This window comes from Lactuca sativa, chromosome 7 (genome assembly GCF_002870075.4).
Source record: "Lactuca sativa cultivar Salinas chromosome 7, Lsat_Salinas_v11, whole genome shotgun sequence".
NCBI classification, from domain to species: Eukaryota; Viridiplantae; Streptophyta; class Magnoliopsida; order Asterales; family Asteraceae; genus Lactuca; species Lactuca sativa.
In genome coordinates this window covers 174,816,448-174,888,536 of record NC_056629.2, presented here as the reverse complement: position 1 = coordinate 174,888,536, position 72,089 = coordinate 174,816,448, and the positions used below count along the sequence as shown (strand labels likewise).

The window sequence follows — 72,089 nt, the reverse complement described above, 5'->3', positions numbered from 1 at the left end:
CCCCATCTTCTAGTGCACGACTCCGACGTCAATCCTAAAGACCTTCGACCACCTCAAGCGCTCCGTCCGTCACCATCTTTGGCTTTCCTATCTTCGACTGTCACACGCAAAGGTATGTTTAACATCTGAAATCGTTTTTTTAATGGTTGGAGTCGACGACTGCTCTCAAACACTATGCCTTAATAGGTAAACTCGCTCCGCATCTACTCCACATCGCAGCACACCCCTGACCTTCCATCTTCGGTGCACTTGTTCTTCCCCATCTTCGGCTGTCGTTGATGGTGTTGATAGCGATTTTGGGGCTGTGGAGGCTGGGAAAACACGAAGTAACAGCCCAATCATTCTGATTTTCAGCTTGTGGACACAATATGTGAAAGTAATTTCTGTAAGTATATTATTGCTTGTTTCCCAATTTGCACAAATAGAAACTACATCAGTAAGTATTGCTTCGATTGAGTTGATTTCAGCCGCTGAACGAGATTGTGTAGGTTTCCTTCCTAATTTCTTGCTTAATCGGCGCACATGGAGGTGAATTTCAAGGAACCATGGGTAAAATTAGGTCGTCTATCACCAGAAATTCGAGAGCAACTTGCTCTATCGATGAGTTCTTGTCCAACCGATAGGAGGTGGGTATATAGAATTAATTATTGAAAGAATTAACAGCAATTCATTTTCTGTCACTTTCAGGTTGGCAATCATAGTAATAGCAACTGTTGCTATTAGAACCTTGTTGGCTCCAATCACGATTAATCAACACAAGGTTGCCTCAAAGTTAATTGTGAGCTCTACTCATTTGCCTAACATATTTATTACTTCATACATTTGAAGATGAAAGCCAATATATGTAAAACATCAGTCAACATCTCTCCCCATCTATCTCTGGGTGTGTGTCCTGACTCCTAAGTCCTGAGTATAATAGTATATTGAGTTATCTTGTTCAGAGGTAGCATTGATCTGTTGACATTTTGCATACAGATTTCGGGGCCAGAATTGGAGCAGATTCACCAAAAGATGGAAGATAAGGTATGCCCATCATCAAACTTCTTCTGTCATTTGTCATGTTACATGTTACATAGATGAAAAGTTCATGTTTATGCTGGTGCACTATGTATAAAGAGCCAACTTTGTCTAAATTATAATATATTGTTTCAAAAATGAAGTTAAAGATATTGAATAACATGCTTGTGAATCAATATCCTTAATTTGATGCTACAATATAACTTTTGGTCATGAATAATTAATTATTAATGCAAGTAGAAGGCTAGGGGACTTCCTGCATGTGCAATGCTCTTAATGTTTGTTTATTGAATTTGACATGCTTATCCTTTTAAGAAGATGAAACTCTTTGGCCCTTGATTATTTTTATTATTAAAAATTATTAGTAACCTTTTCTGAGCATGAGTCCAACGGTTGTAGCTGAAGTTGAGGAACAAAAGAAAAGAGTATATATGGAGTAAGCACTTTCTGTTGTTCCTTAGTGTGAGCTTCTGCTTGACATGATCAATGTTAAGCCTTTGTTTTTGCATGATAATAATGTTATAATTGGAACTGAATATTTGTGCAGGTATTCTGTTGCTATGTATACTCAATTGACTAGGCTTTTCATCTAAGCCCCTATTTTTGTCAGCTTTTTCCTTGTTGTAAGTAAAACATATTATATCCCAAATGGCAGCTTCAATCTTTTAATAATATATAATACTACATTTTTGGAATGTGTTGTAAGTTTTGAGTAAGTAGTAATGTGCAGATTGAGAACATGGTGGAAAAGGTTCCATCTTTTCAAACTGGTGCGCATATTGGTTCATCGACCTTACCATTGTTGATGCCTTCTATATTCTTCCTTTATTGGCTGCCATTTCATGTTGGATAACTATCGAGGTAAAAACATTGTTGTTGATTGTTTCAGTTGCGTTTTGGATTCCTTTGTCCTTATTGTATATATGTTGTGTTCCTCAGTTTACCATGCAGGAAGGTAAGCGTGTTGGTGTTTGGAAAAACATTGCAAGGGGTCGTGCTGCTCTTACGCTTCCTCTTACAGCAAGTTTCCCAAACGTATCTATCACATCACAACTCTTTTTCTTAATTATGAAATTTCCAACCTTCTCACTTGTTGAAACTTTGTAGTAATGAAACAATTGGTTGATAGTTGATACTGGTCTGAATGAAGCAGAGGAAGTTTTATTTTTATTGATTTCCAAAAGGTACCAATTAGAAGGTATTGCCTGATAAGGTAAAATCAGTTATGATTTATAACTCTATATGTATTTTTATACAAATAAATTTATGAAGATTCATTTGACTAGTTATCATTTATAACTCTATATGTAATTTTATTATTTGTTATACATACATACTTCTCCTTTAAAGTTGCCCAAAATGTCGTGATTCTCTTTCATTTTAGAGTAGGAGATAGTGATACATAAGACAGTTGAGTAAAGTGAATTATTTCACAAAGGGATCAACTAATTTGCTTAGTGAGGTTGGTGAACTTTGTTCTTTTACCTTTCTTCATACTACATTATCCTTGATTTTTGCATTGCTTCATTTTGAATATGTTCTTGGTGTTTATATTAGATATACACAGGAAGCATCCTAATTGCTGTCAACCCGTTCACAAAGCTTCCTCATTTGATGCCCTTCTCAAGAAGACAAGGATCAATACAAACAAGATGAATGCCTAGCTATGTTTAGGTTTTCGTTTATGATGTGTTTGATTTTTTAACAATTATTTAAATTCTTGAAATGAGGACAATTTTCTTTTCTTTGATATTTTAATTTGGAATGTAATGTATGGATTTGAATTTCAATTATTAGTAATATCAAATTATGAATTTTGTTTTTGTTTTATATTGTTGGGTTTCGTTACTTTAATTTAAATTATTTTGATGGGTCTACAATGTATAAAAAGTAACAATAAATAGTAAGTTAAAGTGGTTGTAATATAAATTTTGCCATATTTTATAGGTTTTTAATGTCTTTAAAAATATACAATGTTACTTTACATCAATTTTTAGCGTGTGGCTAAATGGTTAACAATAACCATAATATACAAGAATTTTGAGACTACAATTGATTTAAAATGATGTTTATTCTAAAGTTCTTGTGAGCAAGTTAAACAATAACAAGATGAAAAACAATTTTTGTGGCAAATAATACCATAATTGATTGTTGTTGAGACTAAATACTAGCTAATCGTCACTTACATCATTAATTATATGTGTCCATTTACCGAACATGGACATGTTCACCGTAATTATATGTGTCAAAAATATACCCAATAGTCTTAATACGATACCGAATAGTCCTTAATTTTATCAAAATGTGTGTCTTTATAATACTTATGATTGTATTTCACTTAATTGTATGTCTTTATACGATAGGTTATAGTCACAAAAATTGATTGTTTTCTGTGACTAATAATTACCAATTCGCCACTTATGGAAGTAATTACATGTGGCCATTTAGAAAAGATGGTCACACTCACCAAAATTACATGTTTACAAAAGATACACAATAGTCTTAATAACATTTAAACTGTGTGACAATATAGAAGAAAACAACTACACTAAAACATCATGAATGTCGCAAGTTGGTGATATACAGTCACAACGTTTACTAAATATATGTGACTACTGACGGTTTAACGCTACAATATTGGATATTTAAGGAACAAAATTTCGTACATATTTGCCACACTTTTATAATACGACCACATGTTTTCACATCATACGGACACTACATTTTAAAGTGACCATAAGAGCCATATGATGGCGTCACCTTCCGTCACACTTTCAGTGAAAAAATAAAATGTCACTATACGCATATGGTCACACTTTTTTGGTGTGACTGTAAGTTATTTTTCTTGTAGTGAGTTTCATTTTATTTTAGAGGCAAAATTATAAAATTATTTGACCACTTCTATTTTTTATGATCATACAGATAAATTTTGTCAACTTTTTTATATTATTTTACCAACTACTCAATCAATCTGAACTCTGGTCACCTAATATCTTTTGACGACAACTTCTTTGTCTATTCTATCGTTTTCTACAACTAAAAGCAAATACAAAAAAGAGATATATTTAACTATCATATTACTTGTTCCATCACTAACAACAAAAAAATCTAGCAAGAAACATATTTGAAGATTGAATTGCTACCTAATGCAAATCAACTCATTTTTATTCCCTTTTTTGTTTATCTTCATCTACTGATACCATAAAAAAATGGTATTTGCAATATGATGTTAGATGTTCTTGAGGTACTGAGTGAATGAATGCTAGTTGACATCAAGAACACATATCATAATTGTGTTAAACAAAAACCCAAAATCAACATCCAGATAGCCCTGAAGAAAAAAGTAAGCACACAAAATCTATATATATATATATATATATATATATATATATATATATATAAACAGAAAATGGTAAAAAAAAATGAGGAAAAAGAAGAAAACAGTAACAAAACGCGTATAAAATGCAAAGCAAGAGGTTGGAGTGGTGTAGAAAACATACCTATAAATAAATCAAAAAGACGAACGCGTTAACTGTGTGTGTATGTCGTTTTTCTAGTTTCTACAACAAATAGAAAGAATGAGGCAAAGAAGGAGCAGCGATGCCCTTAATTCCTGAAAGCAAGGGTAGAAATTAGGTATTTTTCATCAAAATTGAGAAATAAACACTAGAAATCGAAACATAACAAATCAATTATAAGTCGTTGTGCGGAGAGACAAATTACTGACCGGAAGAAGGAGAGCACTAAGGTGAAAAGTAAGAAATATGAAGAAAGGGAAGGAGACGAAATAAATGTGTGCTTGCGGTTGTGATAATAAGATGAAAGGGATTCGAGGTTACATAAGGAGGAATCAAAGAGATAAGATTATGGATTGTCTGCACATAGAGACATGGCAAGAGAAATTGTATCTGGATTCGAGGTCGTAGAAGGGAGAATTGATTGAATCGTTGTGAAAGAAGATGTACGCATCATTGAAATTAGTGGGAGAATCTTTATTATGTATCTTCCAGCACCATTGATATTTATATTTTCTTCCCTGTAATAAATTGAAAAGAAAATAATGACTATGTTAGTGATTTTCAAACCAGAACAAAAGAAACATGTAATGAGGGGTGAGGTTGACCAAATGATGATGTCATTAATAAATTTCCTAATGGTAAAAATAATTTTATTTTTAGTGAGATTTAATTGTCATTAATAGATTTCCTAATTTTAAAAATAATTTTATTTTTCGTGAGATTTAATTGTTTTTAATAGATTTTCTAATTTTAAAAATAATTTTATTTTTGGTGAGATTTAATTGTCATTAATAGATTTCCTAATTTTAAAAATAATTTTATTTTTGGTGAGATTTAATTGTAATTAATAGATTTCCTAATTTTAAAAATAGTTTTATTTTTGGTTAGATTTAATTGTAATTAATAGATTTCCTAATGTTAAAAGTAATTATCACTAATAGATTTCATAAAATTGGTGGACTAAAAAAAAATTGACCAAATGATGATGTCAGTATAATGATCTAACAGTAGAAATATATGAATGAAATACAATCAATGACCCTGATTGTTGAAAGTGATGTTCAAAAGTTTCTCTTTTAATAATATTTATACATTTTTTCATAATAGACTTTAGTTATTCAACAACCTTCATTCTAACGGTATTAATATGTATTTGAAATATGTATCTACTTTGAAATATGAACAAAAGACATACATTTAGAAGCATGATTGTTTGTTTACCATTAAAAAATACAGTATAAATAAAAAAAACCCTTATATAAAAATCGTCAGTCAAATCAGATCGCTAATTAATAGACCCGTGAATTATGCAAAATGGATCATATATTTGACCCCTATTGAGGTGGCTCATGGCTGCTATATGTAATTGAAAATTATTAGGTTTATAAAATAAAATATAAATACTATATACAATTATAAACTAATAAACCCCACTTTGAAAATTGTAAGTTGACCCCTTTTAAAATAAAATAAAAGACTCTCTCTTATCTTTTGAATGTATACATTACTTTAAAGGCAGTTTTGTGCAACTTGCTAACATGAAAACCAAGATTTAACTTTAAGAGGATAGCCATCCAGCGCACCCATTTATGGAGATACTTTTTTGTGCTTCACTTTTTTGAATGTATACATTACTTTAGGATCGTAAGTCTCACATTTGTGGTTTTAAGTTTTCATTAATTATTATTTAAAAACCCGATCCGGCTTGTCATTGAGACTAGTTTTCTAGAATTTGGTCAAAAATGATCTAATAATACGATTTGAAATGCTTGCCAAAAATGTTTGGTAGAATAATGAAAAGATAGTCCCGAAAATAAACTTGTTACCTACAACATAGGTAATCATATCTCCTATATATAAATTGTCTCCCTTGACATCTCTCATTACTTCTTTAGAGGACAACCAAAAAATAAAGCCCACAAAGCAAATAACAAGAGCTTCAATAAAATGAATACAGAAAACTCGATCCGACAAGCAATATGTTGCTTGTTTCTTATAGCATACATTGCAAGAAGCCATGCTGCTGTTGTCAACATAAAAACCAAAGGTGCTAAGGGCGATGGCATAACCGACGATGGCCAGGTAATAATGATATGCATCAATTAACATTATACGTTTCTTATTTGTATATATAGATCTGCAAATTGTCTTACTTCAAACTTGTGTTAGATAATATCACCGACACTTTAGTCCTTGATCATATTCAATAGTAAATAACAACAAGAAAATGGAGTTAACACATGTAAATCGTTATAATGAATCAACTCTGGGCAATTTAATCTTTAGAGGGAAACACTTAAAGTGCAAGTGTTCATTAGTGGGTTGGTTTAGTTTCCGAATTCCGATCTGTTTTATTAAACTTTCTCCGATTTTGGTCGAAATTTATTTTGTATGAAAATCATTTTCTGGAAAGACCATCAAACAGGTTTGGTTATAAGGATTCAGAATATATATATTTCGAATTTTTACACTATGAGAAGGTCCTGAAAAGATCAGTTAAAGTTTCTCTTTAACGGTCAACGCTGCCGGCAAACTACGGTCCGGCCAGCAGCTTTCCGAAGAAGACGATCACGATATCTACGACGTTATCATCTACATCATCAAGTTGACTAGACTTTAGAAAGTTGAAGATAGTTCCTGTAGTTCTAAAACATTGCATAATGATCCTAATCATTTTGAAAACTCCATATTGGTCCATGAAATATTCGAGGTTGGTCATTGTGCTTCTTATTATTTGCACATTGGTCCATGTACTTTTGAAAGTGTGTAGTTTGGTACCCTTGGGTTTAAAGGTTGCATTTTGATCCCTAAACTTCTGAAATTTCCATATTGGCTCTTGGTATTTTCAAAAAATTGCATGTGCTCAATTTTTTCTAATTCTTCCCCAATTTTTTGTTAACATGTGTTTTTCATGGAATCTACATGTTCATATACGATAGTCCGACTTATGCCCACAAATTATAATATGTGGAAAACAACGATTGAAGACTTATTGAATCAAAAGATTTAACATAGCTTTTAGAGAAAAAAAAGTCGTAAAACTTGACACAAATTTGAAAAAGCATGAACAAGAAAACGGTGACACAAATCCAAATAAGCAGTAAGGCCTTTCTCTCCCTTTCTAACGTACTAGGCGAAAGAAGTATAGGTGAAAGCCCATTAAATTCCATTTTTTGATCGATCAACATAGCACCACTCAACACGTAAGAATCTCTTAGAATTGTAGATATGTTTATGGATCTATCAACAGAGCAATTACATTCCAGTTGTAGTCTCAATCAAATATTCAATATGATGTCCGCACTTTGTTTGACCCCATCAATCTTTCCATATAACGGTAGTAACTACAACTTCTTCCTTTTGGGCTTACTATCTCAACATACGCGAAGAGAACCTATGCTAGGTTAGAATCTAATACTAAACTCTAAAATGGAATAATGGTGACATACGTATAACCTTATCTTGAGACCATTGCATGTGTAAAGACCAACACCATCATGGCATAATACGACCATAAACGTCCATGTGTTATGGTCTAGGAGAACTCATGTGATTACTGGTGTTCGCAAAGTCATGCAAGCCTAGGAAGAATTAAAAGAAATTGATGGTTAGTTGGTTTATAGGCTTTGAAAAATGTTTTTCTTTCTAGTATGTGATTGAACAATTATTAATCTGTCTCTCTACTATCTGGTTGTTAGTATGAGGTAAATATAGGTTTGTCATTGTCACATTAATTTTCTAGTCTGTAACCAATTCTTGGGAATTTTATTTTAAGAATATGATTGTATTTGATTTAGAATTTATCTTATATTCCACCCAGCTTCGTGATATGAGAATATTTAGTGGACTAACAACAACCACCTAGTTCAAATAAGTGTCGACTAATCCTATAGGTTGATGGCCTTGACTTTCGAGTTGGATATTATTAGTGGAAAAAGACTAATCCTAATTAGGATAGGTGGAATTTGACTAAAAATATGATGAAAGGTTAAAGTTGCAGGAAAGAGATCGACTAAAAGTATGTCGACAGAGTAAGGGATATGTCTCCTACTTCCTTTAAATTCAGTTGTATGCCTCACAATAACTACCTCATAAGTGCTTCTCAATCCATCTTTTGATTAGAAGTAGATGCCTCTTCCATGACCATGTTTAGTCTTGTCTCGTATAAGTGGATGAAAAGATGTTGAGAAGCTTGTTGAATATGCTGCAGTTGTTCTTTAAATCATGTTGGCTAATCTAAGATTTCAAAATGAATCTTCCTTTTGTGGAGATAAACAAAGATCATCCATACTAATAGAATTCAGTCAAGAACTACCTGGAATTTCTTTACATCATGTATGTCTTTTTCACCACTCTAGTGACGTCCTTTTTCATTGTTCATGACTTGAGTGCATTTGATTATGAACCTTTCAAGTAACTATAGTGATTCCTTCCCTTTCTCTTCCTTCTTTCCTAAAGATATTGACTTATTTCACTCTCTTTAAATAATTAGAATACAAGGAGGTAAAGCAATTAATATGGCATTTTCTATTATTGTTTAAATAGGCCTCATGGTTATATAGAGAAAATCCAACTATTAGTCCTTTGTTCATGATACCTACCTTTTGAATAGACAAAATTACACAAATGGTCATTGTGGTTTACCAAAGTTTACAACTTCAATCTATGTTAATTTTTTTGACGAACATGGTCCTTATGGTCACTAAAACTTGCATGGCTAGTCCCTAAGCCATATGCAATGATGTTTTTACCATTTTAATTTCTTTGATCTTTTTTAATTCATTTAATTTTAATAAAAATTAAATAAGTTAATAAACCCCAAACACCCCAATGTCATCCCTAGATTAAATCCTAAATTCTCCCATCGTCCATTTTTGTTCTTCAACGCATGCAACCTCCTTAATTTGTCCCTTCCATCTTGTTCTAAACAAAGATTTGTGATTCATCGATCAAGAAAAGTCAAGAATCAACAATTGTTGGTTTTAGTCGACATATTAAACCGAAAGGCTAAGCATCGGGTTACCACCGATTCTTGGTGCGTCGTCATGTTGTCAGATTGATTTCCAAGGTTCAAGCCACCGGTTCTTTTGTTCGCCGGCATACACATGGACACTGACCTTAACTGAATTGTGGATGAGCTTCTACAAGGCCTTCTTCTTCTCATTTATCTTACTTCTCCTCCTTCATCTTAAACAAAATCAGATTATCAAGGGCGACAATCACATATAGTACTAGTGATCTATGGTTGATATGGATTTATGATCAATAGTTGTTACCTTTTCAAAAAAAATTATGAACAAAATATGCTATAGGGAGATATGATTAGAGGAGAAGGAAGAGGGGAAACACACTTTCATCATTTTATTCTTGCACCTGTAAGGATGTTGTCCCTCTATAAAGCTACCGATGATGAAAATTTCAAGTTGAATATTCCAATAGTCACTTGGGATTTTTGAATTTCTCACCGGATAAGACTGCGATCAATAGTTAATTTGATTGTTTTGACTGAACTAAACAACTCACCGCCATTATCAAGCAAGAAACAAACCTAAATCAGTTACTTGTATTTATGTGTTCCTCTGTATCTTGAATCCCCCTCCAAGAAAATTAGATTTATTTTATTTCGATTTCTAGAACAAACATCGACACCCATTGGATCCTTATTATTGTGTTTCTATGTTCCTTTGTATCTTGAATCTATTTGTATCAAGGAAACGAACAAATTTGAGAAGTTGCCACTAACCCTGAGACTGATCAATTGAGTCTTTATGATTTATTGTTTAACGATTCATGTGTATTAATATTAGTGTTATTATGTTTATATAATTGAGTACATGATCTAAGATTATGTTCAGATTGTGTATCTTGAATCAATAGTTTAGTTAATAACTAAGAAATCAGAACTTGACAAGTTGAGGCATAGATAGATCTAATTAGTGGAGACATCCTTAGGTTAAACATAATAATATTGATTTAATATTCATGATTGAGTTCTTATTCTTTAATTTCTTCGATTTATCTTAGGTATTAAGTTTTTCTTTAAGTATTTTGGGCCTTTTAGAGCCACTGTTCTCCAATTTTAATGAAGACACCTCAACGTTTATTTAATCCTTATTATTTTGTCTATGTGTTACTTTAATGGACATCAAGTCTTTTGAAGATATTAAACGAAATTTGCATTGAGTTACATCACTCAATGCCACAAAAATCTTTTGGTTAGCATGGAAAAACGTTTTGGCACCCATTAATTGACGTGGCCTTAAAATTGGTAGGTTGCTGGCCTCCAATCTATTGTTGCTAGACAAATAGTGATGGAGATACAAATTGGAAAACAAGTTTATTTTGTTTAATGTTTTTAGATATTTTCATGGCAGTGGTGATATATTTTCCTTATCGGTGTGCCTATACGTTATGTGAAATAGACCTTATCTTAAACCTAATTGTTAAAAGGGTTTGATAAGATTTATGAAGCCATTGTCATAGATCCTTCTTGATTACATAAATAAGTTTTTTGGCGTTTATACATATAAAGTTAATGTTAAGTTTGTGGCCCATAAGGCTGCAAGGAGCGGTTTCATGCTTGCCATGGCCACCTAGGCTCCACATAAGCTATATTTTTATTTACCGTTGAAAGGAAAAGATAAAGGAGTAATGTCATGGCAATAAAGATGAGAAAGAGAGTGGAAAAGTAGGATTTAATACACACATACAAATGGAAAATGGGTTTTTCTCTCTTGGACATTGCAATGCCAAGAAGGATTTGTTTTTACAACATGTTGAGTGGATATGGTGGTAGGTGACAATATAATGGGCGACATGGCCGACCGCTCAGGGTCATCTTTTAAAGGGGCCTAAATTTTTTATGGAAATTATTATATTTAGAAGATAGTACATATAATTTTCTTTTAATTATTGATTTATAAAAAAAAAACTTGATGACATTTGTGTTTTTTAAGGGCCTATTTTTTTCTCTCGTCTTTAGCCCAAAATATATTTGGAACGACCCTGACTAGGAAGGAATAACAATTGAATTCTTCACAAGTGCAAATTCTTTATTGATAGGATGTCATAAAGAAAATTAGATATTTATCATGAGTTCAAACAACTCGCGTTTCTCTTCAACCATACTTTATCATATAGATTGTAATAAATTTGATTTACTACCTAACTAGCTATTAATCATCAACTAAAATTAACCCCATAGTTAACTAGTATAAGATGATTTATGTCATTATGACTTTGCTATATCATTTTTAAATAGATACGATAGTTCCAATAAGGTGAAGAAATGATTAAGCTACACTATGTATATGTTTACACACCCACATACATGCATATGTGCTTAATATAACTCTACAAAAGATATTGTAACAAGTGGACCTTAAATTGTTTGTTTATATTTTAGGCGATAGTAAGTGCTTGGAACGAAGCCTGTGGAAAAGAAGCACCAAGCTCGGTGTTGATTCCACGAGGGACCTATATGGTATTTCCTCCGATTGATCTCATTGGCCCATGCAAGGCTCCAATTAAGATCAAAGCCACCGGAGCCGTCGTCAAGGCCCCACCTGAGCTTGAAAAGTTCACAACCACGTACTGGATCGCCATAAGGAATGTCAGTAAGTTGACTATGATCGGTGGTACTTACGACGGTCAAGGCGAACAAACATGGAAGCAAAATTTATGCCCGGACGGCGGGCCCGGACCTTGCCCACTTCCAGTCGTAAGTGTTTTCTTTTCTAATTAAAAACTTGGTTAATTATTTCAATATTATCATATGCCATCTTTAACCATATTCTCCTTTCCCTTTCTCAGAATCTTCAATTCACTAATGTCACAAATTCATTGTTGCAACACATAACATCTACCGATAGCAAATTCTTTCACATGAGGTTATCTTTATGTGACAATACAAGACTTGATCATATCACTATTTTATCACCGGCAAACAGTGTCAACACAGATGGAATTCAAATCGGGCGTTTAAGTGGTGTCAACATCACAAACTCAGTAATGAGAACGAATGACGATTGCATTTCTATAGGTCAAGGATGCAGGAACATCCGTATTAAGAATATTATGTGTGGACCTGGAGATGGCATAGGTATTGGGAGTTTGGGAAGACGCGCAAATGAAGAACCTGTACAAGGAATCTGGATCAAGAATGTCACCATGACAGATACAGAACACGGATTCAGGATAAAGACTTGGCCTACTTCTTTCCCTGGAAGCGTTAGTGACTTGCATTATGAAGATATCATCATGAACAATGTGTCATTTCCCATATTCTTCGATCAACAATTTTGCCCTTTGAATAACTGCCAGGTATCATACACATATTAGATAATTTAGTGTTTGAACTTAAGTGAATGAGTACAAAGTAGAAAATTTAATATAGTTTTTTTGTTTACGACTACTAGAATGGAACTGCATCAAACGTGAACATATCGAATGTGAGCTTTAGGAATATCAGGGGAACGTCAGCAACTAAGGTGGCATTGAAGTTTGATTGCAGCGCAGATGTACCATGCAAGAACATAAAGGTGGCTGATATTAATTTGACATACGAAGGACCTGAAGGAGGACCTGCCACCTCGGAGTGTGCTAACATTAAACCCAAAGTCGTCGGTAAAGTTGTCCCTCCAGCTTGTCCAGGTGGGCCAGATTAAAAAGAATATCGACGGGCAAAGCAGATGGGCGCGTAATGGTTGTGGAATTCTCTGAGGAAATAAGTAAATGAAAGAAATTCATACAATTCCGGCGCCATTTCTACATAGATGTACATTGCATGTGCTGGAGTATTTCGTATTCTATGTTACTATTCATTGGTTATTAAATGATTGCTAAATGTTGTTATGAAACTTCATACATAAAAGTTACTGTTATTTATAAATAGCATAAAAAACATTTAGTTTATATCAAAATTTTAATTTGAAACTGTGTTTTCTTTTGTATCAAATTTGACACTGTTTTTCAATTTTTTACAATTCTGACCACTTGACCGGTCAACCAGGTTACATGTTGACGTGACATGTTGACATTATATGCTGACGTGTCAAAATTAAATTTTTTTTCCACAAAAAACACTAAGTTTTTAATTTTTTTTTTTGATTTTGACACTAAGTTTGATTTTGACATTGTATTTTTTTGTTCCAAATCGAACACCATTTATCAAATTTTGTTCAATGTTGACAAATTTTCATTTGAAACCGTATAAATATATTTTTTTATTATATTTTAAACTGTATAAATATATTTTTTTTCGTTTAAAAACCACATTTTTATTTAAATACAAGGTTTTTATTTATTAATTATTATTATTATTATTATCTATTTATTTTTTTTTTATTTTTTATTTTTTTACATTCAAAGCATAATGTATAAATGTACATTAGTTATATCATGAAAATCAAACTAACCATAGACTTCTAATAAGATGTAAATATTTCACGAGTTCCAAACTTCAGATTTGATCGACTATACGCATCCAAACCTCGAAACTCATTTTAAAGTTGCATATTTAATATAAAATACAACTTTCATATAACTAATACATATTTATACATAAAATTATGGTTTGAATGTAAAACCTTGTATTTATACAAAACTATGGTTTTTAATTGAAAAAAACGTATTTATACTGTTTAAATGTATTATAAAATATATTTAAACGGTTTCAAATAGAAAACTGTCAACATTGAACAAAATTGAAAAAAATAATGTTCGATTTGGAAGAAAAAAACATAGTGTCAAAATTAAAAGAAAAAATTAAACTTAGTGTCAAAATCGAAAAAAAAAGGCAAACTTTGTGTTTTCTGTGGAAAAAAAATTCAATTTTGACACGTCAGCATATCATGTCAGTATGCCATGTCATCAAAACTGACACGTTATCTTGTCACGTCAGCATGTAACCTGGTTGACCGGTCAAGTGGTTAAAATTGTAACAAATTGGAAAACACAGTGTTAAATTTAAGAAAAAAAAAACACAGTGTCAAATTATAATTTTGGTGTATACTAAGTGTCTTTTTTGCTATTTACCCTTTAATTAATGTTTCTTGTTTTAACGTATATGTTTAGGGTGTAGAAAGAAAAAAATGAAACCGAATAAAAGGTTCGAACCACATAAGATTTGGTTTATTTGATTGAACTTAATTCTTTTCTGGTTTTTTTGGATTTGGGTTTAACCGGTTAAATCAAATCTTATTCGGTTCAGCTTTCTTCGGATATATATTTTTCATAATTTGTGTTTCAATTTTGGTTTTATCATGCTAATTATCATTTGATTAACGTTCTTAGTTTCATGTTTACATTTTAACTTGACTTTTGCCAATGCTAATAATTGCTATTTGATAAATGTTTTGGAGTTCTTGGGTTGCTTTGACTAACAATAAAACGTTTTTAGTATTGACTAATTATTTACAATTTGTTGTAGAAAAAAGACCAATTAAAGTGAAAGTTGAAAAACTTCAAATCTTGAAATGAGTTCTACCGTTCTAGATCTCCAAATATTGTTGAATAATATAGGAGTGCCCCAAACATTAAGGGCTCAACCCAAGTAAGAGATTAAAGAGCCATCCAATCTAGATATGAAGTTTTAGTTCCTTAATTCATTAAGAAAAATCTTAGTACTTCTATATTCAATGGAATAGAAGGGGTTCTAGTTAGAGAGTATATCATTCTTATTGATCTGGTAAACGAATACAATATCCTACATATAGAAGATACATAGGGCCACTTGGGCCTGAAGCCTATAGATATACAAATACATGGGCTTACACAAAATGTGTACACTAAACATCCCCCACAGTTTTATCAGGAGGATAATTCCGCACATTTAAATTGGTCTTAAAATCCTAAAAAAAAGTAAGATATAAGCCCTTTGGTGAAGATGACGGTGTATTGGGCGGAGGACGGAACTTGAAACACACGAACTAACCCACGAGCAACCATATCGCACACAAAGTGAATGTCAATCTCGATGTGTTTAGTATGTTGATGTTGAACTAGGTTTGATGACCTGTAGACTGAGTTGATGTTGTCAAAGTAGATGATGGTAGCTTTCTGTAGAGGACACTGCAGCTCTCGAAGAAGATTGCAGACCCAACATGTTTTAGCTACAACTTTGGCCACCCCCACGATATTTTGCTTATGTGCTAGGCCGAGAAATGACACCTTGACGTTTCGAAGACCATGAAATAAGGTTATATCCAAGAAAAACACAACAGACAGAGGTAGAGCGACCAGAGACCGGACACCCGTCCCAATCTGCATCAGAATACGTGACCAAATCTGAAGAAGGAGATACATAAAGTTGAACACCATGATCAAGAGTCCTTTTAACATAGCCAAGAATACGCTTGAGAGCATGAAGATGAGGCTCCCATGGATCATGTATATAGAGACAGATTTGTTATACCGTAAAGGCAATGTCTGGACGGGTGAATGTGAGACACTGAAGGGCTCCAGCAAGGATGCGATACAAGGATGGGTCTGAAATGAGGGGGGGGGGTGGCATTGGCGTTTAACTTATTATAATTCATATCGGATGGAGTGCGGGTTAGATTAAAATGGAGCATGTGAGCTCGCTCTAGAATCTCTGAAGTGTATTTCTTTTGAGAGAGAAATAAACCATGTGGAGAACGAGTGGCAGAGATACCCAGAAAGTAATGGAGAGCTCTTATATCGGTCATGGAGAACTCTCGAATAAGTTAGGAGATAATCTGTTGTAAGAGAGTTGTGAAGGAGGCTGTAAGAACAATATCATCAACGTAAAAAAGTAGATATGCAATATCTGAGACATGATGATAGATGAACAAAGGTAAGTCCGTCAGGCTATGCTGAAAACCCATATGAAGAGCATGTTGAGCAAATCACTGATACCGGTCCCTAGGAGCCTTTTTGAGACCATAAAGTGATCTCTGTAGATGACAAACATAATATGGATGTTGGGGGTCTCGGAAACCTGGTGGCCGATGCTTATAAACTAACTATCTCCTGAAGGTGACCATGAGGAAATTCATTCTTCACGTCAAGCTGGTGAATGGTTCAGTGTCGTGATAGTGTTAGGCTCAAAATAATCTGAATTGTAACTGGTTTAACGACCAGACTAAAGGTCTCATCACAATTAATGCCAGGTTGTTGATTGCGAGCATTATCCACTAAACGAGCTTTGTAACGCGAGAGAGATCCGCCTGCATTAAAATTCTGATTAAATAAACACATAGATCGGACCATATTGGCTCTAAGAGGACGTGTCACTAAGACCCATGTGCCATTTGAAATAAGTGCATTTTATTCCTCATGCATGGCTTTTTGCCAATTGAGTTCTTTCAAATCCTATATGTGTGACCTCAGGATATATGAGATAGAGGAGGAATGAAGGTTAATGCATTGGATATGTTTGAAAATTGCACTTTTAGAACGAGTATTCATGTGATGAGTGGGAGGAGGAGGAGGAGAAAGGGAAGGAATGGGAATTGAATCCTCAATGGGTAAATTATGGATGGTTTGAGAAAGAGTTGGGTCAGTAGTGTAAAGAGTGGGTGTGATATATGATGGAATAAGAATTTGAGGGGTGATGGGTAAGACTTATGTGTCAAAGAGAAAGTCATAGGATGGAGGTTTGGTGGGGGTAACTGAACCGTAAGGGAAGATAGTCTCATCAAAAGTGACATGGCAAGAGATTATGATCTTTCAAGTGGAAAGGTCATAACAATGAAACCCATAGTGATATGTTGGATAGCCCAACAAATGCATGGGGTTGAACGGGGCTGAAGTTATTGGTAGTATGGATTCAAGGAAAACATAAACATCCAAAGACACTGAGATGATTATATGTAGGATGACTGCAAAACAGACGATAACGAGGAGTGTTATTGGCTATGGGTACAGACGAAAGGATATTAAGGAGGTGAGTAGCCACGTGAAGAGCCTCTAGCTAAAAGGTAAGTGGGATGTGAGAGTGGAGGAAGAGAGTGCGCTTCATATTATTGACAGTATGGATTATGTGTTCAAATTTCCCGTTTTGTTTGGATATGTCAGGGCAAGAAAATTTGAATGTAATGACATAAGAATCGAAATAGTCATGAAATAATTGATTATTATATTAATAACCATTGTCACATTGGAAATGTTTAATTGTAACCCAAAATTTATTTTTCACAATATTGGAGAAATGGAGAAATTTTTGAAAAGCTTCATATTTGTTTTTAAGTGGATATACCCACAAATAGTGAGAGTAATGATCGAGAAATAAAATATAATATTACAATCCAGTAACACTAATAATTAGAGAAATGCATAAGTCTGAATGAATAATATCAAAAGGTGTAGAAACAATAGAGTTCGAAATATAAAATGGGTGTCTAGTATGTTTGCCAAGTTGACAAGTTTGATACATGAGACTAGTGCCCTTATTACAAGAATTAGAGCTATTAGAGTATAAGTGTTTCAGAACTTGGTCGCTCAATTGACCAAGGCGTTGGTGGTATGTGGTGGAGTTGGCAGTAAGGAAAGCATGACTTGTGGAAGCGGTCACCGAGTAAAGAGGTCTAGAGCTATCACATCGGATGGGAGGTCGCCGTGTCATATAATCAAGAACAGTAAAACCAAAATGGTCAAAATCAATAGAGAAATTATTTTAATTGGTAAATTGTTGGACAAATATTAGATTTTTAATAATGTTTGGTGTAATGAGTACATTTTTTAAATGGAGTGGACGGGAGGGGTTGTGATAGGAATTGTCGAACTATTACCAACAAAAATAGAATGGGGAGTATAAGCATCATTACAAATATATTTACGTATACCTGTATTCGTGTGAATGTGATTGGTTTCCCCGGTATCTATAACCCACCCATCATTTATTGGGTCGTTTAGAGACATAGTGTTAAACATGCTTGGAAGTGAAGTGGGCTGATCTGGGCTGCCCAGCCAAGCCCACGGGGGCTGGAAATTGCTATTGGATTGCATATGAACTTATGGATTGTTGTAGGGTGAATATTGGGCCTGTGGTGGTCTACTACCAAGGAGCCCAGCTGAGTTTTGAGAAGGTGGCCTGCTCCAATTTGAGCTGATTTGTTGCGAAGGACCGAAGAAGGGTTTTGGAGCTTGTTGAGCGAAAAAGGAGGAATCGGCAAGAGTTAAGGCTGCGACAGAAGATGTGATGGTGGCGAGATGTATACCTAGCCATAGCGCTAGTGACCAACATTATGTACGACACTGACAGATGGAGGTTGGAAGCGGCGATTGTTCCCTCTTCCTTGATTGGAATTGCGGCGGTAAGTATTCCCTCCTCCTCGATTTGAATTGTTGGTGGAAGTATGGAGAATCTGAGGAGAAGAAGAGTGATTATCATTAGATGGAGAAGGAACCCGGTTGGTAAGAAGCCTCTGTTCTTCAACTAGCAGCATAAACCTAGCTTCATCAAAGGTTGGAAGAGGTTTGCTATGTAGAATAATCCCAACAGTGGTTTCAAACTTACTGGATAATATGTTGATGGCATGGATAACAATGTTCTTTTCTTTAACCTTCTCACATATTCCTTCCAGCAAATCTGCAAGTTTCTTAATGTTGGTGAAGTAGTCATGAACCGAAAGTTCCCCTATAGTGATCGATCATAGCTCGCTTTCAAGTTTCATAGTAGTGGCATGTTGTTTTCGCGGAATAGGGTTTCAATATTACCCCAAATATTCCTTGTTGTGGTGTTGATGGAGTAGATAGAAGTGATGACAGATTGGGAGATGGAGCGGAACAACCATAATTTCACGAGTTGGTCAAATTCTTGCTAATCTGAATCAGTGGGGTGGTGTTATGGATGGATCAAAGGTGTTGTCAATGTGATCACGAACACCAAAGGCGATGCAGTGGGCTAAGAAGAGATCAGTCCAAGGGTCCTAGTTGTGAGTGTTGAGATCAAGAACTAATGGAACGTATGTTTAATGATGTTGATAGCATATGCTTTGCATGAGGAGTAGGCGGCTGTAGACGAGCATCTTCGGCCAATGGGGTTTGACAAGGAAGAATACGGGAGAAAAAATGGTTAGGATTAGTTTATGAAAGAAAAGGGAGAGATTTTAGTAGGTTTTTGAGAAAGGATCTGATACCATGTAGAATGATATCATTCTCATTGATTTGTTAAAAAAAATACAATATCCTACATATAGAAGATACATAGGGACACTTGGGCCTGAAGCCTATAGATATACAAATACATGAGCTTGTACAAAATGTGTACACTAACAAAAATAAAGGATAAGAACAACTTATCAATATTGAAAAAAGCTTTTAATGAGTTTATTGGGGTGTTTTTCAGCCAATCAATTCAAGTAGATTTAAACTTGGAAGAATCCACTTAAAATCACAACAAGAAAAATGGATGGTCAAAAAGGCTGAAGGACTAAAGAATGGAGAGAGGAAAATGTCCCAAACTCTAGGGAGTTGACTGAAGTTCGGCAAAAGAAAACAGGGTGACGCACGAAGGCAACAACAAACTAACTAATTTTTACATGGATGGATTTCCAGGAGGAAGCAAGAAGTATGAACTATGGAAAATCTTTTCAAAATCTGTACAAGTAGCAGATGTATATTTTGGGTGGAAGAAAGACTCCAGGAAGATGAAATTTTCCTTCGTGTGATGCAGTGGAGTGGAAGATGAAAAAACTTTGGACAATAGAGTGCAGGGTACCAAATGCAGAGAGGTCACACTCCATATCAACCCGACATTACACAAAAGGAAACCAAATCAAACAATAAACTGGTCTTTTCAACAACAAAGGGTTATCCTACCGCCACCACCCCCAAATGCAACCAATAGATCAACTAACCACGTTAGTGAAGGAAAAGATATCAACATTCGTTCACTCAAGTATTGGGTGGACTCAGAGGGACCCTGACGACCGACATCCCCACTATACCCCTAATTCCCAGAACTTATATGAAGGTCTGGATTTTCAAAAGAAACTTGATATGTGAAGCCTGTAGGATTGACAATATTAAGAACCTTTCTACTAGGGAAAATGATTTAGAAGCCCAAAGAAGTTTCCAAACCATTCAAAACACCCCAAATATGTTTTGTCTGTTTATGAAAACCCTAGGAACTTAACTTTTGTCTAAAAAGCCCAACTAACTTATATTTTTGTTCAATTCTCGTTAAGGTCAAACGGCTAATACAAGTCAATGAATGACATGGCTTATGGTGTGGAATTAAATATCGAGAAATAACTTGTAAGACCAACGAAGTTCCGAAACCATTCAAAAAATCCCAATTCCACGGTTTCGAACAAACAAAACATGATTGGGTTTTTTGAACGATTTCAAAAGCTCGTTGGTGTTACAAGTCATTTTCTTGATACGTAATTCCACATCATAAGCTATGTCATTTGCTGACCGTAATAGGAATTAAACAAAAGTGTAAGTTAATTGGGCTTTTTTAGACAAAAGGTTAGGTTTGTTGGGTTTTATTGAACATACAAAACATAATTGAGGATTTTTGAATAGTTTGGAAACTTTGTTGGGCATACAAATCATTTTCCCTTTCGACTACTATGCTAATGAACGAGGATATCAAATACTTGGGTGGATTGGACATAGCTTTAGGTTTTGGCAATCGACGCTAGAGAGAGAATTCCACGAGGATAACAATAGGTGGAAGGACTGGGTTAAATGGATGATTCTTGTGGAAGATAAGGAGTTACCACACGAAAAAACTGCCTTAAAAATTCTAGGTTTACCATTACGTCTGTTCGATGAGGAAAACTTCTCAAAAATTGTTGTGATGTTTGGAAGAGTTATCTCCCCCTTCAATAAAACCAGAAGAGATTAATCGATGGGAAAGGTAGAAGTTCTAACATCACAACAAAGATGGAAGAATGAGGAAGTAACAATTAAGGTGGTAGAGAAGTTGTACACTGTAGAGGTGGTTGAAATCACTTATGATTGGTCCCCCTTCAACCCTGCCTCGTTTTACAAAGCGGAAGAAGACTCGGATGAAGAAGACGATGAGTCGACAGATAAAGAAAATGACGAGGAAGATGGCGTGTCAGATATCTGGATGGGTAAAGATAACCTGGACATGGAAGAAGGAGAAATTACACCTGAGGAGCAATATTCACTACAACTTGTTGAAGAATCAGTCATGTCTGCATCTAAGCATGGTGATGCCACCCGAAATCAAGAGCAAGATTGGCCAAAACTGACTCCTTCAGTGATATTGGAACTCAATCCGACAATTGATGAAACATTTATGACATTTAATGCAAAAAAGAAGATTTCCAAAAATTTAGAGACGATTGATATCCACCGCACAAATATGGATGATGGAGTGACTCATAAGAACATGATACAGCTGGCAATTAGAGATAATAATAATAATGACAATGAAACTATGGAAAAAGTTAGCTGAAGCCTATGGTGGTAGGCTCGTTATCCAATCCTTTTGGGCTCTCTCAAATTTTGGCCCGATTTGGATGTTGATATTCCTAAACCCATTCATCTCAAATTTTGGCCCGATTTGGATGTTGAATTCAGATTCGGGAACATATTCAAATACGACTGGACCAATGATATAAAAAAGAAAAAGGAATTATAATTGCCCGCAATTGGCTTCTGGTCAAGTGTGCCCTATATGCAATCATGTTACGCCTCAAAGAGCTCCATCTATGATGTCTCTATCAACAATAATGAAGGTAACACTGTTGAAGTTTCCTCATTGGATCTTAATCGAAGCCTAGACACAATCTTACAGGAAGATTCAACGAAAGACAATGGTGTATGATTAAGTTCCAATTTTGCAAAAATAATTCAACCCGTTGTAATTGGAGTGGAGCTTAGATTCCAAATCAATGCGAGCAACAAGTTTCTCTCTCAAGTTTTTGGAGAAAATAGAGTGCAAAACTATGGTCAATGAATTGTCTTTCTCTTAATGTTAGAGGAATTGGTGTTGGTTCCAATGTCAATTGAATTAGGAGGCTAAAAGTGAAACAGAGGTTAACTTCCGTTGGTCCTCAAGAAACTTAAGTCTTTGAGTAGTAGCAGGATCCTTGTAGATGATCAAACGGGTCATCAATCCTCAAGAGTGGATATCAGTTTTACATGGTGAGTTTATTTAACTCACAGTAGTCGATGCACATCCTGAACGATCCATCCTTCTTTTTGACAAACAATACCGGAGCTCCCTAGGGTGAGAAGCTTGGTCAGATAAAGCCTTTTTCAAGAAGTTCTTGGAGTTGATTGGATAGTTCTTGCATTTCCGAACAATAAGGAGATCTTTCCACTGGTGTTGCACCCGATACTAGGTCGATTTGGAATTTGACCTGTTTGACTGGAGGAACTCTAGGAAAATCTTCTATAAATATGTCCGGGTAGTCGCACAATTATGGAATGTCTTTGAATTCCTTACCCTCGCCTTGCATATCTAGTAGTCACACGATTACGGAATGTCTTTGATTTCCTTACCCTTGCCTTGCATATCGACCACAAGGGCCAAAAAGCAAAGAATTTCTTCTGCAAACACTTTCTCTCCTTCGTGCAAGAGATGACTCTTAGATTCTTTCCTGATTTATCTTCGTAAGTTACAAGCTCTTTTTTGTTGGGTAAGGGTAGTCGAACAGCCTTTTCATAACATAAAAAATCCACTCGATGAGGTGATAACCAATCCATTCTAATGATTACATCGAAACTTCCAATTGTAATAGGCATTACGTTGATGTGAAATACATGGTTATTCAGGGTGAAAAGGGAATTAGTGAGTATTTCTAGAGTGCTTTCTATCTGACCGTTTGCTACTTCTACCACGTAAGCTTCGTTAAGTTTGCATGATTTATGGTTTATCATGCTTCTAAGCTTATAGGAAATAAAGCTTCTATCTGGACCAGTATCTAATAATACAGAAGCATAAATATTGTCGATAAGAAATGTACCAGTAACCATAGTTGGTTCCTGACGAGCATCTCTAGCACCTATCACAAATTCTCTTCAATTCTTCATCTTCAAGAAGTACTTCTTAAAATGCCCTGGTTGATTGCATTCAAAGCAGTTATGGCTTCCTCCTGAATTAGTGGCTGAATTTGTAGTGGTTGGGGTCCTTCTATAGAACTTAGCAGTGTGATCTCTCATGTTCTAGTTGTTACAAACCATATCCTTGCAATTTCCGAGATGGTGGAAATTGCACTTGGTGCAATGGTGGTAAACTCCTAGTTTACGACTTGGATGGGATGGGAGTGTTTGTGATTGCGGCATAAAAAGCCACAAGATCCGCCTTTGGTTTGTGGTGCTTGAAGTTCCTTTTTTACTTTCCATGGAACTTTAGTTTCATACTCCTTATCAGGTTCTTTTCCATTTGTGGGGTCATGGTACCCTGACAGATACACTGCTCGATCAATTGGGAGGTTTCGGGTGTATTTTTATGTGATTCTCACTTGAAATAAGTTGAGTATTGATTTCCATTTTATAAAAAACATTATAAAAAATTTTCAGGTTAGAAAGATCCTGAAGATTCAACAAGTGTTTGAAGAATCAAATGTTTGAGCACTTTAAGTTGACATAGAGCACTTGCTGAACATGGAGAACTTGAAGCTTATGTGGGGCACTTGAAGAAATATAGATGGATCATCATGATCTCAGATGGCACATCTAGATCATATATGGAGCATCAAGATATTGATCAATCATCTAGAATATTGATGGCTCATCAGAAACATTGTCGGCTCATCTGCAACTCTATGGCTCAACAAGAGGTTGATGGCTCAATATGAATACTTGGTGGCTCATCTCAAGTCAACGGATTAACATGTTCATGTTGATGGCTCAACAAGATTGCACATGGCACATCATGTACAATGATGGCATGTCCAAGTACTCAATAACACATGCAGTTCATCCATGGTCCATCATGAACACATGGATCTACATCTTTAAGTTCAAGACACATCCCAACATTTAGTAAACAACTCAATTTGATCAATTACACTTTTGGAAGTTGATGACATCTTAGAAGACAATGTAGCAACATGATGCTCGTGTTGCACATCACACTTTCAATGTTGATCAAGAAGGCTCAAAAGATATGAAGACTCAAAACTTGGATAGAACCCTAACAGAACACTAATGAAATTGGAATATTCCATCCATTCTCCGTTAAGTAGGGCAAAGGTGTCAACTAATGACTAAGTCATGATGAAGTGTCAACACCTGATTGGTCAAGAAATGTCATGGGCTTTTCCAAAGTCTATAAATAGGCCCCTTGCTCTCCATTATAAAGTTTCTCAATTCTGGTCATTCTGCTCATTCCCTGCTCTTCCTGCTTATTTATGCTCAATTGCTGTTTAGACTAGTTTTTAAGGATCAACTTGAGAGTTATAGTGTGTTTTACATTCAAACACTTGTAACTGAATTCTGATGAATATGAGACACATTTGAATCATTGATCCTAATCATAAAAGCATTTTGTCATTAACTTGGTTGATTCAAAACTCTTTATTTTCTGCATTACTTGCTACTTGACAATTCTAAAACTTTGTTTCAGTATTTTCAACACTTGGAATCTTCAAGTCTAAGTTTACTGAATTTTCTCTTTTCTTCAGTTGGTATCGGAGCTCGTGTTATCGACTTTGATACTTAAAAAAAATTTCACAAAAATATTTTTTAAAAAAGTTTCAAACTAGTATCACTTGTTATCAATGGCAAGTTTCAGTCAAAACCAAAATGTTCTCTATTTAGTTTTTTGTTGCAAACAATCTTAGAGCATAAAATCATGCATCTATCCTTGTACCAATTGAATACACTTCATGGGAAGATCGCATCAAGTACTACTTGGAAGGCCATGACTCTGACATCTGGACCTTCATTTCCACTGGAAAACATAATACAAAATTTCTAAAGGATATCAGAGTTCCTGAAGCCGATGTCTCTCCTGAAACCTCCAAAGTTATTTATGGATCTGTTTCTACTACTACTTAACTTCGTGAGAGCAAAATCAAGAATTTTGAGGCTAAGGAAATGCAAGAGCTCATATATGGAATTCCTTATGACATCTATGCGTAACTTCTTGATGAAGATAAGAGTTCAACCTTCGTCGTCTAGAATGCACTCAAGAAACAATTTGAGGGAAGTGACATGATTCTTGCAAATAGGAAGAAATCCACATTGATAGATATGGACAACTTCAAGATGTTACCTCATGAAACTCTATTTGATGCATATTCCAGGTACAACATTGTTGTCAACAGGGTGAAGAAGCTTAAATGTGAAAGACCGCTAGAGGATTTCAATATGAAATTCTTGAACAGTCTATCTCCTAAATGGGATACAGTGCACATCATCATACTGCAAACTACAACCAATTTAGAAACCATGTATTTGCTTGATCTGTATGTTGAATTGCAACAACATGAGCCAAAGGTCAACAAGCTAGCTCAAGTAACTTCCTTTGATAATCAAGGACTTGCCTTGGGAAATTCAACACCCATAGAAAATCATTCACAAAACTTGATTTCACATCATAATCCAATCCCAAACCGCTTTGCTGATCAGTTTGCCAACCAAGGATATGGAGCGTATCCTTATCAAAATCTGAGTATCGCTCAACAGTGCAATTAGAATCCTTACATGTCAACTCAACAACCTCTTCATATATCAAATGAGTACATGCAAAATCATCAAGCTTTCATTGGAACTACAATGGAATCATCTCAAATCAATGATGAAAATGAGTATGAAGAATGCTTGGCACTGCTAACTAACTTCAATCCAAACTTCAAGAAGTTTGTGAACAAGCCAACTGGGAACTTCAAAGCACAAAGTTATTAGCAACCCCAACACTATCATCATAACTCTGGAAACTTCCAAGGAGGAAACAACAATCAACAAAGCTTCAACTCTCATAATTTAAATTTTTAAAGTTACAACTCTCAGAGGACAAACACAAGGGTTTATGATAACAAGTCGAAGTCCTATTATGACAGCGAAGTAATTAGGTGTCACAACTATCTTGGTTAGAATCATTTTTCCAAGGATTGCAAAATGAAGACCCAGATGGTCAAAAATGAAGCATACTACCTTTAGAAATTTGAAGAACTCAAGAAGAATTCAAAGGACAAAGCTTTCACAGTTATGGAGACTCCGAATGTGGAAGTTTGGGAAACAGATAATGGAGTGGATCAAGTAGAATAAACAGAAGCCTACAAAAACTACTAATGCTTTATGGCTGATGATAAAAAAGAGTATTCTCCTCTCCATCAACAAATTGTTGAGAACGTACATTTCATGATTTGTGATAATAATTTAACTATTGAGCCTTTTCTTGATAACATTGACCATATTTCTAAAATAGTCAAAGAATATGTCACTAATGCTGAATATGATCGCCACTCAGTTCAGATTTGAAGAATTGAGATATAATATGGCTAAATTACAGAATGAACTTGCAATCAAAACTACGACACATCTTACGCCAGTTGAACAATATGAAATTGTATTGAATCAACGTGACATTATTGCAAAAGACAATTATGAGATGTACGCTTGATTCAACACCAAAATCAACTTGACTAAACCCACTGAATTCCTCAGTCAAGAAACATTTACACCTCTTAATGCTTCAGTCTCTGGAACAAAGGACTTAGGATGTAAATATTCTAGGAAATAATAGATTGGGAAATCTCCAATTCAAGTCAAAAAGGGTGAAACCTTGAAGACTGTGAGCGATGAGAAAAATGATGTTCAAATACTCAAGAGACCCTTCATCCTAATAAAAATCACTTCACCCAGTCCCAGACAACAAGAGACAACTATAAAGCTAACTAATGTCTCTGAAGATAAAGAAAAAGAGAAAGGTAATGTATCTAGAGAAGAAGGTCCAAATGTAGTCCATCCTTCAGAACCCAAAGTGGTTAAGACTAAAAATGATGAAAAGGAAAGAAAGCACAGGAAAGTACCAAAGGCTAAGCCAAGCCAAGGGAAGACCAGACACACCACCCCTCCCAACAAATACTCAAAGAACCTCTCCTTCAAATCATGGTTTCTCAAATTCTAAAATTCCAAACCAAACTGGAATCCACTATCAGAATAGTTTCAGACCTAAGAATCTTCCAGATTTTTTTTGAAATGATTAGACTAAGAACTGTTCCAATCAACCCGTTTATGTATCAAAATAGTAATTACCCTATTCTATTCTTGGTCCATATTGTGGTTTTAATCCATCAATGGGAGGGAACCACATGTTTGGGGAAAACTCTTGGTTTCCAATGATCAATCAATTTGGGGGAAATACCGAGTTTCCCATGTTTGATCAATTTGGAATGCCTGTGAACTATGGATTTCCTTCTCTAGGAATTCCTACTCAGTTCACCAACCCACCATTTGTCCTACAGACCAAACCTCAAAAGAATACCTCTAAGAAATCCAAAACCAAGGTCTCTAAAACCGAAGCAAAACCCAAAGAGGTTGATGTAAAACAAGAAAAGACTGTCCCAACTCCAACAAGTTTGAAGAAAGCTAACACTCAAGGATCCAAACAAACATGGGTACCTAAAACTTCTCTCTAAATGCAGGCTTTTTGTGTTGGGGTTCCACATGACGATACATGGTACATTGACGGTGGATGCTCTAGGCACATGACCAGTCACAAAGGTTACCTCGGAGATTTCAAGATCACAACGGAGGTCAATATGCTACTTTCAGAAACAACACGAAGGGAGAAGTTATAGGAAATGGAAACATATCGAATGGGAACTTTACCGTTAAATGTGTAGCATATGTAGATCGTTTTAAGTATAACCTTATCAATGTTGCACAACTGTGTGACAATGATCATGAGGTTTTGTTCACCAAAACCAAGAGTTTGATCATGGATACCAACAAGCACATCCTTGTTGATTCCCTACAAAATAGGAACATGTATCCTCTTGATATAGAACTAATTAAGGGAACCCCAAATATTTGTCTTTTTTCCAAAGCTGCTTCTGACATCAGTTGGTGTGGCATAGAAGACTCTCTCACCTCAACTTTGGTTATATCAACAAACTCATAGGAAAGGATCTTGTGAGGGGACTACCAATGTTAAAACTTGATAATTATATACTTTGTGCTGCCTGTGAACAATGCAAAATTTCCAAATCACCACAAAAAAGTATAATAGAACAGAGTGTATCTGAACCTCTTCAGCTTATACATATCGATATGTGTGGTCCCACTACAATCCCTAGCTTAAGTGGTATGAAATACATCCTTGTGATTGTTGATGACCATACCAAATTCACTTGGGTTTGCTTTATGCAAAACAAATCTGAAACCACCATTGAGCTAATTAATTCATTCACTACATAGAAGTTAGGGTAGGCAAGCCACTTAGGAGACTAAGAAGTAACAATTGGTGGAGAATTCAAGAATAATGCCCTAGATAGCTTTCTTGTATCTAAAGGCATCAAGCCCAAGTTTTCTGCACCCTACACTCCACAACAGAATGGCGTAGTTGAAAGGAACAATCGAACATATGTGAAGCTACTCGATCCATGTTGATCTTCGCAAACCAACCGCAATACTTCAGAGCTGAGGCCACTGCAGCCACATATTTCACTCAAAACAGATCCCTGATCAACAACAGGCTTGAAGTCACTACTCAAGGAAGCAATGAAGAAGAGGAAGCCCAATGTCAAATTCTTTCACATCTTTGGATGTCGTTGCTACATCAAGAACAATAGGGATCAACTAGGAAAATTCACACCTAAGGCTGATGAAGGTATCTTTCTTGGATATTTCCTCATGTAGAAGCCTATAGAGTTCTGAAAAAGCGAAGCATGGTGATAGAGGAAAGTAGTGATGTCACATTTGATGAAAGTTATGTGAGGGTTTTGGATCCAAACCACTTTGGTCCTCAAATGGTAGTAACTTTTGATAAAAATGAACCAATCATCACCTGCTAATGCTTTTACTCCAGTATATGCTACTGAAGTAGATTTCAAATTCTTCTTTCAAACTCAACCTTCAGCCCTAGAATCCAAAAACCTCACAAAAACAACTTCTACTGATGTTTATCAAACTCATCAACCATTTAAAGACTCTAGGTCCACCAAAGCTCAGGTTGAGGGGGAACCATCTTCGAATGATTCTATTCCTAAAAGTCCTTTTGAATCTTTTATATTATCTAACCCAACCTCCCATCATCAATCTGGACCAGTCACAACACTAGTCACTGCATCTTTTGAGGAGGAACCACCTTTGGTTGGTTCCATTCTTAAAGGTACTTTACAAACCTCCTAACCATCCAATCCATGGTTTTACGAGGAACCCCACTTGAATGGTTCCATTCCTTCAAGTTCCTTCACATCCACTCCATTTGTTGAATTAAGCATGCAGTAGTTCCAAACTCTTTCAAGACGATTTTTTGAAGGGACATTCATTTCTGACTACCCACCTCGTCCAAAAGAACAATATGAGACACTTTACACTCCTCAAATTCTTAAGGAAACTCGTCTCAAAAAATGAACAAAGGATCATCCAGCCGAACAAATTATAGGTGATATAGATTCAGAAGTAGTGACTCATTCAACAACCAAGAATGAATGCTTATATGCAGGATTTCTATCCATGATAGAACCCAAAGGAATCAAAGAGGCTCTACAAGATGCAGATTGGGTAAAAGTAATGCAAGAAGAGTTAGGTGAATTTGAATGCAACAATGTATGAGACTTAGTGCCAACACTAGAAGGACTATCGATTGTTGTTTGAAGATGCGTTTATAGAAAAAAGAGTTGTGAAAATGGAGTCATCATTAGGAATAAAGCCAGAAGGGTTATCAAAGGCTACTCACAACAAGAAGGCATATACTATGATGAAACCGTTGCACCTGTTGCAAGAATAGAAGTGATTAGGATTTTCTTTGCATTTGCTATTACACCCCGAAATTTTCTACCATGTACAGTTAAACACTTCATTGAAAGTCAAACTCATTCCTGCTATCATTTAGCACAAATTGAAGTCTGTTTGAGAATTTTGAGCGTTGTACACTTAAGGAATAAGTATTAGAAGGTACCTGCTAGAACCACAATGTAGCAAATCAGACCATAACCCACTTAAAATGAGTTCACGGCCACAAGACCATGAGTTTACGGCCGTAAACTCATGTGACCGTAAACTCAAGAGTATATATAAGATCCTTGGCCATTTCTTTCATTTCTTTCCTTCTTTGGCCGATTTTCCTCCATTCTCTCTCAAGTACCAACCAACTTTCCATCCTTAGATCATCAAAAGTGTAAGTGTTCTATCCCTTTCTTAGTTGATACACCTTACTAACTAGCTTCATACATTGATTTCATCCATGAAAATCATATTTGTTTAGATCTTCAAGAAACACCAAGAACACCAAGAACACACACTAGTGTTCTTGGACCTTAAACTCCCAATCAAGCTTCTATATTGTAAGTACACTTATCCTAGCGTGTTATACACTTGAATGAGCTTGTTTTACACCTAGAAATCACAATGAAACACAAGATCAAAGGTTTTTACGGCCAAGGCATGTTTTTGGGCCGTAAACCCTAATAGATGGGGCAAATTGAAACCTAGTCCCTCCCTTAGCCTTGGACACTAGTCTAGATTACATCCTTGAAGTGTTTAGGACCTTAATCATCAAAAAGACAATGAATACATAAAGTTTACGGCAGTAAACCCACGAGGAATGGTCCATAGGCCGTGAACTCTATAAAGGAGTGAGATTGTGCCACCATGACTTTCTAAGGCTTAGACTTGAAGTAAGGACGCTTCTTTATGACTTATAAGACCTCAATACACCAAATGGCACTTAGTAACATGAATTTATGGCTGTAAACTCATGGGGAAATGACCTTAGGCTGTAAACTCCATAAGGAGTGGTCCTTGGGTCATAAACTCCAATGCCATGCCATGCAACCTTTAGATGTAGCCCTTGGGTACCTTTAGCATCAGAATCAAAGTGTTTTCATGTCATAGGATGTCTTAACGTCGTTAATTAGTTGTTAAATGACTAATTGGATACATATATGTGCTATTATATGTATTTAGGATCATTGTGTGTGTTCAAGTCTTCACTTGACACCTAGCACCTTGTCCGACACTTCCATACGATCCACTCACTACAGGTGAGTTCATACCCCTAAACTTATCTTTTAAATGATTTTAAATGCTTTTATAGGGGGGATACAAGTTGAATCATACTAGTTATTATACAAATGTGATTAATAACTAGCATACAAATGGATTTACTACACTTCTAGCTGTTTTACTCAGTATACTACTTCTAAATGACTTTCTCAAACGTTTTTACATGTTAAACTCTTTATCAATCTGTCTTACATACTGTATCTTTCCTTTCAAACTCTGTTACAACTGTGTTTCACACAAAGGTTTTAATGTATTTCAAACTATGTTTCAAACAAAGGATTTCTTATACTTTAACTGTTTATGTCAACAAACTGCTTTCAAATCATTTTATAAATTGACACCAAGTCATCAATTCTTATTATTAAAATTTTCAAATGTTTTACAAAACTTCGTTTAATACTTTTATATTGTCAAATGCATGCCTTTATATGTATAGTTATGCAAGTAATGTTTAAAGGACTTAGGACTGCTTGCTCGCTTTAATTCCTTTTCCTTGTTTGGATGTGGCCTTAGGGTATCGGTTATTTGTCCGAATGTCGTCTAAATATTAGTTATATATTATGTATACATATATAGACATAAAAGTTCTATCAGTCAATTCAGTACCTTTGGGTAGCAAAGGCATACTTTCGGTTATACACGTACATTACTAGTAACTATAATAGGTATAGTTAGGAGATACTACTTACTATTCCTAGTACAAGGAATCACACAAGAGTCAGTTCATTCATGAGTCTATACAAAGATACTATTACATACTATAACAGAGAATACTAGAACAGAGAATACTAGATAGAGAATACTAGTCTGAGAATACTATAAGAAAGAATACTATAACAGAGAATACTATAACAGAGAATACTAGATAGAAAATACTATAACAGAGAATAGTAGACAGAGAATACTATAATAGAGAATACTATAACAGAGAATACTAGACAGAGAATACTAGACACTGAATACTATAGGTGCCAAATGTCATTTCTTCCGACGTCTTTCATCTTCGTGTTTTAGTCAGATAGTATGGTAACAATCATATCACATTTTGCCTTAAACCATTGGTTTTAAGGTAGTTATTACTTCAGTGATTAATACATATAATATTGTAGTACACATATACATTTTCCCATTATTTTCAAATTGTGATCTTCTCACATAAAAGAGTAATATAAGGCTATATTTTGATAATAATAGTTCTACTTAGGAAAAACCTTCATTCTTACAGAGAGGCAAACTTTCAAAACAATCGGGTGTTGGTAGAAGACTACTTTTTATACTAATAGGAAATATAGGATTTTCTAGGGTTTCATACTTATACACACTTATTCACTGAACTTTTACTAGTCTTTTCTTTACAGTTTTACAAAGCAATGACACTAAAATACTAGTGCATTCACCAACTTAAATGCTGATCTACGCTTTCAAAATAACTTGTATCTCAGGTCACCAGTAGACAAGTACCACGACCAGGTTTTGAGAAGACGGAGCGGTCAATACTCGTCTTTTATTTTGATTACTTATTTTCATGTCTTATTCTATGAAAGAACACACTTGTATTAAAAATTATTATTAATGCAATGGATGATGCTGTTGCTTGTTTTCTACTTTACACTGTTGTGATACTATACATGACGTCCTCCGCCCAAGAACGTTTCCGCCGTTCTTGGTTTTGGGGTGTGACATTTGCTGCACACAAGAACTTTAACGTATAGCAAATGGATGTGTAGTTTGCATTCTTGAATGGAAAAATTGATAAGGATGTATACATTCAAGAACCTCCTGGATTCAAAGATCCAAAATTCCCCAATTATTGCTTTAAGCTTCAAAAGGCTGTCTATGGATTGAAGCAAATTCCATGAGCATGGTATAAAACATTGTCCAAAATTTTGGAAGATTCAAAATTTCAAAGAGGTTCTATCGATCTAACTCTCTTTAGGAAAATCCACAACAACCATCTGATTGTTGTGCAAATATACATCGACGACATCATATTCGGTTCAACTAGCAAGGACCTTAGTGATGAGTTTGTGATGAGTTTGTTGAGTTGTTGAAAAGAAAATTAATAATGAGAATGATGGTTGAGCTCATCTACTTCCTAGGTCTACAAGTCCGTCAATCTCCTAAAGGAATATTCTTTGGTCAAGAAAAGTATATCAAAAACCAGTTGAAGTGATACTCCATGGAGAACGCGTCAACTGCAAAAACTCCAATGTCTACATCCTACAAACTTGATTTCGACCTTGATGGGGAACTTGTAGATTAGAAGCACTACAGAGGAATGATTGGCTCATTACTGTATCTTATAGCTAGTCGACCAGACATCTTGTTTTCAACATATCTGGGTGCACGCTTTCAAGCCAATCCCAAGGAATCACACGTCATGGCAGTAAAAACAAAATTTTAAATATCTTAAAGGAGCTGCTTCCCTGGGTCTATTTTATCCGGCTAAAGGCAACTTTTATCTCCAACGCTTTACTGACTCAGATTATGGAGGATGCAAGAGCACTTCTGGTAGCTGTCAATTCTTAGGAGGCAGATTGGCTAGGTGAACTTCAAAGAAGCAAACATGTGTTTCAACCTCTACTTTTGAAGTACAATATGTTGTCATCGCCAGTAGTTGTGCTCAAGTGCTCTGGATGCAAACACAACTGAGAGATTATGGATTCAAAATGCAACATATCCCCATATACTATGACTCTAAGACTGCAATTTCAATCTCTTACAATCCAGTCAACCACTCAATGACCAAACACATTGATATCATGTATCAATTTTTAAAAGACAATATTTAGAAAGGTGATATCGAGCTTCATTTTGTTCCTACAGATGAAGACACTGTAGCTGTGTTCACAAAAGCTCTAGATCAATCCAAGTTCTTACACTTTCTATGACGACTTGGCATGCTTAATCCAGATTCTCTAGGCATTTGAAGTTTTTTTTTGTTTTCTATTTTTTAAACTTTTTTTAAAACTCCAACAATATTTTATTTTTGCTTTATTTTTTTCCAAAAGAAAATAGCAAAAAGATTTTATTTTCATTTTTTAATTTACAAAAGAGAAAAATACAAAAAGATTTTATTTTCTGTTTTTGTCCTTACTTTAAACAAAAAAAAAATACCAAAAATATTTTATTTTTTACTTTTGTTAGAAAAATGCAAGTTGTTATCACAACTATGCAAATGAAGAATGATAGTTGCTCCACACTTTAACGATTTTTCAAAATACGAAATTCTGTGGTTCTTCAGTTTGTTTCAGTACAAAACTAATATTGGTACTTTAGTGACCATTAATAAGCTTTATTGTTATACTCTACTTAGAGTTGTAACATACATTAGGTACTAATGTTATGCGGGATAATGTGTGGCAAACTCTAACGTTTGGTTAAGACAATGTGTTATTGTATATATGTGGCTTCCCTGTCCTAGTGAACTCATGAGACAAAAACGCGAACTTGTGAAGTTTGAGGGACATAAAAAGTTTTGCTTTGTGAATATTTATACCTAATAAAAAGCTTCTTCATTAAAACAAAGTGATTCAAGTTCCAAGTTTATCTGTTTAATTTCTTCATTTTGAGTGTACTTATATATTCAATAAGTTATAGTTCAGGAGTGGAGTCAGTTTGTGATCTTTTAGACTCGATGAGTATTCCCCCCGGGGATATTTATATCTATCCACCAAATTGTAAAAGCTTGATTGGATGGGAAGAAATATGTTTAAAAGGGTTTCATAGAAAGTCATGGACTCCATCAGTGACCAAAATGATTCTGAGCACTCCAATGAATTTCTTAGAAGGTCAGAAGCTAAAGTAAAAGTAGAAATAAAGCTAGAAATTATTTGTTTGTTTACTTTGTCAAAGTTAGAATTATGAGAAAAGATAAATAAAATAAATAAATCAAAAAAAATGTAGTTATATTCTTAGGTCAATTGTTATATATATATATATATACATATATATATATATATATATATATATATATATATATATATATATATATATATATATATAGTATTTTTCTTTTAAAGTCGTGCCACTTTGAATTTGGTGATACCTTTTGAAATGAAAGATGTAAATAAAAGGGTATAGGTGGTAGGAATTTCAAAAATGAATGTTGTTCAAAATAAGTGGTGAATGTTTATGAGGATTGTCAGTATTTAGGGTTTGGGAAGCAGCTAGGCTTATGCATTGCGGTGAGACATAATTGGTGAGTATAAATCGGGTTATTCTGTGTGATGTTAATGAGTTCAAAATTAATAATCAACAAAGGACATTCTTTAGAATGCAAAGTGAAGGATCATACACATAATTTAGTTGCTTGATAAATTTGTAAGTGATAGCAAGATAATATAATGCTTCTAAATCAGTCATCCTTCTATGTTTTAATGTTTCCTTAAGATTATTTCTTCCACATGCACACACTTCACCACATTTTACTGTTTCCTTCTCAGATTTTCTATCCACATGCATACACATCACCATAAAAGTTAGATTATTTAGTGTTTTCACTTTCATACTTTCTATTTAACTCATGTCTTAGAATCTAGGTAAAGCAGCTAAGTTAGATAGAGAATATCACTTACTTGAGCGTGGAACATCCTCAGCTAAGTGGAATATCATATGACAAGTGGACCATCCTCTTCAAGAAAACCCTATGTGCTTGTTTTGGTTCATGAATCATTCTTTTATATAGTGAAGAAGGAAAAGATCAAAAGCGTTACAGGACATTTGTGAACCATCTTGGACAACCTGGAAGCGTCTTGGAGCAACTTCATGCACTTGGACCAACATGGAACAACTTCAAGTACATGGACCAAATTTGGAGCAACCGCATTCAACTTGGAGCATCTTAGATTCTCTTGGAGGAACTTGATTAACTTGCATCAACTAGAATTAATTTGGAGAAACTTCACCAACTTGAAGGATCTTGGACCATCTTCATCCAAATTGGAGCAACTACATGCACTTGGATCATCTTCACCAACTTGTAGCAATGGCATGCACATGGATCATCTCCACTACCTTGTATCAACTTGAAGTCACTAGGACTATCTTGGAGCATCTTCATCCACTTGCAGCATATTCAGCCACTTGGTGCATCACGTCCATGTGGATCATCAAGTCCATATAGAGCATAATAAAGTGCCATGCACATTTTTAATAGGCCATGCACATTTCAAGTAGACCATGAACGTCTCGAGTAGGTCATGAACATTCCTTTGGTGCCATGCATGTCTCTTAACACAAGATCCATGCATGCGCCACCTTTTCTTTCTTGGTTCTCAAGTCATCATTCTCTTGCTCGCAACTCAAGTTAACATTCTCCTATTTATACTTGAGTGTCATCCAAGTCTTCTAAGCCCACAAGTTGGCCCATGCAAGCCCTACCTCGGCCCATTGAGAAACCCTAGTAACCTTCACCAATAAATACCTCAGTTCTATATCTCATTCTTGCTTTCTCACTCGCTCACTATGTCTTACTCTCATACTCACTTGGAGCAACTTCAGTTCAACTTGATGCTTAGAGCAATGATGAGACTTCTCTTGTTGGAATAAAATCGAGATTTTTTTTATTGTTGTTGGAGCAACATCACTTCGTACACAACTCCTCTTGGCGCCACAACTTCTCCTTCACAAGAAGATATTGGCGCAACAAACTCTTGGACCAACTCCTTTCATGGTGCATCACTCTTATCTTCACAGGTTACTTGGTGCATCTCTCCCTTGCAGAACCCTTTTTGTGTCATCAAGACTTCCTTCCTCTTGTGCCATACCTTTCTCGCCTAACTGTCCTTCGGTCTCGATCCAACTTCCACCTCGCAACCCCTTTGGCGCACCTTCCTTCTTGGAGCAACATTCCTCTCTTGTGCCATCAAACTTTTCTTGTGTCAATTTCCCTACTTGCACTACAACACTTTGTGCGCCATATACCTTCGATCGTAACATCACATATAAAGCAACATCACATGCTTTAGCGAACTACTCTCTCGTGAACGAACCTTATGGCTCAACTTCATGACTTAACTTCTCTTGGTGCATGATCGAAAGAAAAATCACTTTGGTGCCACATCCATTGCATTTTTGTAGCAACTCATAACCATGTGATCATCACCTCTTGGTGCAACATAGACACCCTAAGATTCTTCTTGCACAACAGTTCCTCTTGCACCATATCCTCTTGCTCCATCCTATCTTGCACCATAAACCCTTATCTTGCTCTACACTCAAGCCTCCTAACCCTAGCCGTAATCTACAAAAGCCTCCCATCATGAGCAACTTCCAATCCTACTTGCGCCCACTCAATTCCGATCACATCCATTCCGATCCATAACCAACATCGACTTTTGTTTTTGGCGAAACATCAATAAGAACACTCCTAGCCGACAACGCCATATAAGTGTACCATGTTTTTAATTTTTTCCTCTCTCCTTATGGTTGGAGCATAAAAAAGGCATATTTTTTGGCGCAACATTAGTATTCTTTCTGTTTGTTTGGCACAACATTATTGGAACATCACGTCTTTGCTTAGGGCATCATAAGTTGGGATATCTTCATGGATGAACAGCTTGGAAAATAATGTGGTTCAACAACTTGATATTCCTTGGAACAATAACTACATATTGTGCCAATACATCTTGTGCCACATTTTTTTGGGGACATCACCCTTGGCTCATCAAGCCTACTTGCGCCATCCTACCTTGTGCCTCACCAAAAAAACCGAGATCAAGTCTTGGAGCATCTTCTACCTTTCCTTTAGCGCATCGAACACTCCTTCATTGGCATTTTTTTCATCCCGAAACCTAGTTGGCACAACTTCTACTCTTCAATTGTCTTTGGCTCAACTTCCTCCCTTTGAAACAATTGGCGCAACATATTTTTTTGGCGCATCAGATCCTGGATCAAACCCTTGGTGTATCTTCCTTCTCGTAATCAATCCTTGGCGTAAATTCCTACTCTTACATGATTCCTTCGTTACGCAACCCTCATTTCCTTCTTTTACCATCTGCTTCCTTACAATATCTTGGAGCAATCTCATGCTCTCATGTTCAACTCATTGCCAAAACCCATTAAAACATCTTCTTTGTTTGTGCACCAACACTCTCGTGGGCTTGCTCTTCTTATTATCCAGTGATCATCACAAAACCTTAGTGCACCATCCTCTAAACTTCTATTCATCCAATCTTTTTGGTGCATCTGATGGATCAATTCACTTCCTCAACATGTGTTGCCTCAATCCCACACAATCTATTCTCTTCATGTAAGCATCCTTCTCGTCCTTGGTACGTCATCTTGCAAGCTTGGGTTATCATCACGCCTACTTGGCTCATCTGATCATATCATTGACGGACCACCTTCGAGCATCCTCTTCAAATCCAACTTGGCGGAAGCTTTTCTTGGACTTCCGACTTCTGACTTCTCACACCAACTGAGGTGTCAAAGATTTGGTCCTCAGTTTCTATTCCATTCTAGAAAATCCTTCTCATATCACCGTTTCCTAATTCTTGTTTTTGTTTATTGGAGGGATGGGAGGTAGTCAGAAGAGATACACCACTAATCCAAATGATTACAAGCATTTAGAAGAATTAGGTTACAGTTACAGCGCCACTGTATACAGAGCGATCTATCTCCCTACCAATGACGTCATCATCGTTAAGATCTTGGATCTCGATTGCATCAATAGCAATCTAGATGATATTCAAATTGAAGCCCAAACAATGAGTTTGATAGATCACCCAAATGTGATAAGGGCATTTTGTTCACTTGTTGTGAACCAAAACCTTTGGGTGGTTATGCAATTCATGGCTGAAGGTTCTTGTCTACATCTGTTGAGAACAACATATCCAGATGGATTTGAAGAGTCTGTTATTTCTATTATCCTCAAGAAGACTCTCAAGGCATTGGTCTACTTGCTTCGCCATGGTCAAATCCACTGTGATGGCTGGAAACATACTTCTTGACACTAATGGAGTGATAAAGATTGGGGATTTTAGTGTCTCAGCCTGTATGTTTCATAGAGGTGATAGACAACGCTCCATATGTAATTTTGTAGGAACTCCTTGTTAAATGGCACCAGAGGTCTCGCATCCTGGTAGTGGATATGATTTCAAGGCTGACATTTGGTCATTTGGAAGTACTGCACTTGAGTTGGCTCATGGTCATTTGGAACGCCCTGCATTCCCAGAAGAAACGCCCTGCGTTCGAGGCCAGGCCTCACCCTATAAATAGAACACAAAGCCAACTGAATTTGGTTGTTCAATCTCTTCTCTCTCTCTCCCTTATTACATCCATTTACGTGCAAATTATACCCCCGAAGCCCCGGTATCATCCCGAAGCCCCGAAGATCCCGAGAAACAGAGTTCCCGAGCCGAAACTCTGCCCACGAGAAGCCCGGTTTTTGTGACGATCTTCCAGATTTACCGAAAAATACTACTTTTAAAGTCGTAGTGCTGCCCGATCATCTTCTGATCAAGTGAGTGTATATTCCTTTCCTTCTAACACATAGATATAAAGTATCTCCTAGTGAATACGTGTTATGTGTATATAGATATATATTATCAGTTACTTGGAATGAATCTGTATATTTGGAATGAGTATTAAATGAATATTTTATCAGTTTTTAAGTTGCATATGTATGCATATGTATATTGTTATCTACAAAATATTGGGTAGAACTTGGGTAGATAGTTGTCGGATGATAAGCTGATGAGATGCCTCGATGTTGATGTTGTTAATCTAGTCATCTAGCGGAGTATGGATGACGACCACGAATTCTTTCTAGACTCTCCAGTGGAACGCTGGCAGGTTCATAACCTGTATGTGTTGTAAACGATGTGTTCACCGGTCTACTCTTCCCCCTCATGGTTTCCTTTAGGACATCTATTGTTGAGGAAACCCCTTTGCATTAATGTTCATCCCGATAAAAATCCTAGATTAGGTCCCAGGTAATAGATGTTGTTTTAGGGTCGTAAAGTGAGGATAACGGGAATGGGTAATCGGGTTATTGTTGGTTGGTGAAATTAAATATAATTATTTATTGTTGGTTGAAAACCCTATATGCTCACCAGGCTCCCAAGCCCGACCCACTCAGTTTTATTTGTATTACAGGAAGTGAGGCAAGGGCATAAGATGGTTGAATCATCATGTTATTTTGTTTATGAGCCTGTAGTTGTATATAACTGTTGTATGGCTTGTAATTTTTCGTTTATGCTTTTCGGTCTGTATCGGAACATGACATCCCGAGTTTTGATATCTAATGAAAATGCATTCCTTTAATCTAATGAAAATGCATTCCTTTATGATATGCTTTGGTAAATATTATTTTATCATATTTTGTGTTTGGGAACAAATTCCGAAACTCTTTTAAATCAATGGATTAATCTAAAATTATTTTTGAAGCATAAATTAAAACGGTCTTTTTTGGCCGTGATTTTGGGGATGTCACAGTTGGTATCAAAGCATTAGTTTAAGCGAACTAGGAATTTGTTGGATTTCTAGACTTAAACTTAGAATGTGAAATGAAGATTGTGAGATGAGTGTGTGTCATATTTTAGACACGTGCCCTAGTTTATTTTACAAAAGTTGCCTAAAATGCGTTTATGTGCTAAATGTTATATGATATTATTTGTTCGGATTTATGGTTTGTTGCCAACCGGATTTGGAAACCTTATGTGTTTAGGATTCTAAGCGTAGGATTACGGTATTAGAACTAGCATGTAAATGTTTCGGAGTGATAAGGATGATTTAATTATCAATCATGATTGAGGATCTAATTTCACCTTATTCAGTGTGTAGATCAAAATGGTAAAAACCAGAAGTGTCGTTGGAAACACGGATGAAAATAGAAATCAACCACCTATGATTGAGCGAGTACCTGTTGTAGCAGCAGCACCTGAGCCAATGACAATTGCTAAGGTACAAACGATGATCCAAATGATGTTAGATCGTCAAATGGAAGAAACTAGGCGTTTGGTCCAGCAAAATCGCGAAGAACCTTCAATGCCAATTGAACAGCCCGAATTGAATGAAGGGTATTCGGAAGGAGGAAACTTCAGTAGGACTGTTGGTCAAGCCAACCCACCGATTGTTAGGCAAGTCAACCAGGATGGAGGAAATGATGGGCGTGGGTGTAAGTACAAGGATTTCATGGCATCCAAGCCACCATGTCTATCCGAAAGCCCGATGCCGATGGAAGTTATAAATTGGATCTCCAAAATGGAGACGATGTTCGAGAGTTGTGAATGCAGCAATAGACAGAAGACCACTCTTGCGATCCCTCTGTTAAAATCTGGCTGTGTTGAGTTTGTGGAAGCTGTTAGCTGACTCTATGCCCAAGGGAGAAACGTCAAAATGTCTTGGGAGGATTTATGTGCAACTCAAGTTGCAATACTGCTCCGAGCAGAACTTTCTGGAAATCAATAATGAGTTTCAGAATTTGAAGAAAGGAAAAATGAGTGTTACATAATACGCTGCTACTTTCACAGAAAAGATGAAGCTTATCCCTTATTTAGTTCCAACTGAACTCTTTATGTTCAAAATTTTTTCCCTTGGACTACCGGCGGATTATGGTCCAATGGTTAAGCAAGCAACCACATTGAAAGCCACCATCTAGGCTGCTAGAAATGTTGAGACCCATATCAGGGAGAAAGGTCTGGAGAGGTTAGAGGTTGGTGAGAAGAGGAAGTTTGACGGATCCTGAGGGTCCAACAAAAGGGTAAATCCTCGAAGTCTACTTCGAGAGGAGGTGGAGGAGGCGAAGCGAAATGGTGCGACAAATGTAAGAAGAAGCATCATGGGAAATGTGGCGGGGAAACCACATGCTTCAAATGTGGAAAGCCAAGGCACTATGCCAACGAATGCACCTTTACCAAGAAAGTTTGTTGTGGTTGTGGTGAGGAGGGGCACATGGCGAGGGAATGTCCAAAGAAGAAGGAGGCAGCAAAGCCCAACATTCCACCAAAGTTGAAGGCGAGAGCCTTCCAGATGACACTGGAAGCTGCTAAAGATGAAGCTGATGTCGCTTCAGGTACCTGCCTCGTCAACAAATTTCCTGCCCAAATTTTATTTGATTCTGGAGCCAACTACTCCTTTATTTCACATGAATTTGGTAGAAAACTAGCTTTGCCTGTCGATATACTAGATAATGCTTTACTACTCGAAGTTGCTAGTGGCAAGTTTATACATGTTAGCCATTGTATGAAAAACATCTTGATTGAGTTGAATGGGAATAAGTTACACGAGGAATTATTGCCTATTGAGCTAAATGGTTTCAACATCGTGCTGGGGATGGATTCGCTTAGCGCCAACGATGTCAAAATACTGTGCCAGAAGAAGATTGTAAAAGTAAACCCGCCCGGGAAAGATTCATTTATGGTGTATGGGGACAAACGTAGAGTAAATTCTAGAATCATTTCTCTAATGAAATCCAGAAAGTGTTTGGCCAAAGGATGTACATCATATTTGACATTCGTGATCGATGCTAAGAAGGAGAAAAAGGAGATGTAGAGCATTCCTGTGGTGTGTGATTATCCGGAAGTATTTTCCGAAGATCTTCCCAGATTACCGCCTGATCGACAAGTAGAATTCCGTATCGGCTTGTTACCAGGGACGACGCCAATAGCAAAAGCACCTTACCGACTAGCACCGACGAAGATGAAGGAGCTGATGATGCAACTTCAGGAGTTATTGGAAAAAGGTTTCATTAGACCTAGTTCATCACCCTGGGGAGCTCCAATGTTATTCGTGAAAAAGAAAGACGAGAGTATGAGAATGTGCATCGATTATAGAGAGCTGAAAAAGGCAACAATAAAGAATAGATATCCGTTGCCGAGGATTGATGACCTATTCAATCAACTACAAGGCTCAAGTTATTTTTCAAAGATCGACCTAAGGTCAGGATATCATCAGTTGAAAGTAAGAGAGTAGGATATCGAGAAGACTGTATTCAGAACACGATATGGACACTACGAGTTTTGGGTTATGTCATTTGGACTAACCAATGCTCCAGCAACATTTACGGATTTAATGGACAGGGTTTGTAAACCGTTCCTTGATAAATCTGTGATAGTGTTCATAGATGACGTTCTGATTTACTCGAAAATCCAAAAGGAGCATGATAGACACTTGCGAGAAGTGTTGGAAGTCTTGAAGAAGGAGAAGTTGTATGCTAAGTTCTCCAAATGTGATTTTTGGATTCGAGAAGTCCAATTCTTGGGTCACATGGTCAACCAAGAAGGGATAATGGTAGATCCAGTAAAGATTGAAGCTGTGATGAAGTGGGAACAACTGAAAAGTCCCATGCAGATCCGAAGCTTTCTGGGATTAGCCGGATATTACCGAAGGTTTATCCAAGACTTTTCTTTGATCGCTACTCCTTTAACAGCTTTGACTCACAAAGGAGCTACTTATACTTGGAGCGATAAGCACAAAGAAGCATTTGAGCTGCTAAAGAAGAATCTATGTAAGGCACCGATTCTTTCTCTACCCGATGGAGTTGAAGACTTCGATGTTTACAGCGATGTGTCTAGTGTTGGGTTGGGTTGTGTTTTGACCCAAACAGACAAAGTGATAGCATATGCGTCTTGACAGCTGAAAGTGCATGAAAGGAGCTACCCCACTCATGATTTGGAGTTGGCAGCGGTAGTTTTCGCTCTAAAGATATGGAGGCATTACCTCTATGGTACGAAGTGCAAAATTTTCACCAATCATAAGAGTCTTCAATATCTCATTAATCAGAAAGAATTGAATATGAGGTAACGACGCTGGCTAGAATTACTTAAGGACTACGACTGTGAGATATTTTACCACCCAGGTAAAGCGAATGTTGTTGCTGATGCTCTCAGTCGGAAAGACAATCTTGAAAGAAAAAGGCCAAGAGCGTTGAGAATAGAAGTTGTCTCGACTATTGTGGAAAGTATAAAGAAAGCTCAAATAAAAGCTTTAGAGAAGAGTGACTGGAAGGAAGAACGTTCAGGCAAAACGTTAGAGTTTGGTACAAACGGTCACGGATTAAGGTATTCCAAGATTGGATTTGGGTACCTAAGTCAGGAGGAATAAGAGATATTCTGATGGAAGAAGCTCACAAAACCATATACTCAATTCATCATGGCAGCACTAAAATGTATAGGGACCTGAAACCCTATTACTGGTGGCCGACGATGAAGCTCGACATTGCAAAGTACGTGGCGGAGTGTGTGACATGTGCGCGGGTCAAGGCAAAACATCAGAAACCATACGGGAGTATAGAACCTTTACCTGTGCCTATATGTAAATGGGAGGACATGGCAATGGATTTTGTCACTAAACTGCCCAGAGCAAAGAATGGTCATGACATGATTTGGGTGGTCGTTGATCGCTTCACTAAGAGTGCGCATTTCATAACAACTAATGAGAAATGGTCTATGGATAAGCTTGCGAATTCTTACATGAAGGGAATTATGAGGCTTCATGGTGTTCCATTAACGATTGTGTCAGATTGTGACAGCCATTTCACCTCGCGATTTTGGAGAAGTCTACAAGAAGAATTGGGTACCAAGTTGTGTTTGAGTACAACTTACCATCCACAAACTGATGGTCAGAGCGAACGAACGATACAAACGCTTGAAGATATACTGAGAGCATGTACCCTAGAATTCCAAGGTAACTGGGATGAATATTTACCTTTGGTAGAATTCTCCTACAATAATAGTTTCAACTCCAACATAAAGATGGCACCTTATTAACCTATGTACGGACAAAAATGTTGTATGCCGTCTTGTTGGCTTGAGGCTGGGGAAAAGCAGTTTAGGGGACCGGAGATGGTCCATCAAACTGCTGAAAAGTTGAAAATAATTAGGGAGTGAATGTTAGCAGCTTAGGATCGTCAAAAGAGCTATGCTGACAACAAGCGAGGACCGATGACTTTTGAAGTTGGAGATTCGGTTTTGCTTAAAGTCTCACCGTGGAAGGGACTTATACGATTTGGTAAAAGAGGAAAGTTGAGTCCAAGGTTTTTTGGACCGTTTGAAGTTGTTCAAAGGATTGGGAACCAAGCTTACAAGATCGAACTACCAGAAGAACTGAATGGAATTCACAACACTTTCCATGTGTGTTATTTGAGGAAGTTCACAGGAGAAGTTCCCAACATGATTCCACTTTTGGAGTTGAGAATTGATGAGAACAAGAGGTTAATTAAAGAACCAGAGACAATCGTTGACCGAAAGACTAAGAAGTTACGACGCAAGATGGTCGATTTAATGCTTGTCCATTGGAAACATACGAATGGGCCAAATCTCACCTGGGAGAAGGAGAGTGACATGATAAGTCGCTATCCGCATTTGTTTGTTAATGTGTGATTCCGGGGACATAATCATTCTAAGGTGGAGAGAATTGTAACGCCCGTGTTTCTGGGCCAGGCATTAATGATGACGTAATAGTGTAGGTTAACCTTCTTAACCTATTTTGAAATAATAAGAATGTATTATTTGAGTATTATGTGTTTTATGCTTAATTGCTTAATTGTGTGGCTTAAATGAATTAAGAATAAAAATAAGCGTAAAAATGAAATGTTAAATAAACCCAATATTGATACATGAAGACGTAGTGGTCGTGACGAGGTTTCCGAATATATAAAGAATGCCGAAATCCGAGTTATAACGAAGAAGTTATGACATGTTGAAGTTTCGCGACAGAACCGGCACGACACTGTGTGACGTAAAATATGAATTTAAGATAGAGCGGTATCTAGCCTTAGTGATCTAAACGAAAGTCGTAGAATACGTTAAACCGAGAGCATGCATAAAGAGAACATCTAAATCTGACTTCGTATGAGGAAGTTATGATTTTACTAAGTTTCGACTTAGCGGTATGCAACCCGAAGTTCGAATTTGAGATCGAGGGATTTCTAGCCGAAACAATATAAACGAGAATTGAAGATCTCGTCGATAGTAGTTCAACGGAAGAAAGACAGATGAAAACGGACGTCAGATGAAGAAGATATGAATTTCTAACGGAGTTTTCCTGTGCCGGCCTACTAAAACTAATATAATAAAAACAAAAGTCAAATTTAGCCGACGAAGTCTAAACGAGTGTTGTAGACCATAATCTCACCTACGCGTGGATATAAAGAACGTCGAAAACGGAGATCGTATGCAAAATTTATGAATTTCTGAAGTTCGAGGCACGCATAACGAGGAGGGAACACCCCACATTCAAATAAGGAACACCTTGCGTTCGATACTTGGCTCCGGATTACCCACGTCGATGCTGACTCAATGGATAAGGGATAGGGACGGAACCCCGCTCCTACGCGCTGCGTCCGAAGGGAACGCCCAACATTCCCAGAAGGAACACCGTGCATTCGAGGCGAAGCCTCACCCTATAAATAGAACACAAAGCCAACCGAATTTGGTTGCTCAATATCTTATCTCTCTCCCGTATTACATCGATTTACGTGCAAATTATACCCCTGAAGCCCCGATATCATCCCGAAGCCCTGAAGATCCCGAGAAACAGATTTCCCGAGCCGAAAGTCTGCCCACAAGAAGCCCGATTTTTGTGATGATCTTCCAGATTTACCGAAGAATACTAGTTTTAAAGTCGTAGTGCTGTCCGATCATCTTCTGATCAAGTAAGTGTATGTTACTTTTCTTCTAACACATATATATAAAGTATCTCCTAGTGAATACTTGTTATGTTTATATAGAGATATTATCTGTTACTTGGAATGAATCTGTATATTTGGAACGAGTATTAAATGAATATCTTATCAGTTTTTAAGTTACATATGTATGCATATGTATATTGTTATCTACAAAATGTTGGGTAGAACTTGGGTAGATAGTTTTCTGGTGATAAACAGATGAGAGGCCTCGATGTTGATGTTATTAATCTAGTCATCTAGTGGGGTATGGATGACGACCACGGACTCTTTCTGGGCTGTCCAGTGGAACGCTGGCAGGTTCATAATCTGTAGGTGTTGTGAACGTTGTGTTCATCGGTGTACTCTATCCCCCTCATGGTTGCCTTTAGGACATCTATTGTTGAGGAAACCCCTTTGCAGTAATGTCCATCCCGATGAAAATCCTAGATTAGGTCCCTAGTAATAGATGTTGTTTTAGGGACGTAAAGTGAGGATAACTGGAATGGGTAATCGGATTATTGTTGGTTGGTGAAATTAAATATAATTATTTATTGTGGGTTGAAAACCCTATATGCTCACCAGGTTCCCAAGCGTGACCCACTCAGTTTTATTTGTATTACAGGAAGTGGCGCGAGGGCATAAGATGGATGAATCATGAAGTTATTTTGTTTATAAGCATGTAGTTGTATATAACTGTTGTATGGCTTGTAATTTGTCGTTTATGCGTTTTGGTCTGTGTCGGAACATGACATCCTGAGTTTTGATATCTAACGAAAATGCATTCCTTTATGAAATGCTTTGGTAAATATTATTTTATCATATTTTTTTTGGGAACAAATTCTGCAACTCTTTTAAATCAATGGATTTCCTCTGAAATTATTTTAAAAACATAAATTAAAACGGTCTTTTCTTGCCGTGATTTGGGGGGGTCACAATCTTCAGGATAGACAATAATCCTTAGGGATTTCTTAGAAATATATGTCAATAAAGAAACAATGGGGCGATGGAGTACACCTGGTGAACACTTAGTTCAAAAACACCTACATGTTGCGAGCCTGCTAGCGTTCCACTAGATTGTCTAGAATAGTTTGTGGTTATCTTATATACTCCGCTAGACGACTGGACTATCTTTAAAGTCAAGGCCTCTCATTGTCTAGTTCATTTTTCATCTTTCATCATCTATATCATCTTTTGTTTTCCCATATTTACCCAACATATTTGTGGGTGTAAAATACATATACAGTTTAAATCAAATAACATGTATAAATCATTCATCTAGCATAGATATCAGTAACACATATAATTGACACATATAGTGTAACAACCCGTTATTTCAGGTCAATGTAATGTCTAAAAGTCGAGTCTTGTAATCTTTTTGTGAAGTAATAAGAATATCATCGAAAATGAAATGTTAAAAAAAAATAGATTCGAAAGACACCAAAGAAATGTTATATCAGCCTATTTTTCTTCTTGTAGTTGGATCTCCAAGTTTTTGGAATGCTCCAAATTCCATCCCAAAGCGCGCTGCCCTCCTAGGCGCGCAACACTAAGTAATCCAAGCCAACCGATGAGACTTTCCAACTCGAGGCTAGAAGCTACCAACACTTTAATACAAACAAAAACAGAAATCAGAATTCGTGGGGCCCGAGGCCTTACAGAAAAAGATCGATGAACGATTAAGCGAGACTTTGCCTTAGAGACCAATGAAATGAGACCAAGAAGCTTTATTACACAAAAGTTCTTTGAAGACCTTTTGCTTCTGCTTCCCTGCTTACTATTGCTATCACCTCAACTGCTTTGACCTGCTCACTTAGAGTGAAGATCAATAATGGGCGGAAAGGAGTTCAAGCTGATTTGATAAGGATGCGTCTAACCCTTTCCAAGAGTTAACTTATAGCCATTCAATTCCATATACCTAGTTCGACCTCGCCTCTACGAACCATTTATAAATCCCAATTTTTAGAAATTATCCTTTCCCTTTCTTTATCATTATCAGCAACCTAAATTGATAAGATAATAAATGGATAAATTGATTGGGCCGAATCGTTGCATAGAAATTGATTTGATTGATCTAAGTTCGTACAATTTATTATTTATTAATATTTTCGTTTGGTCAATCGTTGAATAAAATCAACTGAAAAGGGGGAATTGTTCTCTAGAACATCCTTTTTTTTATTTAATCACACATCGTACAAGACTTCTTCGTCAAATTACGACTCTGAATAGTTCATATTCGGATTTGATGACCAATCTAAACTCAATATTCATTGAGGGGAAAGTATGATTATGATATAAATGCACCAAACCGGAAATTTTAGAAAAAAGATCTTTGAGATCTCTTTCCTTTTTTTTATTCTCTACTCTAATATGAATATTGTAATCTTTATTGTAATCTTTTTTTTCTATTACTCTAGATCATATATAGTGTAGTTGGGTATTTTCATTCCCTAAGTCAATTTTTTTTAGCCACACAACATTGCCTTAGGTTAAACTAAAAAAAGACACAGTATAGCCTCTTTCGGAATATTTATAGCTTTTTTTTTTTTTATATAAACCTGTTTAGTCATCTTTTCAAAATTTGGAGTTCCTTAATACATTTGTTAAAATAGGTCCTAATAGAATTTTTTATGACAAAATAAAAAATTCTAATATGATTGGTCATATAATCGGGGTTACATAGATGCCTTTTATGGAAGATTCTTAACTGCGGGGATTAGAAAATTGGCCAACTTTGCTCATTTTTTTGATAGACGAATAATTGATGCAATTCCAAATGGAGTTGGTCTTATGAGTTTCTTTGGAGTAAAGGTTATTAAATCGGTAGGGGGTGGGCGTATTTCTTCTTATCTGTTCTTTTATTTTTCTTATGTAGCAATTTTTTTTATTAATTTACTATTTTTTCAATGTTTGAATCTTGTTGACTAATCTTGCTAACAATGAACTTGGTAAAATGAAATGATTGAATAATTGAAAAATGAGATTATTTATGGGGTGGGGTGCTTGTCATAAGCTGCCTTGGATATGAGGAATTCTAAAAAAAACAAAAAAAGAAAAAGTCCAGTATTTGACGAAGATCTTTCTATCAATAGATACGAACGAGTGTTCGATATATGGGGTAGAATCCCTCTTCTATTTCTCTCTCCATTTTTCTTCCCCTCTAACGCGGGCCGGACGGCGGCGGGCGCGGGAGGAAGAAAGCTAAGAGAAGACGCTCTTCTCTTAGGTCCTTTTTTTTTAGTGCAGGAAAGCGCTCTCTAAGGATTCCATTAGTTATGTATCAATGTTCCAACAAAATTACTTGTATGCATCAAAACCCCAGGTTCAGCGGGGTAAATGCATTAAAAAGGGACAAATTTTAGCGTATGGTGCTGCTATAGTTGGTGGCGAACTCGCTTTGGGGAAAAACGTATTAATAGCTGATATGCCATGGGAAGGTTACAATTTTGAAGATGCAGTACTCGTTAGTGAGCGCTTAGTATATGAAGATATTTATACTTTTTTTCACATACGTAAATATGAAATTCAGATTAACCAAGGCTCCGAAAGGGTCACTAACGAAATACCACATTTAGAAGTCCATTTACTCCGAAATTTAGACAAAAATGGAATTGTAATGTTGGGATCTTGGGTGGAAACTGGTGATATTTTAGTAGGTAAATTAACGCCCCAAATGGTGAAAGAATCATCGTATGCCCCCGAAGATAGATTGTTACGAACCATACTTGGCATGCGGGTATATACTTCAAAAGAAACTCGTCTAAAATTACCTATAGGAGGTAGGGGTTGGGTGATTGATGTGAGATGGGTCCAGAGTTCTAAGACAAATGAGACAGAGAAAACAGAAAGTATTCGTGTATATATTTTACAGAAACGTGAAATAAAAGTAGGCAATAAAGTAGCTGGAAGACATGGAAATAAGGGTATCATTTCAAAAATTTTGCCTAGACAAGATATGCCTTATTTGCAAGATGGAAGACCTGTTGATATGGTCTTCAACCCATTAGGAGTACCTTCCCGAATGAATGTAGGACAAATATTTGAATCTTCACTTGGGTTAGCTGGGGTTTGCTAGACAGACATTATCGAATAGCGCCTTTTGATGAGAGATATGAACAAAAAGCTTCGAGAAAACTGGTGTTTTCTGAATTATATGAAGCCAGTAAGCAAATAGTGGATCCATGGATATTTGAACCCGAGTCTCCAGGTGGTGTGTACAGGGCCTGGGTACATATTCACCGCGGCATGCTGATCCGCGATTACTAGCGATTCCAACTTCATGTTCCCGAGTTGCAGTGAACAATCCGAATTTAGGCAATCTTTCCGGATTCGCTCCGCCTTACAGCCTTGCTTCCCATTGTAATTTCCATTGTAGCACGTGTGTGGCCCAACCCATAAAGGCCATGCGGACTTGACGTCATCCCCACCTTCCTCCAGTATATCACTGGCAGTCCTTTGTGAGTGCGGCACACACCTTTTTGTTTGTTTCGGAGCCGTTTTGGCGGGGCGTACCAAACCCACTACGTACCACACCACCGCTCCGTTTGAGTACATTATGTGGTAGATATCGTGATTAGGTTTCCAAAAATATAAAAAACACTAAAAATCCGAGTTATAACGAAAGAGTTATAACCAATCAAAGATTCGTAACACTACCGGTAAAGCGTTGTTAAACATAAAACGAGAAATTTCAATAAAATACTTTTTAGCCTTAGGTATCTAAATGAAAGTCATAGAAATCCCAAAACCGTGAGCATACATAAAAAGAGCGCCCAAATTTGACTGCGTAAGAGGAATTTATGATTTTTCGAAGTTTCGGACGTAGCAGTAGACAACTAAAAACTCGAAATAGAGATCGAACGACTTTTTGCCAACATGACCTAAACAAGAATCGAAGTCTCATCGATGGTATTACAACGGTAAAAATTCTGTCGAAAACGGACATCGGATGAAGAAGTTATGGATTTTTAACGGAATTTTCCTGTCCCGACCTACTAAAAATAAATAATAAAAATAAATTCAAAATTAGCCGACGAAGTCTAAACGAAAGTTGTAAAGCGTAGTCTCACCTACGCGTGGATATAAAGAACGTCGAAAACAGAGTTTGTATGAGGAAGATATGAATTTTTGAAGTTTATTAAATAAATAAAATATTAAATTTAATTCTAAATACCCGATATTAACCGAAGGAGGAGGAGTCACCGGGCTGATTCGAGTTACGCCCAACGAACCCTCGTACGCCCAGTGTACTCGGGTGCTAGGCCTCGGTTTGTCCACGTCGCCCCTACGCCTCTATGCCTTCCCATCAAATGCTTCGTCCGAGGATGCGGTAAGCGATGACACACGAGTACGCCTCGCGTACCCCGTACGCCCAGCGTACTGAGGCGGTTCAGCCTCCTATAAAAGGGGTGTGAGGGTTCCGGGCATATTTGCTTATTTCTTCTCTTTCTCATGCCGAAGCTCTACGTTTAAACTCCCGAAGCCATCCCGACTGTTGAGAGAAAAACATTGAGACACACTTGAACAAACGTTAGAACAAGTATATTGCGGAATAGTTAATCTCGAAGGATCTAAAAGCTCAAAAATAATATTTAAAGTTAAATGTTAGAGTGTTCGTTGCGGGAACGTAAAGAAATGTAAATGACAACAATTGTTAGATCAAGTATACACTTAAGCTGATTCATAACAAGGAATGCATTCAAGCCAAGTTAATAAGTGAGATCAAACTTAGTGATTAAGTCACAAAAGACTTTCTCCGAAGAGAGGTTGTGATTGATTATGAGAGTAAGAAGAGTGAATAAGTAAGATAGAAAGATAACTTCTGAGATGTGTATTAGATTTAGATGCAATACACGTCTTGCATACTATTGATTACATGAGAATGAGCTCTATTTATAGAGACTCACAAAGATCACTGGATTAGAACTCTAAGAGTAGCCATGCAAGGGATACTGGACAATAGAGTGTATTACAGAAAAGACAAAGTAACGTAATCTAGATAGAGACTGCGGTAGATAGAGACTGCGGTTGATGATTGCTGATGAAGCGGCTTGACTGCGGTGGCATGTTGGAGGCTGCGGTAGCTGAAGTTCAAGAGGGTCACATTTTATGATTCAACAATTTCCCCTAAGTGACGTCTTTAACTTTTGATCAAGTTTCAAGTTTAAGAAACTTGATCATAATCCACCAAAACTTCCTGATGTTCTCCTACCAGTTGATTCTTCTAAGAATCTCGAACTTGACCTCTGCAGTGGTGTGCTTGGATTTTTCAACTATGTTTCGGCAGATGTCAAGTTGCTTCCTGGTGAGACGATGCATGGCAGTCATAGGAATGAAGTATTTGACATTATCTGTCTTCCTTTTGAAAATGACTCCAAGTTCAGGATAGTTGGTTGCCCCCAAAGATCGTTCTTCATAGCCTTCGGTGCGGGGTAAAGTGGTGGCAGATCGACTATCTTGGAAATGGTGGGGTGGATGTCTGCGTCAATCTTGGCAAAGGCGCAGACTGTTTCCTTCAAGAAAGTACTAGCCCTTTCAAGTGCAATCTTCATCTTCGGGTGCTTCTCAGACTTGTGTTGAAACACCTTAGCGATGAGAAAGACTTCTTTAGGGTTCATACATGGAAAATCAGCCTGGGTGCTGACGTAATCGTCTTCCCTTCTGGTCAGAGTGTACTGTATGAAATCAGCCTTCATAAACTTCCGAATTTTATAGTTCATGACTGCGGATGATCTATCGTTAGACCATATGTTTTCAACGGGAGAGGCGTGCTTAGCATAGAATTGACTAAGTCTCTCAAATTCCATTGGCAGTCTTTTGGCGTCTGGAAGGCTACGGTCGAACTGCTCAAATACAGTGAAGTATCTGGTATTGGGAGAGATTGGGACATCCCAGTATCTATCTGAATGGGGTTCCACATAGGTGAGGTGTGGAATATAGTCATCATCAAGCAGTCTTTGGTGAGGATTGACCAAAGAATTATCAAGGACTCATCCATGATAGTGTCAAAACCGCATAATCTCCAAACTTCTTCAGCTAGTTTGGCTGCCTTCCAATCTCTTTTCCTTTGAGTGGTGGCAGGGGAGTCATTTGAACTCGGAGAAGACATATACTTCACAAGGTTTTGAAGTGATGGGGAGTCTCTAGTTTTTCTGGAGTGTTTTCTGCTTGAAGTGGAGAATTGTGAGGTGGAGTGTGATGAGATGGTTGCGGTGAAGGTTGTGGTATGGGAACTTTTTCAGTAGAGATAGGGGGAGTTTGATTTTGTGAGATGGAGTGGTTAGAGTGATGGACTCCTTCTTCACTTCCCCCTCTTGAGGAGTTCAGACCCGGAGCCTCCTCAAGCCATTGACAAAGGCCATCAACTTTGGCATACACCTCTGGAATTAAGCTTTGAAGGCTTCGGCCAATTGTTGATTATTTGGAATGGAGGGGTTGAAGAGTAGTCTATGGATATCCTTGGTAAGATGAAGGATTTTGGGACCATGGAAGTTTGTAGATTGGGATCTCTGCAGACAGTTGATAGTAGTTTGAAGGACGGAAATTGCGGACTCATAGGCAGTGTGAGTTTTCGCAATCAGTTTTTCAGAGTGAGAAGCTGGATCCGCATTGGCTGCTTGGAGATCTGTCTTGATTGCGGTTACCTCAGAGATGAGGCGTTCCGCAACAACCATAAATTCTTTGTGGTCAACTTGACGATTATTGTCAAGAGACCAGATCCCCATTTCGACCTTTAGAGAGATACGCTCAACAACCATTCTCTCTTGTGTTTCGAGGCATTCAATCCGTTCAATAAAGGACTGTGGTCCAGGAATATCTTCTGGTTGCGGTTCAGTTGGCTTGACCGCAGCAAGGATTTGATCAACCTTGGCCCGAAGACTTAGAAATTCCTTCCTGGTTACCACATTCTTCTTCTTCTTCTTCTTCTTCTTCTTCTTCTTCGTCTTCTTCTTCGTCTTCTTCTTCTTCTCTTTGGGCTTAGAAGTTGAGTGATGAGAACCACTGGATTCTTCGTCTTCATCTAAAATCATGAGGTCGTCATCAGAAGGAGAGGGTTTGTTTACCTCTTGTAGTTCAGCATCATCAAAACCGAAAGTAGGAGCAGAGCTCACTTCAATTTCGGGTCCTTCATCTTGTGAACCTTCAGCAGTGGGAATGGGAGGAGCTATGGAGACATGTTGGTCAGTAGAGGCTTCCTGAGTCTTGTGGAAGGTTTTAACCATTTCTTTCATCCAATCTTGAACTTTAAGTATGGTGGCTACGATATTGGAATTGTTAATGGCATCTGCCCAATACTTAGCCACTGCTTGTATTTCTTGTTCCTTTAGTTTCTGTTGTTTGATTTGCTGATCCTTGCGAGCTTTGAATGCCCTACGAAAAGCGGCATATTTCTTTGCTTCAGCCTCGTTTGAAGGTTGATACTTGCTCCAAGAATCACTAGAGTTATCACCGTCAACTCCTTGTAATCGCACCAAGGCGTCCCTTGGGTTCACGGATCCTTGCACATTTGTGCTCACCTTGCCTAAACCACCTGTTTTTAATGAAAGCAGAGTAGGATTTCCTGAGCTTCCTTGGTCTCCTTGAACCGTGGTCAAGTTTGGCCTCGACTCAGTTCTGGCATGGACGGAAGAAGTGCCCTGTGGTTGGGAATGTGTTTGAAGTGTTTGGGTGACATTCAATAGGATGGAGTTCAACTCCTCAGGTGAAAAAATATGCGGTCGGGAAGCCCTAGAGACTTTAGGCCGAGAACCAGTATTATCCCCTTGGGATTGAACTGAGGGGAGTGTCCTCGTTGTTGTGAATCAGACTCACTTTCTGAGTCTGAAAGAAAGTAGATGGTAGTTTCGAATGGATGTGCAGGCATCCCAAGGACTACCGGAGCTTGTAGAGAGGCTGAGGTATCGGTCCGATCATGCATTTGGCTAGATGGATTAGTTTTGCGTTTTTTTAGAATTGATATGGGTTGGTTATCCTCATCTGAATCACTGCTGGAGTCACGATGACTTGGTTCCACAGTTGTGATTACGGGTGGTGTTTTTTCTTTTCTTTGAAGGTTTGGAGGGTTTGGAAGCATCCTTTTTTAGGAGTTCTAGATTTCTTTGTGTTGCGGGGGGGCATGAAGGCTATAAACTTCGTGTTTACGTCTTTGGGAATGAGAGACATTAAAGAGAGTTGTAGAGGAAGGGACTGCGGTACGTTCAGGGTTTATGACTGCGGATGGAAGAGGCGGGGTAGGAAGGTATGGATCAATACCTTCCGTAGCCTCAATGTAGTCTGAGACATCAGCAGTCTCAAGATCCAGAGAAGAAAGCATATGGACAGGAAGTCTGCGGATTGGACCAAAAACTGATTGATCAGAAGAAGAATTGTACATTTTTAGGTCCTTGGTGACGAAGAAGTTGATGTCACCGCCCGTCTCTATCCCTGCGTCCGCATGTAAGTTAGAAATGAAGAGGGACTAGAACCTAGCAAAGGTCAGTTCGATTGGGTTCTGCCTTGGGCTCTCTTTGGGAATGTGTTGTAGAAATTCATCGCAAAGGATTTGTCCATAGTTCACATCGTGGCCTGTGAAGATGCTCCAAACGAGTTCCAATAGCTTGAGTTCGATGTTATCCGTGCCTCCGGTTCTGCCGGACAGACTGTGGATTATGAAGTGGCACACGAACTACAAGACCACAAACAATTGGTTCTTCTTGAATTTGCCAATTCCTTTGATCTTTTTCTGATAACCCATTTGATAGAGTGCCGATGTGATGTCCGCCATTGATGGGGTGAAAATCTTGATGGAGGGACGAACAAGGAGGTTAATGGCGGTGAGGAATTTTTCTTTGGACAGAATAACCAAAGAATCATTGATTAGGTTTAGATGAACTTCTTGGGGGTTATCAAGTGGGCGATAGGCGGACAAGGCACATTTGAAGAGGGTTGAAATTGGGACAACATCTGTGAAAGAATCGAATGGTCCAAACAAAGGGTGATTCTTTAAGAACTTGATCATAAGTTTTGTGGGAGCATTGTAAGAAGGTTGATCTTCGAAGATGGCTCTGAAATTGCTTGAAGCAATTGTGGGAGAATCTGGACCAGTTGGGTTCACTGATCCAGTGGCCTTGGATTGTTTCTTTGAGACACCGGATTTCACCATTGTTATGTGTTTGAGAAAGCTTGAAGAATGCAGAAGAGGATGGAAGGTTTAGAGAGCATAAACTTTTCTTTGTGGAGAAGAAAGGGGTTTTATAGTGACTCAATGAAGCAGGAAACATTTTTGACCTAAGTGAAATTGCGTAAAAACGTTTGGGTTTATCTTTTGAATTAGCATCTTTAATCTCAACCACATATTGACAAAAGAGGGATAAAGACTGAATTTGGGATTAACCAGAAAAGGGACTCTGCATTTAATGAAATGTCAAATTTTGTATCACGTCTTATGAACGTGTGGTGGGGGTGAGATTAATCCGTTGGATAATGGGGAAGTTGTGATGGATGTGATGGTTTGGGGTAATAGGAAAAGACATAATAAAAGGATTTGATTTGGAAAATCTTTATTTTGTCATCATACCTAAAATAGGTCTGACACAAGGTTTTAGAAGAAAAGAATGTGATAGTTTCTCAAAGGAATGTTATTTATTTAATGTGTTATTTAATGAAGGATCATTAAATAGCACACTATGTTTTTTTTCACAAGAATGAACCGTCTGAAAATCAATTAATGTGACTGCTGATGGACACATCATTGCGGATGGCACTTTAGCATTACGGATTACTGCCGTGGGAGAAACTGAGAAGAGCATTTGTTCAAAGAGTTAGTAATAACAAGCAAGAAAGACCCGTGAAAGATAGATATAATATATGGTTGCGGTAAATAGACTGCGGTACACATGATATTCCAAAACCATCTATTATCAATGACTTTCAGTCAGGACCACAATGGAGACCAAGAAGGTCTACGGTACCTATCAATTCAAGAAGAATTGAGGGTCCGGATTCATCATTCCTAACATTTGTAAGAATGCATTGAGTTAGGTAGAGTCAAGTGCTTTTGTAAATACATCAGCAATCTATTCAGGAGTAGGGACAAAGATGAGTTCGATATTACCTTTCAGAATATGGTCTTTGATGAAGTGATACCGTAGTTCAATATGTTTCGTCTTGGAGTGTTGAATAGGATTATGAGAGATCGCTATGGCACTTTCAGAATCACAGTAGATTGGTATCTGCAACATTCTGTATCTGTAGTCTAACAGTTGTGTCTTCATCCATAGAACTTGGGAACGACAACTGGCTGCGGCCACATATTCAGCTTCTACGGTAGACAATGAAACACAACTTTGTTTTCTTGAGGACCAGTTGACGAGTCTACCTCCCAAAAATTGACATCCACCAGATGTACTTTTTCGATCAAGTTTGCATCCGACATGATCTGCATCGGTAAATGCTTGCAGACTGAACTCATTGCCTGCTGGGTACCATAGACCAAGAGATTTGCTTCCTTTCAGGTACGGGAGAATTTGTTTGCCTGTGGTCATATGTGACACTTTTGGGTCAGCCTGATACCTTGCACATACACCAATTGCAAAAACAATGTCTGGTCGGCTTGCGGTGAGGTACATTAAAGAGCCAATGATACCTCTATAAGTCTTGTGATCCACAGATTCGCCAGAGGGATCAGAAGATATCTTATAACCGAAAGCCATAGGGACCTTAGCCGAGGAGGAGTTGTCCATAGAGTATTTTTTCAATAGTTCAGTGGTGTATTTCTCTTGATGAATGAATATCCCTTACTGAATTTGATTGACTTGAAGACCTAGAAAGAAATTAATCTCTCTATTCATGCTCATTTGAAATTTCTTTGTCATGAGCTTAGAAAATTAATCTTCCATTTCTTGATCAGTTGATTCGAAGATGATATCATCCACGTATATTTATACACGCATAAGGTGGTTACCATTTGCTTTTCTAAATAATGTGGGATCAATCACTCTTCTTTTGTAGCATGAAGAGACTAGAAATTCAGAATACCAAGCTCTAGGGGCTTGCTTCAGATTGTAGACTGCCTTTTGAAGCTTGTAGCAATGGTCAGGGAATTCAATACTTTCAAAGTAGGGAGGTTGCTGAAGATAAACTGTTGGGTCTATTGAGTTGCGTCATGGGCTCGGTCCAAAGCAAAGTTTGAATGCCGGTATTGGGCCTGTCCAGCCGTGCATTATTTTCTATTAGGGTTTAGTATATAAGTTGCATGCATGCAGACTTAGATGTTATCGCTTTCATTGTTTTATTTCACATCGTTTGTAAACCCTAGCTCGCCTCTACAGTGGAAGTTCTTCATCGAGCTCTGTTGAGGCGTGACTCAGTTTTGAATCATAAGCATAAGTTTGATTCTATTCTGTGTTCTTACTCGTATTAATCTTAAACTGTTTTATTACTTTTATTGCTCTTGTGAAAGATCTAATCGATCTAAGAGTTTTTGCACTCATCAATTGGTATCAGAGCAGGAGACTGTGTAATCCATACACACCTCTTCTGTCGAAGAAGTTCATAGGGTTTTAATTCCGCATTGATTGATATTTATTGAGTCGTCACTCTTTATTGGCGTATCTCATTAATTGTTAATCTAACCTACACGAAAAATTACAAGTCTGATCTTTTACAGGTTATCGATCAAAAGTATTCACAATGTCTATGGACGATTCACAAACCAATCCAATCAATATCTCCAACAGCATAGGGTCTACAACAAGAATACCGATCTTGTATACGCCAGACTATGAAGTATGGACGCATCACTTTGAAGACTACGTGATTGGATCGGAGGACAATGGGTATTTAATATGGGAAGCAATCACTTCAGGCCCATTCGCTCACTCAAGCACATTAAAGATTATTAAAACACAGAAAGAATAAAATCAGCTTGTCAATGACGTCAAAGACATTCCTCAGGATGAAAAAGAGAATTTTCAGTGCAACATCAAAGCTCTACGGATGATAAGGTTTGCGCTACAATCGGATACGTTTCGTTTAGTGAGTTATTGTGCTACAGCTAAGGAGATCTGGGATTGATTGAAGGAATTATATTCCACAGATGAAGATCTGGAACACTCTATCCAAACTCTCTTGTTATCTGAGTTGGTGACTTTAAGCAAAAGCCTGATGAAAAACTTGTCCAAACTTTCGATCGTTTCAATCATCTTTTGAGTAAGATGATAAAGCATGGAATTGAAAGAAAGGTAATATAACAAAAGGTTGACTTCATGAAGGGTCTCAGACCTGAATGGATGGCTGTTCTGTCAACTGTTAAAGCTCATGAATAGTTCAAGGCTTACTCTCTGGAAAAACTTGTGGGTATTTTAAAATCCCATGAGAATGCCTTATCAAAGGAAACGAATGTGGTCTCTGGTCTGGGTTATTTAGCTCTTGTCTCCATAGGAAAGAGTTCGGTTGAAGAAGAACAGGAATTAGATCTTGCAGATTTTGATCTAACCGGCGAAGAATACGCCATGATGGTGTCAAATCCCAGAAAATTCATTAAGAAGAAATTCGCAGCCAACAAGAACCGAAACTGGCAGGGAAGTTATAGCGCCGAAAGGATCAAGGAGGAACCGAAGATGGGGTCAAAGTCCGAAGAGTCAAAGAAGGAAGCTAAAGTTGGAGGAGACTCATGATTCGATTGTCATTACTGTGGAGGAAAAAATCATTTTGCTAAAGACTGCATGTTGAGAAAGAAAGAATAAAAGACAAACGAAGAAGATGAGAAAGCGAGCCTCCTGAGAAGATTGAAGGAAATAAAGAAAAGAAAGTCTGCTGTTAATAACTCTACCATGAATGCTTTAATTGTGCAAGGTTCAAATAACAATGATGATTTTGGTGGTGTGGAGGTCTGGTCCACAGATTCTAAGGATGATGAAGTTAGGAAGCCTACTCACGGAAAAGTTATGATGGAAAAAGTAGAACAGGAAATGGGAAGATGCTTTGCAGTGACCGAGGGAGTGCCCCAAATGAGAGGATACACAACTGATGGGGGGAGTTGAAGAAGATAGAGAGCGAGAGGACAAATGTTTTGCTGCCAAGCATGTTAGTACTCAGATCAACAAATGTGATGAGTTGATCAAAAAGGTACAAAATATTCTTGCTTCTCTAAAAATACCAGCTAATAATTATGAAAAGGAGTTAAATAATTTAAAGTCAAAATTCTCAAGCATAAGTAGCAGTCTCACCCAAACCCGTGTCACGAATTCTAACCTAACTGATCAAATCAGCAGGATTTTTCAAAGAGTGAGGAACGAAGAATGTGGATCGAGCAGAAGGAAAAGGAGTTAATTAGATCTAAAGATGATTCTATTTATTTGCAGAGAGACAATCTTAAACTTCTTAAACAGAGAAATGTTTTTTGTTTAATTGCTAAGAGACACTATTTTAACATCACTCAGTTGCATCTTGATTGTGAAATAGGGAAGAAAATACATCTTATGATCTTACCTTTCCTTGAAGTAAAGGAGGATGAAATCGATGTCGAAGCATACAACTGTGAAAGTGTCGTATCTTCTGAAGAAGTGTCTCCAACATATAAAATAGGTCTGGAAAAAATTGCGTCCTACATAAAGTCCAAGGACCACAAGGACATACTCAAAAATCTGTTAGATGAAAATGATAGATTGAAATTGAGAGCCGAAACTATACAAAAATTTGACTCCTTGAATGCCAATTTAAGTTCAGAAAACAAAATTGATGCTGAAAATACATCTAAACTTAATGAGGATGATGATATGAGTGAAATTTCTATAGAAGATTTGGTAGACTGTTCTGAATTAGCCAAAAACGAACCCAAGTCCCGTAAGAACCTAATTTCTGAAAACTCTGTTGAGTATGCTCGTTCCTCTATCGACAAGTCTAAAGTTCTCAAAGCTAAAGCTGTTGTGTAGCAAAAGGTTCAGACTACCCCAAATCAAGTCTACACTGTACAGGGAGTCACTCCACAACAAACTGTAGAGTTAACTGCTATGGTAGAAGAAGACAATGCAAGTGGATGTGATGAATTCTTCTGGTCGGCCCCAATAGACAACGCAGATGAGACAAAGGGTCTTTCTCAGAAAACATCATGGAGGCTGAAAGGTAAATATATACCTAGACCACTAAATGAGCCTACAAAGTACGATGTACCGAGCACAAGTGGAACTAAACCCTCTTTGGATGAACCGATGCAAACCACGAATGATACTTCATCAACAAAGAGTGAATGTTGTGCTCATGCTTCTAAAAGAAAGGCTAACATTCATAGAAATCCAAAACAGGTAGATGATCAAAAACATCAAAGAAATATGAGATATAAGAAGAATCTCTCCGAAAGAACGCGATTTTAGAACTCTTAGAATCCTGATTTTTTAAGGATTGAAAGGAAGTCTAAACATGAAGAAAACTCAAGAAACCAGAAGAACTGTTACGATACCAACCGAAAGGAAGGTTTCGGTCCTTCAACAGATAGGAACCGAAAGGGTAGTTTCGTTCCCTCGACTAAATACAACCGAAAGAGCGGTTTCGGTCCATCATCCATCAACAATCTAAAGAGCGGTTTCGGTCCATCATCCATCAACAAGCGAAAGAGCGGTTTCGATCCCTCATCCTACAACAACCGAAAGAGCGGTTTTGGTCCCTCATCCTACAACAACCGAAAGAATGGTTTCAGTCCCTCATCCCATGGAAAACGAAATAGCAATTTCGGTCCTCATGCCTGCAAGTCTGATCAACAAAATCGAGGATCTAGTTTCTCTTCTAAATCTGATTCTCTAAATTCCAGTTCCTCAGCCAAAAACCCTAGTCCTCCTAAATCAACAAAAATTAAAGTTTTCACCATTAAAAGAAATGATGAAACAACTTTCATTAAACGTACATATATGGTTGATATTTCTCTTACTATCCCCTGTCCTGTAAAAGGCTCACAAGGACCCAAGAAACTTTGGGTTCCTAAATCTACTTAATTTTTTGCAGGTTATTCGTGACGAGCAGTTTGACGAAGAATGGTACATCGATAGTGGCTGCTCGCGTCACATGATAGGAAGGAAGGAGGAACTAAGAGATTTTCGTTCTCTCAAAGATGGTGGTATTGTAAAATATGGTAACAACTCTTTTGGAACTATCAAAGACTATGGAATGATCACTAATGGCGAGTTCTCCATAAGGAAGGTTGCATATGTTGAAGGGCTCCAACACAACCTCATCAGCGTATCACAGCTGGTGGTTGGTATCGGATTAAAAGTGTCATTCGACGATGAAGGCTCAGAAATTGTCGAAAAGGGCTCGAACAACATTCTGTTGAAATCAAAATGAAAAGGGAAAATGTATCCTTTGAATCTCAATCCTATAAGAGGTAAACCAGCAGTCTGCTTACTCACAAAGGCTCACTCCGATGAAAGATGGTTATGGCACAGAAGACTCTCTCATCTGAACTTCAAGGACATCAACAAGTTGGTCTTGGGTGATCACGTTCGAGGTCTACCAGTTCTAAAATTCGATAAAGAACATCTCTGTGCAGCATGTGAAATGGGAAAGTAGAGTCGACAGATTCATCCTTCTATTATCAATACTAAGGTGATAGAACCACTGGAATTACTGCACATTGATCTATGTGGTCCTTCGTCCATCGAAAGCATTGGGGGAAACAAATACATTCTGGTTATTGTGGACGACTTCTCGAGGTTTACATGGATTTTCTTTCTCAAGCAAAAGTCTGAAGCTACTCCTAAGCTCAAACTCTTCATTAAACAGATCGAGACGCAAGTAAGAAAGGTAGTTCGTAATATAAGGAGCGACAATAGCCTGGAATTCAAGAACAAAGACTTTGAAGGTTTTCTTGCTGAAAAGGGGACGACTCACAATTTCTCAGCTCCCTATACTCCACAGCAAAACGACATTGTTGAAAGGAGAAATCGATCCCTGTGCGAAGTTGCTCACACCATGTTATGCTTCGCGTCCTTGCCATTATATTTCTGGGCTGATGCAATAGCGGCTGCATGTAATACTCAGAATCGATCATACTTGAATAAACGGTTCTCAATTACTCCTTACGAGATCCTGAACAATCAAAAACCTAACGTGAAATTCTTTCATGTGTTTGGTTCCAGATGTTTCATTTTCAACTCCAAAGAGAATTGAAACAAGTTCGATGTCAAGGCAGATGAAGGAATTTTCTTAGGCTACTCCCTGAACTCCAAGGCGTATAGATTTCTCAATAAACGCTCGAAGAAAATTGAAGAAACATACTATGTCACTTTTGACGATAGTGATGTTAAGAAGATAAAAGCAACAGAAGATGCATCACAAGACATATTTCCAAAGAATGGTTAGGTTACTATCTCAATCTCGAATCTTTTCGACCAATTCATGCTATTGTTTGATGAGCCTCAAAAAGCGATTGACTCTGAATCAACTGCAAAAGACAACAAAGTTGATAATCTGAAACAAGTTATAGACGATGCTGCAAAGAAGATGGCTGAAGATCAATCCAAAGACACTAATGGCACAGACGCAAGCGAACCTTCTGGTGACCATCCTACTGTTCAGTGGGAGGGTTCCTCTACTCATCATGATCAAGGTCCTTCATTGCAGGGGGAGAATTCATCGCCAAATACATCAAGCTCTACTGAAATTCCAGCCGATGAAGGGATACAAATGCTGGTCCTGAGCAAGAAATGCTCGTCGAGGGGGAGAATACCAATATTGGTGATGATGACATTATGTTTGAACTAGAGGAAGAAGTCGATGCTGAATTGGATCCTATCTATGATCCAAAGTTTCCTCCACTTCTCAAATGGACCAAAGATCATCCTCAAACTCAAATTATTGGGAATCCTCAGAAAAAGTGTTAACTCGCTCTCAAATCAAAGCGAAACAGGCAGCACTTTTTTTCAAAAGTAGAGTTCTGCATGTTCAATTCATTCGTTTGTAAAATTGAACCAAAGACTGTTAACTCAGCTCTTGATCATTCAGATTGGGTTCAAGCCATGTAGGATGAGTTAAATGAATTTGAACAAAACAAGGTATGGCGACTTATTCCAACTCCAAAGGATGCTTCGGTTGTCGGTCTCAAATGGGTATTTAGAAACAAGATGGACAAAGAAAGGAATGTCATTCGTAACAAAGCAAGACTAGTGGTCAAAGGATATTGTCAGGAAGAAGGAATTGATTATGAAGAAACCTTCGCTCCCGTGGCAATATTGGAATCTGTTCGTATTTTTCTTGCATACGCTGCTCACAAGAACTTTGAAGTCTATCAAATGGACGTCAAATGTGCTTTCTTCAACAGTGAACTTGAAGAAACCGTATATGTTGAGCAACCGCCAGGATTCGTGAACGAGAAGTATCCCGATCATTGTTATATCCTTGACAAAGCATTTTTGGCCTCAAACAAGCTCCCAGAGCTTGGTATGAAACTCTCACACGCTTCTTAAAAATGTCTAAATTCAAACATGGTTCGGTTGACCCAACCTTCTTTCATAAGCGAGAAGGTAACCACCATATGATAGTCCAAATTTATGTTGATGACATCATCTTTGGTTCCACGAATCCTAGCTTAACAGATGAATTCAGAAAGTTGATGGAAACTAAATTTGAGATGAGCTCAATGGGTCCAATTAACTTTTTTCTTGGATTGAACATAAGACAGGGACCCGAAGGCATCTTTATTAATCAGGAAGCATATACCAAGACTCTGCTAACCAAGTCTGGAATGATGGGAGATTCTAAAGTAAAAGTACCTATGGCTTTTGGAACTAAACTCACACCATCATTGGAGAAACCAACAGCTGATACAACACTCTATCGACAGATGATTGGATCTCTGATGTATCTCACAGCCAGTAGACCTGACATCATGTTCTCTGTCTATTATTGTGCACGATTTCAAGCCAACCCACGAGAACCTCATATTCAAGCCATGAAGAACATCTTTCGCTATCTGAAGCGAACCTCCTCTCTCGTCCTATGGTATCCAGCCAACTCCGGATTCTTCGTTCAAGCATTTTCAGATGCTGATCTGGGTGGATGTGGATTGGATCGTAAAAGCACCACAGGAGGATGTCAATTTCTGGACGGAAAATTAGTCAGTTGGCAATCAAAGAAACAAACATGTGTTTCGTTATCTGCTACAGAAGCCGAATACATTGCTGCAGCATCTTGTACATCTCAAGTCGTATGGATACAAAGTCAACTCCAGGATTATGGCTTAAACATGAAGAAAATCCCACTATATTGTGACTCTGAAAGCGCAATCAGGATTTGTCACAACCCAGTGCAACACTCCAAGACTAAGCATATAGCACTGAGATATCATTTCATCAAGGATCACGTCGAAGACGGTAACATGGAAATTCACTTCGTCAAAACGACTGATCAACTGGCAGACATATTCACAAAGGCCTTACCTGAAGCAAGCTTCAATAAGATTCTACAAGGCCTTGGAATGATGCAAGTCGAGTCTGTACCGAAATTGCCTTGGCTCTCATAAAGGTGACAAGCGAAATGGCGCAAACCGAAATGAACCGAACGTTCGGTCTATTTCGGGATCGGTCTATTTCGGGTGAAGTTCTACCATGAACCGAAATGAACCGAGCGTTCGGTCTATTTCGGGTTCGGTCTCTCTTAACTCGTTCATTTTCTTAAGGCATTTCAATTGTTTTCTTGTGTACAATTTTTCATTACGTCTTTTCTCCTTATAAAATTCCAAAATTATTTTTTTTATCTTGCTTTCATGAAATTCCAAAAATATTTTTCTTTTTGTTCAAATACTTCAAAACACAAAAATATTTTTTTTAATGTTTTTTTTTTGCGTTTTTGTTTAAGTGTGATTCTCGATGGCAAAGCTAAGGTATGTTAATGGGTTTATTAGTTAGGAGTCCCCAGAAGCATGCTGTTGTATGTAGACTCAAGCCTCAACTGATTTTGAGTGAAGCCTTAATAACATGATCAATACCAATCATGTTTTCCCAATCCACGCTATCAAGTTCACTCTGATCATGAGCTACCTTACTCTATTCAAACTGAGTTTAGAGTTTTCTGCTTGGTCCTTCTTTTCTTTCAAAAGCAGAGGTACATTCACTTCTTATACCATCTCCATCACCTTTCTCCATTACAATTCATATCATCAATATAACTCCTGAGACTCTCAGTTTTAACCACTGAGGTTTATGGTTATACCAAGTCTGTGTTCATGATCTTACTTTCATGCCACTATGCACTAAGTGAAACCCAAAATTCAACACCACTAATGAAATCTCTTTTTCTTTTTGAGTGATTTTTTGAGAAATTCTTGATGCACCGTGATATCAATCCAATTTACTTCCCCAAAGGTAAGCCCTTTGGAGATGCACACGATACTCCTGTCATGTTGCCATCATGGTTATCTGAACAAGATGTTGATTATTACACCAAAAAGTTCGAGCAAACTGGGTTCACAGGAGGAATAAACTACTACCGTTCTATGGACCTAAACTGGGAACTGGAAGCACCATGGACATATGCTAAAGTAAGTGTACCAGTGAAATTCATTGTTGGGGAGTTAGATTTGGTGTATCATAACCCATGGGTCAAGGAATACATAAATGGTGGTGGATTCAAGAAATATGTGCCTTTGTTGGATGAAGTTGTGGTGATCCAAGGTGCAACTCATTTCATCACTCAAGAAACACTAGACAAGGTCAACAAACACATTTATGACTTCCTCCAGAAGTTCTAACATCCCTTAATGTTCTGATTTAGGCGAGAGATTCCATGGACAAGTGTAGAATGAAAGGAAACATTGATTGTTGTCATTTACTTTATAGTTTATGCACTGTCTTGAGAAGCCTATACTTGTATTTAAACACCAATGAGTCAAAGGCTGCATAAAAGAAAAATATTATGCTAATGTAACACAGTTTAGTGCAACACTTTCAGGTTGCATATTTGACAGAAACATATTGCTATGCAAAAAAAAAAAAAGATGATGGATTACTTTTTCAGCTCATAACTTTCAGCAATGTGACAGTTTCAGCCCATTTTTCAAAAAAGTTTGCATATTTGAGGGCTGGTGAACAATTTTGGATTTTTTAATGCACATATTTTTTCGTGAACAGAAAAATAAAGATTGCATCAAGTCTTGGCGGTTTAGAAAGTCGTTTTTCGTGATAACGTCAAATTTTCACGACTTTTTCGGATTTTATACTTCATTGTGTATATCATTTTGTCACGGGGGAGCACGATAATTCTTTATCCATTCAAGATCATTCTCATGACCATTTGAAGGCTTTATAATCACGCTTTTTATTATAAATCGGGGGAGAATTTGGTATGACCATTCGAAATTGGATTGTGATTTTTCAAATTTGAAGATTTTTGATAAAGCTTGTGGTAGAATTTCTTTTACAGTGGAAGTTCTTCATCGAGCTCTGCTAAAGCTTTTACAGAGAAGTATCCTTTACAGCGGAAGTTCTTTATCAAGCTCTGCTAAGGACTTGTTATATCTCTGACTTCTAGTATTTTCTCGATCAAGTGGCATTACGAATCTTAAAGTTTGGGTTGTTACATGGTATTTTTTGATGGCTTATATCATTAGATTATTTGAAGATCATTGTGACTTGGAGGGGGAGCTCTTCAAAGACAAGAAGTGATTCGGTTTCTTTGTTCTGAAATGGGTTTTTATGGCGGGCTTGGTTTTCATGAAGATTTTTTTTTGGGATTACATTCAAAAATAAAGTTTAAAGACATTACGTCAGTGCTTGATTTATATATCCTAGAGCCCGTGTTTGAAGACTATTGAAGAATCAAGATTTGTGGATTTCTTCATCTATTCCTCGTTGCAAGATCTTTTTATTCCCTAGATGCTTGTTTTGGAAATTAAAGCATTGTCATCCATTCCATACTTTGAGGGGGAGATTGTAGGGTTTCAAAGTACTCCATGGATGATGGCAATGGTCCCCTTTGATGAATTGTAGGTTAAAATCCCAAGACTTGTCTTTTCCCTATAAATAGTCCTGTATTATTCATTACTAGGGTTAAGAGTGAGGAAAAATGTAGCCGCCACGTTGTGAGGTTTCTTATGTAGTGTTAGATTCTTTAGTCTATGCTGAAAGTGTAATTTATTCCTCATGTTTTGAATAAATCGAGTGATCATTCGACATATGTTCTTTGTTTGTGTTTTTTCTTATTTTCTGCATCTTGTTCATCAAATCACAATTAGGGTTTTAATCCTAACATAAACCTCTTCTTTCAATTCCCCATTGAGAAAAACACTCTTAACATCCATTTGGTGTACCTTGATGTTTTGTGGGCAGCATATGCTAAAAAGATTCGGATGGCTTCCATTCTAGCCACCGGAGCATATGTTTCATCGTAGTCAACACCTTCCAGTTGACTGTACCTCTTTGCAACCAGTCTTGCCTTATTTCTGATAACCGCACCAGATTCATGTAACTTGTTCTTGAACACCCATATTGTTCCAACAATAGTATGGCCTTGAGGTATGGGAACGAATTGCCACACTTTGTTCCTTTTGAATTTTCCAATTCTTCTTGCATTGCAGAAATCCAATCCAGTTCCAATAATGTTTCTTTGATGGATCGTGGCTTGACTGCGGACATAAATGTTGTGTAGTGACAATGATCAGATAAATCCTTGGCAGATCGAGTCTGGATACCTGCGGATGGGTTGCCAATAATTTGAACTGGAGGGTGATCCTTTTTCCATACATGTAGACGAGGCATCAGATGATCAACAGCTGCGGTAGAAGGAATGTCCTCAATATCAGAAGTTTCTTCGGTTGGAAATGGCAGTTCCCCTTGGATTTGAGAACATCCTGCAGAATCATCTTGGCTTGCTGGAGCGAGAATGACATTTTCTTCAGTAGTTTGGAGAGGTTCCCCCTGGATTGCTGATGGGAGTTCCTCTGGAACCTGAGAAGGTTCCCCCTGGACTGCTGATGGGAGAGTAATGATCCTTGAATCGGTTCTAGTGTCAATGTTCTCTATGAGTTCATCATCTGAATCCGAAGATACGTTTGACGATAATGATTTTCTGAGGATAGGAACTTGATCATCATCAACTACTGGAACCTCGATGGTTGTTGTTTGATTCGGATTTTCTTGAGTAGTTTGGAGAGTTTCCCCCTAGATTGCTGATGGGAGTTCCTATGGAACCTGAGAAGGTTCCCCCTGGACTGCTGATGGGAGAGTAATGATCCTTGAATCGATTCTCGTGTCAATGTTCTCTGTGAGTTCATCATCCGAATCCGAATATATGTTTGATGGTAATGATTTTCTGAGGATAGGAACATGAGCATCATCAAGTACTGGAACCTTGATGGTTGTTATTTGATCTGGAGTAGAGATTTCCCCCTCAACTGGAGAGGTGAAAGTATTGAGAGATGCTACTTCGGATAGAGATGGACCAGAAACATCAGTGTGTTGTTGTTGATCAGCCGGTGACACAGGAACTTCAGATAGTTTTGTCGTTTCAACAGGATCGAAAATATCATCATAATTGACTTCAACCAGATTTAGAGGACCTGAAGAAGCAGGAATGTCACTTTCCATGATTGCGGTGGTTTCAGTAGATGGAGGGGCGTTGCGAATGTAAGAGTCATCGAATTTTAGGTCGAAGCTTTCAATGATCAGTCGTGTACGTCTGATGAGTACTCGGTAAGCAACCTTGTTCGTAGAGTAGCCAAGAAAGATGCCTTCATCAAACTTCGGTGCAAATTTGTTGAGCTGATCTCTATTGTTGATCACAAAACATCTACACCTAAAGATATGAAAGAAGCGAACATTTGGTTTTCGGTTGTTGAGGTCCTCATATGGTATCTTATTGAGGTGTTTGCACACAATGCTTTGGTTTTGAACAAGGCATTCGGTTGCTACAGCTTCAGCCCATAAGTAAAGAGGAAGATGTGCGAAGTTGAGCATGGATCTGGCTGCTTCGACTAGAGTACGGTTCCTTGTCTCTACTACTACACTTTGTTGGGGTGTATAAGGAGCTGAAAAGTTGTGAGAGATACCTTTTGACACCAAGAAGTTGTTGAGAGGATGATTAGTGAATTCAGTTCCATTATCACTGCGGATGCGTCTTACTTGCAGCTTGATCTGAAGTTCTATTTCTTTGATGAAGTTGATGAGAATTTGCGGTGTTTCGGATTTGAGTCTGAGGAAGAAAACCCATGTGAATCGAGTGAAGTCATCTACTATAACCAGTATATACTTTTTATGATGGAGACTGGCTACGGTTGATGGACCGTAGAGATCAATGTGCAGAAGCTCAAGTGGTTCAGATATAGCATAGTAAATCACCATGGGGTGACTTGCTTTGGACTGCTTACCGCATTCACAAGCAGGACATAGAGTGTCATTGTTGAACTTTAGAATAGGTAGTCCTCTGAACAGCTCTCCAGTGACTAAGGTGTTGATGTATCTGAAGTTGAGATGAGCGAGCTTGCGGTGCCATAGCCAAATGACTTCAGATACAGCTTTGGAAAGGAAACCCAGCTGCGGTTTGCCAATGATGAGAGAAACATCCAGGGGATACATGGTACCCTCGGATCGTGACTTGATCAAGCAGGTGCTACTATCACTTGTCATTACGTAAAAAAATTGATCATCACATTCAACTCGATGGTCTGCCTTACATAGTTGGCCAACACTGATGAGATTGTGTTTGAGGCTTTCTACATAAGCAACCTTTTGAATTGAGAAGTTCCCCGTAGTGAGTACACCGTAACCTCAGATGATTCCATTCGCATTGTTTCCGAATGTAACATTTCCGTCATTGCAAATAGGCCTAAAATCCCGAACGTATTCTAACCTTCCGGT

The 72,089-nt window shown here is 37.4% G+C and overlaps 3 protein-coding genes and 1 long non-coding RNA gene across 18 annotated transcripts in view; all 4 read left to right on the top strand.

Moving 5' to 3' along the window:
* The window catches only part of LOC111902843 (uncharacterized), a 2,940-nt gene extending 122 nt beyond the window's left edge, over positions 1-2,818 (top strand). The window contains exons 1-7 of one of the 15 annotated variants that reach the window (XR_006184711.2): positions 1-112; positions 187-883; positions 976-1,453; positions 1,565-1,640; positions 1,748-1,878; positions 1,957-2,479; positions 2,575-2,818. The exon at positions 1-112 is cut by the window's left edge and continues 122 nt beyond it. This is a non-coding gene — a long non-coding RNA (uncharacterized LOC111902843). Of the gene's footprint in view, positions 113-186; positions 884-975; positions 1,480-1,564; positions 1,641-1,747; positions 1,879-1,956; positions 2,480-2,574 lie in introns of those variants that run through there. The other 14 variants (XR_008224957.1, XR_008224955.1, XR_008224956.1 and 11 more) reach the window with 14 other exon arrangements.
* Positions 2,819-6,329: 3,511 nt separating this feature from the next.
* On the top strand, positions 6,330-13,469 carry LOC111902842 (exopolygalacturonase). Its single transcript, XM_023898657.3, has 4 exons — positions 6,330-6,617; positions 11,941-12,255; positions 12,348-12,857; positions 12,953-13,469. Exons 1-4 carry the CDS (start codon positions 6,483-6,485, stop codon positions 13,199-13,201), a joined length of 1,209 nt encoding a protein of 402 aa, XP_023754425.1. The 5' UTR covers positions 6,330-6,482; the 3' UTR covers positions 13,202-13,469.
* Positions 13,470-41,456: 27,987 nt separating this feature from the next.
* Positions 41,457-51,346, top strand: LOC128127375 (DNA-directed RNA polymerase subunit beta-like). The gene is made up of 3 exons (XM_052765854.1): positions 41,457-41,686; positions 50,518-50,734; positions 50,801-51,346. The coding sequence occupies exons 1-3, from the start codon at positions 41,457-41,459 to the stop codon at positions 51,344-51,346; spliced, it is 993 nt and encodes a 330-aa protein (XP_052621814.1).
* Positions 51,347-66,013: 14,667 nt separating this feature from the next.
* On the top strand, positions 66,014-67,987 carry LOC111902884 (uncharacterized). Its single transcript, XM_023898693.1, has 3 exons — positions 66,014-66,099; positions 67,096-67,120; positions 67,556-67,987. The coding sequence occupies exons 1-3, from the start codon at positions 66,014-66,016 to the stop codon at positions 67,985-67,987; spliced, it is 543 nt and encodes a 180-aa protein (XP_023754461.1).
* Positions 67,988-72,089: the final 4,102 nt, after the last annotated feature.

What these genes read in the sequence shown, in the direction of transcription:
- LOC111902842 (XM_023898657.3), top strand. Translation starts at nt 6,483, where the DNA reads ATGAATACAGAAAACTCGATCCGACAAGCAATATGTTGCTTGTTTCTT. An exon ending in GACCTTGCCCACTTCCAGTC is followed by an intron (nt 12,256 to 12,347) that starts GTAAGTGTTTTC and finishes TCCCTTTCTCAG; the next exon opens with AATCTTCAATTCACTAATGT. An exon ending in GCCCTTTGAATAACTGCCAG is followed by an intron (nt 12,858 to 12,952) that starts GTATCATACACA and finishes TACGACTACTAG; the next exon opens with AATGGAACTGCATCAAACGT.
- LOC128127375 (XM_052765854.1), top strand. Translation starts at nt 41,457, where the DNA reads ATGGTAAAAACCAGAAGTGTCGTTGGAAACACGGATGAAAATAGAAAT. An exon ending in CAGCCCGAATTGAATGAAGG is followed by an intron (nt 41,687 to 50,517) that starts GTATTCGGAAGG and finishes TTTTTAGTGCAG; the next exon opens with GAAAGCGCTCTCTAAGGATT. An exon ending in ATTTTGAAGATGCAGTACTC is followed by an intron (nt 50,735 to 50,800) that starts GTTAGTGAGCGC and finishes TATGAAATTCAG; the next exon opens with ATTAACCAAGGCTCCGAAAG.
- LOC111902884 (XM_023898693.1), top strand. Translation starts at nt 66,014, where the DNA reads ATGGCTTTTGGAACTAAACTCACACCATCATTGGAGAAACCAACAGCT. An exon ending in CAGATGATTGGATCTCTGAT is followed by an intron (nt 66,100 to 67,095) that starts GTATCTCACAGC and finishes TTTTTGTTTAAG; the next exon opens with TGTGATTCTCGATGGCAAAG. An exon ending in TTCTCGATGGCAAAGCTAAG is followed by an intron (nt 67,121 to 67,555) that starts GTATGTTAATGG and finishes TGATTTTTTGAG; the next exon opens with AAATTCTTGATGCACCGTGA.